General features: G+C 50.0%; 3 protein-coding genes across 4 annotated transcripts; 2 read left to right on the forward strand and 1 right to left on the reverse strand.

Moving 5' to 3' along the window:
• Positions 1 to 33,881: 33,881 nt before the first annotated feature.
• LOC136493337 (uncharacterized protein At4g22758-like) lies at positions 33,882 to 36,163 on the forward strand. Its single transcript, XM_066489411.1, has 2 exons — positions 33,882 to 34,596; positions 35,706 to 36,163. The coding sequence occupies exons 1-2, from the start codon at positions 34,128 to 34,130 to the stop codon at positions 35,885 to 35,887; spliced, it is 651 nt and encodes a 216-aa protein (XP_066345508.1). The 5' UTR covers positions 33,882 to 34,127; the 3' UTR covers positions 35,888 to 36,163.
• A 646-nt stretch (positions 36,164 to 36,809) lies between these two features.
• LOC136494876 (uncharacterized) lies at positions 36,810 to 58,411 on the reverse strand. The gene is made up of 7 exons (XM_066491047.1): positions 57,566 to 58,411; positions 57,349 to 57,493; positions 57,213 to 57,266; positions 57,028 to 57,119; positions 39,753 to 39,988; positions 39,419 to 39,592; positions 36,810 to 37,306 (listed from the first exon to the last, which is right to left on the reverse strand). The coding sequence occupies exons 1-7, from the start codon at positions 58,324 to 58,326 to the stop codon at positions 37,209 to 37,211; spliced, it is 1,560 nt and encodes a 519-aa protein (XP_066347144.1). The 5' UTR covers positions 58,327 to 58,411; the 3' UTR covers positions 36,810 to 37,208.
• Positions 46,743 to 50,450, forward strand: LOC136493281 (uncharacterized). 2 transcript variants are annotated; one of them, XM_066489346.1, is made up of 4 exons: positions 46,743 to 47,234; positions 47,552 to 49,415; positions 49,495 to 49,613; positions 49,704 to 50,450. In XM_066489346.1, exons 2-4 carry the CDS (start codon positions 47,555 to 47,557, stop codon positions 50,172 to 50,174), a joined length of 2,451 nt encoding a protein of 816 aa, XP_066345443.1. In that variant the 5' UTR covers positions 46,743 to 47,234; positions 47,552 to 47,554; the 3' UTR covers positions 50,175 to 50,450. The 2 variants fall into 2 exon arrangements, with proteins under 2 accessions (XP_066345443.1, XP_066345442.1); XM_066489345.1 differs by having other exon boundaries at positions 46,743 to 49,415.
• Positions 58,412 to 70,701: the final 12,290 nt, after the last annotated feature.

Below are 70,701 nucleotides of genomic sequence, written 5' to 3' on the forward strand. Positions count from 1 at the left end.
TACCAGTCATAGCGCAGAACAACCACCATCCTATGGCATTGTACGCTGGAGTTATACATCAACTGAATAACTTCTCTAAGGATACCATAAAATTTCACTGATTGGCATTCATTTGTGATGGCGGTCATGACATTATTGTTCTATGTACGCAGGGATTTCTCGTGGTCAACAGTGCTATACCTGACTCCATTAATACTGAAAGCTGCATAGACCCAGACTCGGGTATCAGGACCATATGACAGTGCATACAAACCTTCACTGACCTCTGTTGGTTTCTCTCTACGTAGCTCCTCGATCTGCACACAAACATGAAACCACTGTCACCACTAAGTTGTCGTATAATTCTGCCAATGATTGGCCTAACAGAACTAAAATATGCTAATCACATATATGAGACTTAAACCACGCTAGCAACTCTGCTGCTAGCCTACTATCAACATCATCACTTGCCCCTTGTTCCTCTAAAATTTGTCTGTATATTCTGTAGCACATATAAACATTATTATTGGTAATATTTTGTACGTAATATAGGAAACAGCAAATCAGCATATAAAAATCATACTTACTACACATATGGTCCCACCTTGTCACAGTTATTAAGCACATACCAAGCTAGCTTATTGATTTTGGCTTTATCCTTGATGTCCTTTACCCTAATCTGGCGAATGGGCTTGACACCATGCATGAAAACAGAGGTCTCACCAGGTACTGGCCCATCATGTGACATATTGTCGTCCTAGTTATATCTTGTTTTAACATCGTCCATGAACCTTTCCCAAAATACCAACATCTCACTTTCTAAGTAAGCCTCCGCAATTGATCCTTTAGGCCTGGCCCTGTTCCTTAATAAATTCTTCAACGTGCCCGGTCGCCGTTCTATTGGGTGCATCCATCCGTACTATACGGGCCCTCTAAGAAGTGCCTCGTCAGATAGATGAACAGCCAAGTGCACCATAACATCAAAAAAGGTCGGTGGAAAAATCTTCTCAAGCTTGCATATGATTTGTAAACAGTGTTTACTAACAATTGTTGGATGAAGAAGTCATGAACATAAAAGTTGTAGAACTCATCAAGATCTACAACTTCTGTTTTGGTCATCTTTTCATGTGACTATATTCAAGAAATGACAACTACAAACAAAATTTTGAGACACCAAATGATTTGAACTCAAAAAATCATGAAAATAAAAGTTGTAGTATACATTGTTCATAAATTGACATATCTCTCGTATAGTTTCATAAACTATGTGAGATATTTATGAGTTTGTGAACAATATTTACTAACAATTTGTCAGATAAATAAATGACCAATATAAAAGTTGTAAATCTTGATGCGTTCTACAACTTTTATATTCATGATTTTTTTCAGCTGAAATCATTTAGTATATCAAAATCTTGTTTGAAGTTGTCATTTCTTAAAATTCAAAATTTAAATTATTCAAACGAAGTCACATGAAAAGACTGCCAAAATAATAGTAGTAAGAACACAATAATTTGATAGAGCATAATTTTACAAAATTTTAGGAAAAAAATCACCACATTTGAAGTTAGTACGAGGGAGAAAGACTAGTTACAAGTTTTGACTACATATTAAAAAGAGAAAACCTAGTGTTCATGTTCTTGATTTTCTAGTATTTAAACAATTTATTTTTCTACTGAAAACTTGTATGAAAAAGTCATGTTAGAATGACATGTGGGGTCCGAGTATATATAGTGCATTGGTGTTTTATTTTACAAAAGAAAATGTCCTTTGTGATGTCATCGTAACTTTGTTTCTGCGTGGCTCAACGCTCGGCTCTTCATACTTGGAACATCTACGTGTATGTACTAACAAAAAAGTAAAAGAACCACCTCTATCATAAAGAGAGAAATGGCACAGTGGTATGACTCAATTTTGTCATCTAATAAGAGGTTTGGGGTTCGATCGCAATAAAAGATGAGCAAGGGCAATATATAAAATTTACTAGACACAAAAATTTACATAAATATTTATGAACTTCATGAGGGATTGTTTTGAAACAAAGTCGTCTTCTTCCTCTCGTGGCTGAGACCAGGCCGAGCCGCCGCTCTCGCGTGGTCGGCAGGCGGCGGCGCGACGTAGCAGCAGCAGGCGGTGGCGCGGCCCGCGTCCCGGCGTGGCAGCGGCGGCGCGACCGGCAGCACGCGCTCGCCTGCCCGGCGTGGCTCGAGGAGCAGCTGCGCCGGCGCGGGGTGCAGTCACTGAGGCGCCGATGGAACCACTACGGCGAGATGCTGTTCCGGTTCGAGTCGTTCTGCCATCCCGGATACCCGGCGCCGCTCGCTGGCGGGGGCACCTCCAGGGATAACGTCAGGGCGCTGCTCGGCCTCGCGCACCTTCAGGGATACGCCTGACGTACGTACACCTCTGCGTGCTCGTGCCGCACCTCAGCACCTGTCGTGCTTCAGCCTTCAGCCAGATGGTGGTGACCAAGTACCAGGCCATCAGCGGCCACAAGCTGCTGAACCACGGCGACCTTCTCCGCTTCATGCTCGAGCTGCGGACGCGCCTCCCGGCGACCTCGGTCACCGCCAGGGACTACCGCGGCATCATGTCGGAGGGCTCGTGCCGGTGGTCGGCCAAGCGCATGGACATGGCAGCCCGCGCAGGCTTCCCGGGAACGAGCAGCAGCGCAGCGTTGGGCACGGTGGCGAGGGCCACGCAGGCGCCGCCACTGCCACCGTCACGCGGAAGAACGCCTGCTAGCTGACCATAGCGGTGAGAGAGCTGAGAGACGAGAGATAGAGCTGACATGTGGGGTCAAACTTTTTTGGATGAATATGAGACCTCAATATAGTTTAAGGATCAAAATAACACAATTTATGAGTTAAGAAACTGGACGATACACCCGCAGGGACCGGCCCATGAACTTTAGGGTGTGTTCAGTTCGCGAAACGAAAATTTTTGGGTATCATATTGATGTATCGGAAGAATGTTGGGAGAGATTTTTGATACTAATAAAAAAACAAATTACAGAACCCACCAGGAAACTGCGAGACAAATCTAATGATACTAATTAATCGGTCATTAGCATATGTGGGTTACTGTAGCACTTAAGTCTTTTCATGGATTAATTAGGCTTAAAAGATTCGTCTCGTGATTTTATCGAGAACTGTGCAATTAGTTTTTTTTTGTTTATATTTAATACTCCATACATATACCACAAAATTTGATGAGGACATCGCCACGCTGGACACATCGACGCCATGGTCTTCCCCAAGTTGCAATTCGTTTCCAACTCAGCTGCCACGTCGTCCTCGGATTCAGCAGACACGTCGTCACTGTTTCGGTCATAACTTCCTCATACGACATCGAAACGGGCCGTTCTTGGATGCGTTGGAAAGGGGACGACGACGCCGTCGTTTTGGATCTGGTCCCAGCTCCAGAAGGTCCGTGGATCATTCTGTGTGACCACGGCAAGGTGCTGCGTCACCTATTTGGGCCAACTTGGCCATGTATCGTGTCGGGCCTTAAGCCCAAGTTGTGGGCGCCCAACCCCTGGCCGTCCCCAACCCTAGGTCGAGTCTTAGACTATAAACACAGCCGCCGCCGCTGCTACACAATTGGGTTTTGTTTAGAGTTTAGTTTTCCATCGAGAAACTGAATCGTTCATTGTAACTGTGGTGACAAATCCTTTTGCAGTGATCCAGGGCCCCCGTTCTTGATCTCCTCCACTGTGTCGATTAGTCCTTTGGAACCGAGTTCTTGAACCCTCTATTGATATTCGCGTCATTCATATTTGCAATTTCAGATTGCGTGTTTTACCTTCTTGCTTGTGCTCTTCGATACGCTTGCAGGAAAAGCCTTCTTGGCGAGGTCAATCAAGTTGTGCTTGGTTGATAACCAACGGAGCAGTGGTGTAACGGTTGCAGGGTTCGAATCGTGTCTGATTTGAAGCCGGATCGCCAACGTCGAGATCTCCACAAATCGAACTTACCGGCTACCTCTCGGAAGATCGGGCCTGTACTCATCAATTGGTATCAGATATTTCAGGTTTACCGCGAGGTATAATCTCGTTTGCCTTAGATTCATATTTGTTCATTACCTAGAGTCCACAAAAAGCCCAAAAATATTTCAATTTCCGCTGTCCTATCGCCCTTTGTGCCTTTGCAATTTCGTTTCAGATTCGTGTTGTTGAGTTTGTGTCCGTGGTCGAGTCTTGTTGCTGGTTTAGGATTGTGTTCGTGGTCGTAGTTCAATCGCCCGTTGCTGTGATTTTGTTTTCCGCCGCTATCCCATCCACCGTTCCCAAACAACAAGTCGAAGCCACCACATTACTCGACTTGCCCCGCTAGCCGCCTTGTGTAACTTCTCGCCGCCGCGCAAACCCTAGATAGGTTGCCAGCCGCTCTTATTTTGCCTGCATCGCAGCCCTCCTTACATCATCAGGCGAATACCTACTACTGTGATCGGTGTTAGAGTTTAGGGACGTTTTGCCCTAACTGCCGCCGCCGTGTTGTGCCTCACGGAAAACATACCTTGAGATACCTTCGGTAAAACAGGCATAACTTTTCGCTCGTTTATCAGAAAAATCTGAAATTTTTTGTGCAGCTTCTTGACACCATTTGGACCCGACCCAAACTGGGCTTCGCCCTGTTTGGTTTCGTCAAAATTGCCAAAAAAATTCGGGAAAATAAAGAAAAAAAATTGTCAAGGTTTTTGCACGCTTTTCAGAGAACGTGCTGAATTTCTGTAGACCACATCCCACCTCAGTTGTAGGTGCCAATTTTTGTGGTTGCATCTTTTGTGATCCTTGTTCAGAGAAAAGTATAAAAAAAATAGTAAAAAAAAAAATTTTTGATTCCTACTAGTGCCTTTTGGAAAAATCCGGGGAAAAATTCAGGAAAAAGGCGAAATCCGGGCTATTTGCTTGTTCCGTGAGTTCTTTCGATCGTCCTTTGTTTTCACCTTGTTGCGCTACGTCTCGACACGTCTTAGCCAGCACCTGTGATTTGTACTTTGGATCCAGATTGAACAATCGCTACTCTGCACTCGTTAATTGCTAATCCTTGTTGTCATATTGTGTGCCTACCCATAGCTCCACATATTCTTCTGTCAGCACAGGTTCATCTTGCAACTGTTACCCACGCTCAACAACAGATTGCTTGGCCACTTTGGTTTTGCTCCTGTTTGGCGTTGGTAAGAATACAGGCAAGACGGTGGTAAGCCGCTTGTGATTTTGCATTCCACTTTCACCACCATCACCACCACTTGTTTCCTTTTAGTTGATAGGGATAATACTTTGGTGTTGTCTTTTTCTATCTTCTAACCATGGCAGGAACTCCGACGGACTTCAATGAGTGCGTGTCCAAGGGCGAGCTTGCAACGTTCATGACTGAACAACGCAATCTTATGACCGAGCTGACGCGCAACGTGAATAATCTGGTCACCCGCATTGAACAGCTTGAGCAACGCCCTCCGCCTTATCGTGCTGATGATGAAGATGCGGATGCTTTTGGTGATGAAGATGCGTATGCTGACGGTGGTGCCCGTCGCCGCCTCAACTTCAATCGTCGCGGCATGGGAGGTAATAATCATGGTAATAATGATCCTTTTGCTAAAATTAAATTTAGTCTACCTCCTTTTGCTGGTAATGTTGATCCAGAGGCATATTTAGATTGGGAGCTTGCTGTTCAACAAAAATTTGATTCTCATAATGTTCCTCCTGAGCATAGAGTTAGACTTGCTACTAGTGAGTTTACTAATTTTGCTTTGTTCTGGTGGAGTGATCTTTGCAATGCTAATAATGCTGCTGCTGTGCCTCAAACTTGGAATGTTTTAAAGCAACGTATGAAATCTCGTTTTGTTCCTCCTTATTACCAACGTGATTTACGTTTGAAACTACAAACTTTAAAACAAGGTGATAAAGGAGTAGAAGCATACTATCAACAATTGCTTATTGGTTTAGCACGTTGTGGTATAAATGAAGATGATGATGATGCTAGTGCTAGATTTTTTGGTGGTTTAAACCATGATATACAGAACATACTTGATTACAAAGAATGGCGCAATTTTTCCCAATTGTATCATCTTGCTATTAAGGCCGAACGAGAAGTACAGGGACGCAAACAACACCAGCCTTTCAGGTCTAACAATGGGAGGAATTTTCAGCAGCGTTCCGAGCCGGAGACGCCCAAGCTTCCTGTTGCACCACAGCCATCTACACCTCCATTTTCTTCCGGGGTAAGTAAATTGTCTAATGTGCAGTTTCCACAGCTGAAGAAAGGTGGCACTCCGGGTGCTTCTACTAGCTCCTCCTCGTCCAGCTCTAAAATCATTTGCCACCGATGCAAAGGCATGGGACATGTCATGAAGGAATGCCCCAGTCGTCGCGCTTTCATTGCTACCGAGGATGGATATGTAAGTGCTAGTGATGTTGAAGATGATTTAGCCCTTGCTGCTAACATTGATGCAGATCCCATTGAGGGCGATCAAGACAAGGAGGCCATCACTATTGACTCCGTGGCTGCTGCCGCGGACTACCCTAGCCTTCTTGTGCAGCGTGTGTTGAGTACACATGTGGTACATGAAGAAGAGATGAAGATCCAACGCCACAATTTGTTCCACATGTATCTCATTGTGCAGGGTTGTCGTGTTCTCACTATCATTGATAGCGGGAGTTGCAACAACTTGGTGAGTTCAGATTTGGTTGACAAGCTTGGCTTGACCACACGACAACATTCGTATCCATATAAACTTCAATGGTTCAATAATAGTGCTAAGACTAAGGTATCTAAATCAGCACGCATTAGCTTTTTCACAGGCTCTTATCATGATACTGCTGATTTTGATGTTGTCCCTATGCAAGCTTGTTCTATTTTGTTAGGTCGCCCATGGGAATTTGATAATGATGCTTTACACCATGGTAGAACTAATACATACACTATCATACATAAGGACAAGAAAATTACATTGCTACCTTTGTCTCCTACGGATATTATTAAACATGCTAATGAGATAAAAAATAAACCTCCAACAGACATTGCTAAAAATAATGGGATTAAGTTAAAAGGAGGTGCTTTTCTTGCTACAACTCCTGCTACTGCTGAGTTATGTGATAATCCTGATGCACCATGTTATACTATGTTTTGTCAACCTTTTATGTCTGGTGCATTGCCTGCTGTCACTAACCTTTTGCAGGAGTTCGCTGATGATGGGATGGAGTCGAGGATGACTCCAATTCTACAAGGAGGGGATAATGAGGACATCGCCAAGATGGAGTCGAGGACGACTCCAATTCAAGAAGGGGAGGATGATGAGGACATCGCCACGCTGGACACATCGACGCCATGGTCTTCCCCAAGTTGCAATTCGTTTCCAACTCAGCTGCCACGTCGTCCTCGGATTCAGCAGACACGTCGTCACTGTTTCGGTCATAACTTCCTCATACGACATCGAAACGGGCCGTTCTTGGATGCGTTGGAAAGGGGACGACGACGCCGTCGTTTTGGATCTGGTCCCAGCTCCAGAAGGTCCGTGGATCATTCTGTGTGACCACGGCAAGGTGCTGCGTCACCTATTTGGGCCAACTTGGCCATGTATCGTGTCGGGCCTTAAGCCCAAGTTGTGGGCGCCCAACCCCTGGCCGTCCCCAACCCTAGGTCGAGTCTTAGACTATAAACACAGCCGCCGCCGCTGCTACACAATTGGGTTTTGTTTAGAGTTTAGTTTTCCATCGAGAAACTGAATCGTTCATTGTAACTGTGGTGACAAATCCTTTTGCAGTGATCCAGGGCCCCCGTTCTTGATCTCCTCCACTGTGTCGATTAGTCCTTTGGAACCGAGTTCTTGAACCCTCTATTGATATTCGCGTCATTCATATTTGCAATTTCAGATTGCGTGTTTTACCTTCTTGCTTGTGCTCTTCGATACGCTTGCAGGAAAAGCCTTCTTGGCGAGGTCAATCAAGTTGTGCTTGGTTGATAACCAACGGAGCAGTGGTGTAACGGTTGCAGGGTTCGAATCGTGTCTGATTTGAAGCCGGATCGCCAACGTCGAGATCTCCACAAATCGAACTTACCGGCTACCTCTCGGAAGATCGGGCCTGTACTCATCAAAATTCGATATAACACTTTAGGGTGAAAATTTTTAGAAACTAAACAGGACCTCACTCGTTTTAAAAGGTTTGGTCACAGTTCCCAATAAAACACCATCAATGCTTGTCCTGGTGGTTTGTGCACTTTGCCTTGTTCTAGAGGTCCTCCTAGATTCAATCTCTATATGTGCACAATATTTTTTACTTTTTTCAGTTTTTTTACCCTTCAGTGTTAATTTTTTCAGTTTTTTTTACCCTTTAGTGTTAGGAGACCTGACGTGTACTGGAGAGTAGCAACGTAGGATAACAATATTTTTTTTGAAAAATTATAATTGTTTTATATTGTATGACGATCAACTATTCGACTTTGTTTGAATAATTTAAAATTTGAATTTTAGTACATAAGAACTTCGAACAGATCATTACCATAGAGAACTACTTACTACATCAATTTGTGACGATTCTTCTCAGGCGTCTTAGACAACTTTTGAAGGTTGTGGGAACTCCAAGTTACATGTGTCCTGAACTTTTTACTGACACTCTATATGGTCTCTTGGTAAGACTCTATACATCAGTTTTCTATTCTTCTCAACATTGGGTGCCTGTCATCTTGGCTAAACTCCTGCAATATCCATTCTCCGGCTGTTGTATCTTTGAGATGACTTGTCGGTGTTTTGGACCGGTAGGACCTCAACCGACTAGTGAAAGTGTACTGCGTGCCCCTAAACCCGGATGGTGATACAAAGAGACACAAGGTTTATACTGGTTTAGGCAATAGGTGCCCTACGTCCAGTTTAAGGGAACGATCTTGTATTCCTTGCACCGAGGTGCTCGTAGTAGGGGCTTACAAGCTGGGCGAGAGAGGGAGCTTGTCCCAGGTCTCTGCATGGAGCGACGTGGGTTGCTTGAGATGTTGATCTCGTGCAGCAAGGAAGAGTGTGTGTTATAGAGCGTTGTGCGTTGCTTGCATGCGTGGTGTCTATCTGTCTTCGTGTGTCTCTATTCGTCCTAGAAGCGGCCCCGGTCACTTCCTTTTATAGTCGAAGGGAGGCACGGGGGCGGTACATGGGTTTGCTACGTGGCGTTCTGTGAGCGGAGGCGGCATGTCCGGACCCTGCAGCTTGTCACTATGGCGGCATGGTCGACGGAGTGGTCTTGTCCTCACTGCACTGGAACGACACGCCGGTCGCGCTCGATCCTGTGCGACGTGGGAGCTCCTGTGATGGCTTGACGTAGGGCATGGCGCATACTGTGGACAATGTGTCAGTCACTGTATGTTGACAACGTAGAGAGCCGAGGTCCAGTTGGTGCAGAGGCTGGACCATTGTGGGGGGCTCGGTGGGCACGAGTCTCGAGGCTACCGAGACCCCAAAGCGGATAGTCGAGGCTCGGAGCGAGCAGTTGGTCTTTGTACATCGATTCCGAGGCTACAGGGACCTGGACATGACTCTCCATGCCGTGCTGTCCTCGGAGCAGGGGTTAGGCAGGACAGTGCAGCACGGGTGTCAGTCATGGGCACAGTGCTGAGCATAGCGGCCGGTAACCCCTACCCTGTCCTGTCCCGAACGGCATGGCGTCGATGTGACTCATGTCTCGTCAGCCACTCTGCTATATCGAGCCATCGTTCGGCTGATGTCGTGGGAGTGGTTGAACGTGTTAGTTGGACGTGATGTCCTGTTAGAGAAGTCGGTCAAGGCGGAGGCGACGGGGTCATTGTTGAGCCGGCCTCGAGCGAGGTGGAGAATCAGTACCTCGTCCGAGGCCTTACGGGCGGGGCCTCGAATGAGTCAGAGAATCGGTACCTTGTCCGAGGCCTTACGGGCGGGGCCTCAGGCAAGACGGAGAATCGATACCTCGTCCGAGGCCTTACGTGCGGTGCCTCGGGCGAGGCGGAGAATCGGTACCCCATCCAAGGCCTTTCGTGCAGGGCCTCGGGCGAGGCGGAGAATCGGTACCTCGTCCGAGGCCTGACGGGCGGGGCCTCGAGCGAGTTGGAGAATCGGTACCTCGTCCGAGGCCTTACGGGCGGGTCCTTGGGCGAGGTGGAGAATCGATACCTCGTCTGAGGCCTTACGTGCGGTGCCTCGGGCGAGGCGGAGAATCGATACCCCATCCAAGGCCTTACGTGCGGGGCCTCGGGCGAGGTGGAGAATCGGTACCTCGTCCGAGGCCTTACGGGCGGGGCCCCGAGCGAGTCAGAGAATCGGTACCTCGTCCGAGGCCTTACGGGCGGGGCCTCAAGCGAAGCGGAGAATTGGTACCTCGTTCGAGGCCTTACGGGCGAGGCCTCGAGCGATTTGGAGAATCGGTACCTCGTCCGAGGCCTTACGGGCAAGGCCTCGAGTGAGTCGGAGAATCGGTACCTCGTCCGAGGCCTTATGGGCGAGGCCTCGAGCGAGTCGGAGAATCGGTACCTCGTCCGAGGCCTCGTGATTTCACTCTGGGCCGAGCCTGCTTCGAGTGAGCCTGGATATTGTTCGAGGTGGGCTGGGCGGTCCAGCCGAGCCTCGGATAAGGTGGGGGTTTGCCGGTGGTTGTCTCTTAGTCCCGATTTTTATAAGGTCTAAGCGATTTTTTCGGTTCTTGCTTAGGGGACCCCTTTTTTATGGTACTCATCAGTAGCCCCGAGCCTCGGGGAGAGTGAGCGCTCTTCCTAAGGTTTTAATGAGACTTGGCTCGCGGCAGCTCCTGGCGGGATGGTATTTTGTACCGTCGAGTGTAGCCCCCGAGGCCCTGGAGGAGTGGATTTATTCCTCCAGGGGCTTTTTTCATGTTTGAGCGAGGGGTTTTATCGCATTTGTTGAGCCCATGAGTGCAAGCTCGGGTCGCTGGGCCTCAGCTTAGTTGCAGGAAGAGCCCCCGAGCCTCTGCTCGGTGCAAGAGGGTGATCAGGAGTTTCCCTGTCTTTTTTGCGCGGCCCCCGTGTATCCCTTTCATTCGGAAGGAGTGGTGTTTATCGCGTTTGCCGAGCCCTCGAGCATGAGTTCGGGTTGCTGGGTCTCGGCTTTGGTTGTAGGAAGAGCCCCCGAACCTCTGCTCGGTGCAAGAGGGCGATCAGGAGTTTCTCTGTCTTTTTTTGTGCGGCCCTCGCGCATCCTTTTTGTTCGGAAGGAGGGGTGGAGTATGCCAGGCTACCCTCGGTGAGCGCGAGCAGTGACACCTCCGGTGAGCTGTTACCGGGTAAGTCTGAGTGGAGGCCCATGCCCCATTCAATAGGGGTCAGCTAGCAGTCTAGAGACGCACTCCAAAAGTACCAGAGGGCTTCTCTAGTGGGTCCTAGGGCCGTTCGATTGGCCCCGGGGGCTCGGTGCCTCCCTTCGGTGGGATCCCATTCAGAGACCTCCCTGCTGGTCTTGGACATGACTTAGGGCATCCTAAGCAATTGCTTGCTTGGGCCTTGGCCATGTATGGGCTCACCCATAGTCATCCCTGACTCTGTTTGTCCTGGGGTGGTTGTCGAGACCCTTGGGGGCCCAGCCTTCGAACCCCTGGACCGTAACGGGCTCGGTGCCCAGTTCCTTAGTCTAAAAGGAATCGGCTTGGTTGCAGGAAGAGCCCTCGAGCCTCTACTCGGAGCAAGAGGGCGATCAGGAGTTTCTCTGTCTTGTTTGTGGGACCCTCATGTATCCTTTTCATTCGGAAGGAGGGGTGGAGTATGCTAGGCTACCCTCGGTGGGCGCGAGCAGTGGCACCTCCGATGAGCTGTTACCGGGTAAGTCTGAGTGGAGGTCCATGCCCCATTCGATAGGGGTCGGCTAGCGGTCTAGAGGTGCACTCCAAAAGTACCAGAGGGCTTCTCTAGTGGGTCCTAGGGCCGTTCGATTGGCCCTTAGGGCTCGGTGCCTCCCATCGGTGGGATCCCATTCAGAGACCTCCCTGCCGGTCTTGGACATGACTTAGGGCATCCTAAGCAATTGCTTGCTTTGCCCTCGGCCATGTACGGGCTCGCCCATAGTCATCCCTAACTCTGTTTGTCCTAGGGCGGCTGTCGAGACCCTCGGGGGCCCAGCCTTCGAACCCCTAGACCGTAACAGGCTTGGTGCCCAGTTCCTTAGTCTAAAAGGAATCAGGTGGGGGATATTCCCTTCCCATCGGCTGACAACGATGGGTGCGCCTTTTGAGGCAGTTCCTCGAGGAGACGGAATAGCACCTGCCGTTGCTGTGGTTGGATATGATGCGACGTCTACGGATGGGATGTTACTATGTGCGTGCGATTAATAAGGAAAAGGTGGACGCATGGGCGGTTTAGTCGGATCTAGATTAATTGCGCTAGATTTGAGGGAAACTTCCCTGGTTTTGTCGCCCATCCGTTTTGCCCTCTTCCCCCATAAATACGTGACGAGCCTCGCCCCGCCCCTCCTTACCTTGCCTACCTGCGTTCGCCCCTTTCTGCCCTCGAGCGGTTGCTAAGAACAGAGGAAGAGAGCGCCGGGGAGAAGAAGGGAGAAGGGGGAGGAAAGGCGAGGGAGAGAGAGAGGGATAGTGAGAGCACGCCTTACCACTGTAGCTGCAGTCTCCACCACAACCATGGCCGGTGGCGCTGTTGTCATCCAGGTGGATCCTTGGGGTCTGTCTGACGTGTCTACGGTGATGCTGCAGTCGCTTGCCGACGACGGCCTCCTCTGCCCGGTTACCGACCCCAACAGACTGGAGTGGATTGCTCCAGGGGGCGAGCTAGAGCCGAGGCCACGCGATGGCTACATCGTAAGCTTCGTGGCCTTCCATGAGCGTGGTCTTGGCCTGCCAGTGGACCGGTTCATGCGGGCGCTCCCGCATTACTACGGCGTAGAGCTCCACAACTTTAGGTCTCGGGCCGAACAAGCAGAGGTCTCTGCCAAGGCCGTCGCTGGGCAGCTAGGGCGGAGTAGGGCACGCACCTGCTGATGAAAGGTGGCTTAGCGGAGGCCCTCAAGGTGGCTGAGGCCTCCTAGGTCGAGGCCTTAGCCTGGAAGGAAAAGGCCGAGGGTGAGTCCTGTTGAGCTGCGCCCCTTGTTTTATTTGTTTTTCTTGCGTTCGACTCCTAACTCCCCGAAGCGATGCAGAGCTGGAGAAGGAGGCTTCCAGGGCGGCCGAGGCCTCTCGGGTTGTGGTCCAAGACAGGAAGGAGAAAGCCGAGGGTGAGTCTCATAGGCTTGCGCCCCTGTTCGGCTTGTTTTTCTTTCGTGCTTAACCCCATCCCGCCTGTCTTGGCGTAGGGTTGGAGAAGGAGGTCTCTCGGGCAGCTGAGGCCTTCGCTGAAGTGCAGGTGGTGCTCGAGGCCGAGATCTAGGAGCACAACGCATTGCAGAGTGCCACCCGTACCACCTGTGAGGCCCTGGAGGTTGGGGGTGTCGAGTCGGGTAGCTCCCTCGGGAGCCGCTTGATCTCGTTGAGCGGCTGAGTCCGCGAGCGGCTCCGAGGGGCGCTGCACATAGGCGTCAAGCGCGCCCTAGCCATCGTCTCCTCACACTATGCCAGCATCGACCTCGAGGCCATCAACGACGGTTACGTCGTGGCCGAGGATGACGAGAAGGCTAAAGAGGAGGTCATGAAGCTGGTGGAGGCGGCTGAGGCCCCTGGCACGGCGTTGGCCAGTTTGTTCGAAGAGGACGTGGTTACGCCGTCCGCCGACGCTGGCGACCTAGAGTTTTGACCTGGGCCAAAGGGGCCATGTAAATAGATTAGGACTTTACATTATTGTACCATGATGCTTGTGGCCGTCGAGGCCCTTTAAAGTACTTGTACATATACACGTTTTAATTGTTTTTTATGGTATTTCTGAGCCTCTGCCCTCTGTCTCATCTTTGAACATATCTCTTGCAAAAAACTTCCTCGGAGCCTAAGTTGCCCTTCAGGCAAAAGGTGGTGAGGGAGTTGCCATAGCCCAGAGGCGTAGGCCATCTCGCGACTCGGCCGGCCTTTTGGCCCTGAGATAGACTTTCGGTCCTTAGGTTTTTTACAATCAATTTGCCAGAGAGCGCGAGAGAGTTTGGCGTAGAAACTTTTTCAGAAAACGATTTTGAAAAATGACTAAAAATGGTGTCTAGGACTTAGGGGGGGTCCCCCCCTTCTAGCCCCCGAGGGAGGCTCGATTCTGCAGAGGCAGAGCCGAGTCTTGTTCGAGCCCCGCGGTGGGCACCTCTGCAGAGGTAGAGCTGAGTCTCCCTTATAGTGTTATCATAACACCAATCCCCCATCGATGGGCTCGGGGGTTTCTCAAAAAATTAGAACAACTAAAGAATGCTTCTTTAATGTATTTCGAGAAACAACGTATACAATGCATGGAATTTTAAGGGTAGAAGCGACGTAGCTGTTCTATGTTCCAAGCATTGGTGAGGATTTCACCCTTCTCGTTGGCTAGCTTGTAGGTCTCGGGCTTTAGCACTTGGGCGATGATGTATGGCCCTTCCCATGGCGGGGTTAGCTTGTGGCGGCCCTTGTTGCTCTACCTCAGTCTCAGCACCAGGTCGCCCAACTTCAGGTCTTGGCTTCGAATGCGCCGGGCTTGATAGCATCGTAGGGCTTGCTGGTACTTGGCCGAGTGTAGTAGCACAACATCTTGGGCTTCCTCCAGTTGGTCGAGGGCGTCCTCATGGGCAGTGCGGTTTCTCTGCTCGTTGTAGGCCTATAGCCTCGAGGAACCGTACTCCAAGTCAATGGGGAGGATGGCCTCGACTCCATAGACTAGGAAGAACAGTGTGAACCCCGTGGCTCAGCTCGGAGTGTTTCTTAGGCTCCAGATGACTAACGGGAGTTCGGCAAGCCATTTCTTGCCAATTTTCTTCAACCGGTTGTATATTCTTGGTTTGAGGCCCTGTAGGATCATGCCGTTGGCACGTTCTACTTGGCCGTTTGTCCTAGGGTGTCCTACAGCCGACTAGGCCACACAGATGTGGTGGTCATCGCAGAATGTTAGGAACTTGTGGCCGGTGAATTGTGTCCCATTGTCTGTGATGATGGTGTTTAGAACCCCAAACCTGTGGACGATATCAGTGAAGAACAGCACCGCTTGCTCAGATTTGATTCGAGTGATTGGACGAGCCTCAATCCACTTGGAGAACTTATCGATTGCTACCAGCAAATGGGTATAGCCCCTGGGGGCCTTCTATAGAGGCCCAACCATGTCCAGCCCCCACACGGCAAATGGCCATGTAATGGGGATGGTTGGGAGGGCTTGGGCCGGGAGGTGCGTTTGTCGCGCATAGTACTGGCATCCCTCGTAGGAGCGTACCAGCTTGGTGGCGTCAGCAACTGCCATTGGCCAGTAGAACCCTTGGCGAAAGGCATTTTCGATGAGCGTCCGAGGCGCTGCATGGTGCCCGCAGGCCCCCGCATGCAAGTCCCAAAGTAGGGCTTGGCCTACCTCGGTGGTGATGCACTGATGGAGGACGCCATATGGGCTTCGCCTGTACAACTCGCCATTGCTGAGAATGTAAGTTTTGGCTCGTCATGCAAGCCGTCAGGCTTCGGTCCTTTCTGCAGGAAGCTCTCCCCAAACGAGGCAATCAAGGAACAGGACTCACCAGTCCGTGCCTTGGTTGGCCTCAGGAGGCTCCGCGTTGATTTCCATGGCCTCGAGCTTGGCCACAAGGGTCTCGGCAGTAGAGGGGGCCTCAGGCCCTGTGGTGGGCTCGACCAGTGGGCCCTCTTCCGTCACCGAGGCATAGTCGATGGAAGGCTTGTGGAGGTCTCTAGCAAAGATGTTCGGGGGGACCGGGGCCCATGCCGATGCCATCTTGGCCAGTTCGTCCGTGGCCTCGTTGAATTTTTGTGGAATGTGGTTGAGTTCAAGGCCGTCAAACTTGTCTTCTAGGTGACGTACCAACTTGCAGTACGCCTCCATTTTGGGGTCATGGCAGTTCGACTCCTTCATCACTTGATCGACGACGAGCTGTGAATCGCCCCATATGTCGAGACGTCGTACTCCAAGTTTGATGGCGATCTGCAAGCCATTGACGAGGGCTTCGTATTCGGCTGCATTGTTGGAGGTGGCAAAGTGGAGATGGATCATGTAGCACATGTGCACTCCGAGGGGTGAGATGAAGAGCAGACCCATGCCTGCCCCGGTCTTCATCCGAGACCCATCAAAGTACATGGTCCAGCATTCCGCCTAGATTTAAGCAGGTGGCAGTTGGGTGTCGGTCCACTCAGCCACAAAATCAGCCAAGACCTAGGATTTGATTGCTTTTCAAGGCGCAAAAGGCAGGGCTTCCCCCATGAGTTCCACGGCCCACTTGGCTATTCTACCCGAGGCCTCCTGGTTCTAGATTATCTCCCCTAGAGGGAAAGATGACACCACGGTCACCGAGTGGGACTCGAAGTAGTGACGCAGCTTGCGTCGAGCCAAGACTATGGCGTAGATTAGCTTCTGGATATGGGGGTAGCCCGTCTTAGTCTCGGAGAGCACCTCACTGATGAAGTAAATAGGTCGTTGGACGGGTAAAGCATGCCCCTCTTCTTGCCTCTCGACCACTACAGTCGCGCTGACCACTTGGGTCGTTGCGGCGATGTAGAGCAAGAGGGCCTCACCCTTGGTTGGCGGCACCAGGATAGGAGGATTGGAGAGCAGTGCCTTGAGCTTGGTGAGGGCTTCTTCGGCCTCGGGAGTCCAGGAAAAGCGTTCGGATTTTCTCAAGAGGCGGTATAGAGGCAACTAAAGAATGCTTGGAATTTTAAGGGTAGAAGCGACGTAGCTGTTCTATGTTCCAAGCGTTGGTGAGGATTTCGCCCTTCTCGTTGGCTAGCTTGTAGGTCCCAGGCTTTAGCACTTGGGCGACGATGTACGGCCCTTCCCATGGTGGGGTCAGCTTGTGGCGGCCCTTGTTGCTCTGCCTTAGTCTCAGCACCAGGTCGCCCACCTTCAGGTCTTGGCTTCAAATGCGCCGGGCTTGATAGCATCGTAGGGCTTGCTGGTACTTGGCCGAGTGTAGCAGCACAACATCTCGGGCTTCCTCTAGTTGGTCGAGGGCGTCCTCATGAGCAGTGCGGTTTCTCTGCTCGTTGTAGGCCTATAGCCTCAGGGAACCGTACTCCAAGTCAGTGGGGAGGATGGCCTTGACTCCATAGACCAGGAAGAACAGTGTGAACCCCGTGGCTTGGCTCGGAGTGTTCCTCGGGCTCCAGATGACAGACGGGAGTTCAGCAAGCCATTTCTTGCCAAATTTCTTCAACCAGTTGTATATTCTTGGTTTGAGGCCATGTAGGATCATGCCGTTGGCACGTTCTACTTGGCCGTTTGTCCTAGGGTGTCCTACGGCTGACCAGGCCACACGGATGTGGTGGTCATTGCAGAATGTTAGGAACTTGTGGTCGGTGAATTGTGTCCCATTGTCTGTGATGATGGTGTTTGGAACCCCGAACCTGTGGATGATATCAGTGAAGAACAGCACCGCTTGCTCGGATTTGATTCGAGTGATCGGACGAGCCTCAATCCACTTGGAGAACTTGTCGATTGCTACCAGCAAATGGGTATAGCCCCTGGGGGCCTTCTATAGAGGCCCAACCATGTCCAGCCCCACATGGCGAATGGCCATGTAATGGGGATGGTTTGGAGGGCTTGGGCCGGGAGGTGCGTCTATCACGCATAGTACTGGCATCCCTCGCAGGAGCGTACCAGCTTGGTGGCGTCAGCAACCGCCGTTGGCCAGTAGAACCCTTGGCGAAAGGCATTTTCGATGAGCGTCTGAGGCACTGCATGGTGCCCGTAGGCCCCCACATGCAAGTCCCAAAGTAGGGCTTGGCCTGCCTCGGTGGTGATGCACCGTTGGAGGACGCCAGATGGGCTTCGCCTGTACAACTCGCCGTTGCTGAGAACATAAGTTTTGGCTCGTCATGTAAGTCGTCGGGCTTCAGTCCTTTCTGTAGGAAGCTCTCCCCAAATGAGGCAATCAAGGAACGGGACTCGCCAGTCCGTGCCTTGGTCGGCCTTGGGAGGCTCCGCATTGATTTCCATGGCCTCGAGCTCAGCCGCAAGGGTCTCGGCGGCAGAGGGGGCCTCGGGCCCTGTGGTGGGCTCGACCAGTGGGCCCTCTTCCATCGCCGAGGCATAGTCGATGGAAGGCTTGTGGAGGTCTCTGGTGAAGATGTTCGGGGGGATCGGGGCCCATGCCGACGCCATCTTGGCTAGTTCGTCCGTGGCCTCGTTGAATTTTCGTGGAATGTGGTTGAGTTCAAGGCTGTCGAACTTGTCTTCTAGGTGACGTACCAACTTGTAGTACGCCTCCATTTTGGGGTCATGGCAGTTCGACTCCTTCATCACTTGATCGACGATGAGCTGTGAATCGCCCCGTATGTCGAGACGTCGTACTCCAAGTTCGATGGCGATCTGCAAGCCATTGACGAGGGCTTCGTATTCGGCTGCGTTGTTGGAGGTGGCAAAGTGGAGATGGATCATGTAGCGCATGTGCACTTCGAGGGGTGAGATGAAGAGCAGACCCATGCCTGCCCCGGTCTTCATCAGGGACCCATCAAAGTACATGGTCCAGCATTCCGCCTGGATTTAAGCAGGTGGCAGTTGGGTGTCGGTCCACTCAGCCACAAAATCAGCCAAGACCTGGGATTTGATTGCTTTTCGAGGCGCAAAAGATAGGGCTTCCCCCATGAGTTCCACAGCCCACTTGGCTATTCTACCCAAGGCCTCCCAGTTCTAGATTATCTCCCGTAGAGGGAAAGACGACACCACGGTCACCGAGTGGGACTCGAAGTAGTGACGCAGCTTGCGTCAAGCCAAGACTATGGCGTAGATCAGCTTCTGGATATGGGGGTAGCATGTCTTTGTCTTGGAGAGCACCTCACTAATGAAGTAAATAGGTCGTTGGACGGGTAAAGCATGCCCCTCTTCCTGCCTCTCAACCACTACGACTGCGCTGACCACTTGGGTCGTTGTGGTGATGTAGAGCAAGAGGGCCTCGCCCTTGGTCGGCGGCACCAGGATAGGAGGATTGGAGAGCAGTGCCTTGAGCTTGGTGAGGGCTTCTTCGGCCTCGGGAGTCTAGGAAAAGCATTCAGATTTTCTCAAGAGGTGGTACAGAGGCAAGCCTTTTTTGCCAAGGCGCGAGATGAAGCGGCTCAGGGCCGCAAGGCATCCCATAACCCTCTACACTCCCTTGAGGTCTCAGATTGGTCCCATGTTGGTCACGACCGAGACCTTCTCTGGGTTGGCCTCGATGCCATGCTCTAAGACTATGAATCCCAAGAGCATGCCTCGGGGGACCCCGAAGACACACTTCTCGGGGTTGAGCTTGATGCCCTTTTCTCTGAGGCATTTGAAGGCTATCTCCAAGTCATCGACGAGATCACTAGCCTTTCTGGACTTGACCATGATGTCGTCCACGTAGGCCTCGACGGTTCGCCCGTGCACCGCTGGTATGTGGCCCCTGCGTTTCTTAGGCCAAATGGCATAGTCACATAGCAGTACATGCCGAATAGAGTGATGAAAGAAGTCACGAGCTGGTTGGATTCTTTCATCTTGATTTGATGGTAACCGGAATACGCATCAAGGAAAGACAAGGTTTTGCATCCCGTAGTGGAATCAATGATTTGGTCGATTCGAGATAACGGGAATGGGACTTTTGGACATGCCTTATTCAAACCGGTGTAGTCTACACACATCCTCCATTTCCCATTTTTCTTCTTAACTAATATAGGATTAGCTAACCACTCTGGATGGGATACTTCCTTGATGAATCTAGCCACCAAAAGCTTCTGCACCTCCTCGCCGATGGCCCTGTGCTTTTCCTTATCGAATCGGCGTAGGCGCTGCTTCACTGGCCTAGAGCTAGCCTGGATGTCCAAGGCGTGCTTGGCGACCTCCCTTGGTATGCCTGACATGTCCAAGGGACTCCACGCAAATACATCAGCATTCACGTAGAGAAAGTCGATGAGCACGGCTTCCTATTTGCTATCGAGGGTGTCGCTGATCCTCAGCGCCTGGTTGTTGGAGCCGATGGGGTCGACAGGGACAAGCTTGATGGCCTCTGCGGGCTCGAAAGTCCTAGCATGATGCTTGGAGTTGGGCGCCTCACTACCAAGTTGGTCGAGGTTGATGATGAGGGTCTTGGCCTCCACAAGAGCCTCGGCATACTCGATGCATTCGATGTCGCAGTCGTATGCATGCTCGTACGTGGACTCAACAGTGATGACGCCATTGGGGCCCAGCATCTTGAGCTTGAGGTAGGCATAGTTGGGGATCGCCATGAACTTAGTGTAGCACGGGCGCCCTAGGATGGCGTGATAGGTCCCCTTGAACCCAACCACCTTGAAGGTGAGGACCTCCTTGCGGTAGTTGGAGGGAGTGCTGAAGCAGATGGGCAAGTCGATGTGCCCAAGGGGTCGCGTGCGTTTCCCCGCCATGATGCCGTGGAAGGGCACAGCATTGCCTCGGAGCTGTGACTAGCCGAGCCCTAGGAGTTCCAGGGTGTTGGCGTAGAGGATGTTGAGGCCGCTACCTCCATCCATCAACACCTTGGTGAGCTGGGTGTTGCCGATGATTGGGTCGACGACGAGTGGGTACTGCCCGGGGTTTGGGACATAATCGGGGTGGTCATCCCGATCAAAGGTGATCGCCTCCCGAGACCAGTCGAGGTACCGAGGAGTGGCCACCTTAACCGAGAAGACCTCCTGGCGCTCCTTCTTTCGCTAATGTGCCATGAGGCATGCTGAAGGCCCGCCTAAGATCATGTAGGCGTTGTACACCTCGGGGAACCCATCGTCCTTGTCGTTGTCCCTATCGCCGGCGTCCCTCTTCTTGGCCTTGTCGTTGGGGAGTCCGAGCTTGGCATAGTAATGCCGGAGCATGGTGCACTCTTCGAGGGTGTGCTTCACCGGGCCCTAGTGGTAAGGGTAGGGCTTCTTAAGCATGTCGTCGAAGAGCCCGGGGCCTCTGGCGGGGCCTCGAGGATTCTTGCATTATGTGGCTGTGACTAGACCGGCCTCGAGGACCTCCTGCTTCCCCTAGCGACCCTTTTTCTTTTTCTTAGGAAGGTGGGGGGCCGAGGCCCCGGGGGCCTCGTCCCTCCACTTCCCCTTGGTGTCGTTGTCGGGGAAGATGGCCCCGACAGCCTCTTTGCCCGAGGCGATGTTGAGGAGTGCGGCCACCGTGGTCGGTACGTTCTGGCCTAACTCTCAGACCAGGTCTCAGCAGGAGGTGCCGGAGAGGAATGCCTGGACAATTTCCGAGTCGCCAACGCGGGGCAACTCGGTGCATTGCTTGGAGAAGCGTCGGATGAAGTCTCAGAGAGACTCGTCTGGCATCTGGCGACAACTCTTGAGGTCCTAGGAGTTCTCGGGGCGCACGTATGTGCCTTGGAAATTCCCGATGAAGACCTTTACCAAGTTGCGCCAGTTGTGGATCTACAAGGGAGGGAGGTGTTCGAGCCAGGCTCGCACCGAGTCTGACATGAACAAGGGGAGGTTGCAGATGATGAGCAGGTCATCGTCCGCGCCACCTAGCTAACAAGCCAGGCGGTAATCAGCCAGCCACAGCTCAGGATTGGTCTCGCCGCTGTACTTCAAGAGGTTGGCCGGTTGCCGAAACTGGGCCGGGAAGTGGGCGCCGTGGATGGCCTTGCTGAAGACTTGAGGGCTAGGTGGCCCAGGAGAAGGACTACGGTCTTCCCCACTGTTGTAGCGACCGCCCCGTGTAACACCCTAAAATTTGCCTCTTTTGAAAATAGGACTAAAATGATTTAATTTGAATTTTTGTGCTCATGAAATATAGGAAAAATAATTTTTTTCAATAAATCAAAATTCATCATAAGGTTTAGCAACATATTTGCGCATACATGCTCTTGCATCTGATGTATTTGATTGAGTGGGTTTGCTTGAAAATTTAAAATAGTTAAAATTTCTTTTGTAAATGAAAATGGCTTTGAAGTAAAAGAAAAGAAATTTTGAAAATAAAAGGATTTTAAAAGGTGTAAAACTTATCTTTGAAAACTTACCAAAAATTTTCATCTATGTCTGAATTGGAAAGTGAATTTGAAATCCTATTCAAATTTGATGTGGTTTGTGTTTGAATTGGTTTTGAAAATAAAATAGAAAAGGAAAATTCTGTCTTTCTCTATTTAGGCCCGAAGGCCTGTTTCCCCTGCTCCCCGCGCAGCTCAACGGCCGGCCCACCCCGGTCTCTCTCTCCCTCAGTCCGCTCTCCCTCTTTCCTCCCTGTGGGCCCAGCTTCATTTGGTGCTGAGGCCCAACACCCACTTGCGCGCCAGCACCGGCCCAGCAAGGCCCGCGCAGTCGCCACTCTCCCTTCCTCTCTAACAGATAGGCGAACCCTGCGCCTTGAGCCACTGATGCCTTGGGCCCGCATGTCGGCGTTGTCCTCCACCTTCAGCCCATGCCCGGACGGGACTCTGCCCGAGTAGGGACTTTGCCTTCGCCCCGATTCCTCGTGGCTTGATGTGACCCCCACACGAAGCGCCCTATAAAATGAAGCCCAGGTGCCGTGCGCTGCCCTATCCCCTTTTCCCATCTACGCATTGCTGCCTTGCCCTAGCTAGCTCTGCTACTCATTTTGGATCTCAACAAGTATAGCATGTTTGCATGCCGCAGCTGTGACCATCGTCGGAAGCCTCTCCATTGACCCGAGCAAGTTCCCGAGCATCTCTTGGTGGTAGTGGATCTCCCCGCTCCATTTTATTATTTCCCCTTGTTTTCTGGCCTGCTCACCCCGTCGTCGAACTTAGCAGGAAGTTGTCATCTGCCTCGCCAAGCCGCACGATGCCTCCGTCCTCTCCACACCGCCGAGGATCACTGAGGTAAGTTCTCTGTGCCTCACTCTCTCGGCTCATGCCCTTCCCATTGTAAACCGCGCTCGGAATCGCTATTCCAGCGAAGCTCGTTGCCGTCAATGGCGCCCCACCACGCCGCCCTTCCTGTTCCAGCTAGGGGAAGGTTACCCGCCGTTCTCAGCCATCCATCTCGAGATCTAGGGCTCAGCTTAAAAGATACCGGCTCGGTCCACCACAGACCATGGACTCGGTCCATGGTGCCACACCAGCTGATCCACCGTGAACCCGCCAGTGCACTGATGCCATGTGGCATCCACATGGAGAAAGACCAGGTCAAACACGCCGGCCATGGCACTTTTGCGAACCCCCCCCCCCCCGGTTTTCTTCAAAACAACCCGCAGTTCGGTGCCCGTGTAAAATAATTATAACTTGGCCTCTCTTTATTTTGTTCTAGCCCCTGTGTTTTTCCAAAATAGTACCCACAGTCCCTGGCCTGGTTTAAACTCAGATTTTGTTTATTTTAAATTCAAAAATCAAGTTTCATTGATTTACAAAAATGCCACCAACACTTTTTAGCCATAAAATCTCCGTTTTAACTCCGATTTGACCCGTTCAAATTGCGTTAGGTTCGTAATTTCATAATCTACATGTTCATACTACTGTTAAGTAGGTTTTCAACTTCTAAAATTCAAGGTTAGATTTAATCTATTATTTTAATAAAGGAAATATTGTTTATTTCATATCTTTTGTGTTTTAGATCCATTTTGACCCATTCAAGTTGTGTTAGATTTATATCGATGAGATCTACGTGTTAGTAACAGTGGTTACCATATTACTATTTCTGAAATTTCATGTTTAAATCATATCTTGATTAATAATTATGCAACTGGATTTTATAAATAGAATATGATTTGTTTCACTTTAGTTTTATAAATCAAATCTAAATTTGACTTAAATTATAATCTCTATACAATATCATATATATGTTTTTATATAATTAAAACACATGAAGCTAATAGTTTTATGAGTAGATCTTTCGATAGTTGTATCTTTTCAACCGTAGCTCCGATTAGCGTGCTTCTCGCGTCTTTGTGTTCGTAGCGAGACGTAGATTTGTTTTACAAACTTTTCATCTTGATTTTATGTTTGGTGTATTATTCTAATTTAGATCTATTGTTTGCATCATGTATGATTGTATGGATGCTTGTGTGGTGCTTTATGATTACGTCCAGTCAGTGAGGTATACGTGGTGATCAAGAAGAAGAAGAAAAACATTGAAGATTAAAGCTTACCGAAGGATCGGTGTTTTAAGGCAAGTATAGCATGAGATCTTCCTTGTTGTCCTATACACCTTTAATCATTTAATTTATACTGCATGTGTCTATCTTGACTGCCTCTAAGGATTTCCTAGTGCTTTGTTACCCTGTACCTTGATACCTTTGGGTTATTGCATTGGATAGTATGATGCTAGTGCTCAACTACAACCATGATCTTGTAACTTGACTAATGGTATATGTAATAAACACTAAAAGATGCTTTTTAGCAACATGGAATCAGGGGGCTAGAGCATTGGGCGGTTTTTATGGTGCTCTAGATTCCTCTCCCTAAGGACTTATCTGTAAGTGATTATCCGGGACTTACAGTACAGCTGTGAGGGCTACATGGCTCTGGCTTTAGCTCAGTATGAGGACCTTTTCTAGCTTGTTAGTGGTTACCTTTATGGTGCAAGAGGGGTGTGTTCCGGGTTGAATATAGTGCGGCCTCTGTCCATCAGTGTATAGGCTGTGTGTCACTGTGCCTGCCGGAAGGGGAGCTCTACATTCATAGGCCACAGAAACCTAGCGGCCCTAACTTGTTAGACGAACCTTTGAAAGGTTTCATAGTGAACCCTGCTGGCCTTCCTTGGTAGTGGGTCAAGAGGCTGATCTCCTCGGGCGAAAGGGTAAATCATGACTCACAGTGAAAGTGTACAACCTTTGTAGAGTGTAAAACTGGTATATCAGCCGTGCTCATGGTCACGGGCGACCTTGGAACATTTACAGAATAGATGATAAACACAGATGATACTGATGATGAAGATGCTCACTAATGGTTAATTGTTTATGCTATTCATTATTCATATTTACCTGATCATGTGTTTATGGGCTTGAGGTGAACTTGTTGCTACTCAATTGCTAAAATCATGACTCATTAAAAGCTAATCATAGTTAAACCAGTGTCAGCCTTTTGAGCCTCATGAACCCCATGTTATATTTGTTGAGTACGACATGTACTTACGCTTGCTTTATTTTCAATTATTTGGATAAAAATCCCGAATGGGTACCAGATTGCTAGAGTTTGGAGGAATTAGGCTTGTGATCAACCAGTCAGTTGTCCCTGTGGATTTGGAGTCTTCGCCTAAAGATCGGAGTTGTCTTTACGCTGTCTATACTCTGAGGTTATATTATTTATACTAATACGATGTGTATTTAAGCATTGTCTATTGATATTACCCTTATTTGTAGCTATATGTGAGATTTGACTTCCTGGGCTCACATATGGTGTGTATCTGGTTTTGTTCTTAAAACCGGGTGTTACACCCCGGTGCGGGTGGTAGCCTCGAGCGGGCCCATCGTCGTCGTGGCGCCGTCGCCTGCTGACCACATCGTGGTCGCCTTGCGCCTCACGTCGGTCGCCGAGGCGGTCATGCACCGAGGGGGCCTTGTTGGCTTTTAGTGCCCGACCAGGCTCTGGACAAACTAAGGCCTCTCTATCCTACCGAGGCGGTACCGTGGGTAGTTCCGAGGCACCCCTGTGCCATCGAGAGGCGAAACTTTCGGCCTGCTGTACCACAGCAGTCTCGAAGCTCGCCGTGGACCCATCGCCCCTTCGAGGTAGAGGGCTCGGGCATTGTCTGGAGTAGCATCGCCGCTGCTGTGACGTTCTGGCTAGCGCGATTGAAGATAGGGGGTTGCTCGCCCCCTTCATCATTGTTGATGCGGTGGTTGACGTCGTGAGCCCTCCGTTGGGCTGCTCCGCCATCACCGTGACCCCGCTGCTCTTGCTCGAGAGTGTCTCGGAGCTGCTGCAGAAGGAGTCAGTCTTGTTCGACCTTGGCCTGAAGCTCATGGAGCTGCTCTAGGTCTAGGCACCGAAGTTCCTCGGGGGTAGGATTCTCGTTCCGCGCCACCGAGGGCTCAACGTGTAGAGGTGTGGCGTCGCCTGCCCCCTCGTGGGACAGGAAGCGACTACCTACCCCTTCATCCTCATCGCTCGCGCTTGGCATCCTGAGCTTGACGTTGAAGCACTCACGAGTGGGATCGTAAGTGCCTTTGTCATCGGAGTCGGAGTAGCCGAAGCAGTAGTCGTTCGCGGCCATGAAGCGACGCATGGCTTCAGGGTCACGAAGCCCAGAGAAGTCCGCTCTGGCCCATGCCTTGTCCTCCTTCGAGGAGTCAGTGTGGATGTGGGTCAAGGTTGTGGCGATGAGGTTGAGGGCGAAACGTTGGTGGCGTCCTAGGGGCTCCGCGTGAGCAGAAGCATAGGCGGTAGTGGCATTGCTCAACTCGAAGGGGTACGGGGATGGTGCCATCGCCAGGCTCCGCTCCGCCAGAGTTGATTCCTCAGGAGGTGGTGGGGCAGAGCTTGATGATGGGGCATCGCTGTGCGCCACCAGCGTCTTTCCCTTGCCTAGGCTTAAGCTGGACAGGTCCCCAACCAGGGACTCTATACCAACAGCCGAGTGTGGGATACTGGCGGAGTGCGGTGCGTCGCCCTAAGCTTGCACGGTGTCAGGGTGGTCCGGCCCGCGTCGTGCCTGGCGAGCGTGATGAGAGCGACGGCCCGGGCGCCGCCTGCGCCTAGGCTGCCGGTGCGTGATGTCGTCGTCGGTTGGTGGGGCTCTGGGTGTGAGGAGTACCATATCGTACTCACATCCTAGAGACATGAACTCTAGGCTCCCGAACCAGATCACCGTGCTGAGACACAGTGGTCGCACGGGGTCTGCCATCTGGAACTTGTTGGCATGATTAAGCTAACACGCAGTATCTCCCCTACCTAGCGTGCCAACTGTCGGTGTTTTGGACTGGCAGGCCCTCAATTGACTAGTGAAAGTGTACTGCGTGCCCCTAATCTCGGATAGTGATGCAAAGAGACACAAGGTTTATACTGGTTCAGGCAATAGGTGCCCTACGTCCAATCTGAGGGAGCGATCTTGTATTCCTTGCACCAAGGTGCTTGTACTAGGGGATTACAAGCTGGGCGAGAGAGGGAGCTTGTCCTAGGTCTCTATGTGGAGCGGCGTGGGTTGCTTAAGATGTTGATCTCGTGCAGCGAGGAAGAGTGTGTGTTACAGAGCGTTGCGCGTTGCTTGCATGCGTGGTGTCTGTCTATCTTCGTGTGTCTCTCTTCATCCTAGAAGCGGCCCCGGTCACTCCCTTTTATAGTCGAAGGGAGGCACGGGGGCGGTACATGGGTTTGCTATGTGGCATTCTGTGAGCGGAGGCGGCATGTTCGGACCCTGCAGCTTGTCACTGTGGCGGCACGGTCGATGGAGTGGTCTTGTCCTCGGTGCACTGGAGCGATGCGCCGGTCGCGCCCGATCCTGTGCAATGTGGGAGCTCCTATGATGGCTTGACGCAGGGCATGGCGCATACTGTGGACGACGTGTCGGTCGCTGTATGTTGACAACGTAGAGAGCCGAGGCCCAGTTGGTGCAGAGGCTAGACCATTGTGGGGGGCTCGGCGGGCGTGAGTCTTGAGGCTACCGAGACCTCGAAGCGGATAGCCGAGGCTCGGAGCGAGCAGTTGGTCTTTGTACGTCGATTCTGAGGCTACAGGGACCCGAACATGACTCTCCATGCCGCACTGTCCTTGGAGTAGGGGTTAGGCAGCACAGTGCAGCATGGGTGTCAGTCATGGGCACAGTGCCGAGCACAGCGGCCGATAACCCCTGCCCCGTTCTGTCCTAGACGGCATGGCATTGATGTGACTCACGTCTCGTCAGCCACTCTGTTGTATCAAGCCGACATTCGGCTGATGTCCCGGGAGTGGTTGAACACGTTAGTTGGACGTGACGTCCTGTCAGAGAAGTCGGTCAAGGCGGAGGCGACGGGGTCGTTGTCGAGCCAGCCTTGAGCGAGGCAAAGAATCGGTACCTCATCCGAGGCCTTATGGGCGGGGCCTCAAACGAGTCGGAGAATCGGTACCTCGTCCGAGGCCTTACGAGCGGGGCCTCGAGCGAGGCAGAGAATCGATACCCCGTCCAAGGCCTTACGTGCGGTGCCTCGGGCGAGGCGGAGAATCGGTACCCCGTCCAAGGCCTTACGTGCGGGGCCTGGGGCAAGGCGGAGAATCGGTACCTCATCCGAGGCCTTACGGGTGGGGCCCCAAGCGAGTCGGAGAATCGGTACCTCGTCCGAGGCCTTACGGGTGGGGCCTCGGGCGAGGCGGAGAATCGATACCTCGTCTGAGGCCTTACGTGTGGTGCCTCGGGTGAGGCGGAGAATCGGTACCCCATCCGAGGCCTTACGTGCGGGGCCTCGGGCGAGGCGGAGAATCGGTACCTCATCCGAGGCCTTACGGGTAGGGCCCCGAGCGAGTCGGAGAATCGGTACCTCGTCCGAGGCCTTACGGGCGGGGCCTCGAGCGAGGCAGAGAATCGGTACCTCGTCCGAGGCCTTATGGGTGGGGCCTCGAGCGAGTCGGTGAATCGGTACCTCATCTGAGGCCTTACGGGCGGGGCCTCGAGCAAGTTGGAGAATCGGTACCTCGTCCGAGGCCTTACGGGCGGGGCCTCTAGCGAGTCGAAGAATCGGTACCTCGTCCGAGGCCTCGTGATTTTGCTCTGGGCCGAGCCTGCTTCGGGTGAGCCCGGATATTATTCGAGGTGGGCTGGGTAGTCTAGCCGAGCCACGGATAAGGTGGGGGTTTACCGGTGGTTGTCTCTTAGTCCCGATTTTTATAAGGTCTAAGCGATTTTTTCGGTTCTTGCTTAGGGGACCCCTTTTTATGGTACCCGACATGACTACTTTTAGGCTTGCATTCGAAGCATTTGTGAGTGCATATACTCTGGTTCATTGTAAGTCATTGGCCAATATATAGTTCTGTAAATTGATTCATGCATTTTGAGTAAGTCATTGGCCAATACAAATTATTGCAAGTCATTGGCCAATGTACAGTTATTGTGCTCTGTCCATGTTAATATCCCCTGCTTATGAAAACAAAACAAAAAATATTAAGTTAAATAATTGTAATTAGCAATAATATAAATTGCAAGTATTGAGCACTACAATTGTAGTTCTGAGCATATGCAATGTTTGAAAATTTAATTACCTCATGAGTATAATTGGCACTTATAATGTTTGAAGCAATTTTGTAACAACTTTCAATGTTAATTTTCAAATTCCTTGAACAACCAAGGCATTTCAAAAGACAATTAATTATCTTACAACTTAGTAGTTCATATATAATTTAATGCCACCAGGTCTGACCAAATATACATGTAGCAGTTGTACAATTCTATCTATTGAGCACGACACCTATACATGTAGCAGTTGTACAATTCTATTTGTTGACTCAAACTTGAACCCTTTTCTGCATTTTTTCCTGTTCAAGTTACTGGATTATGCCTTTCATGTATTCTGTAGCTCTGCTTCTTTGGTCTATGATTTTTATTCATGTGGCCCATACGCCATTGACTAATTCCATTGCCAAGTGTTACCATATAGTTGCAGCAAATATGTATCTACAAAAAGAAAAAATATAGAGCCGATTATTATACTCCAATAGAAAAAAGAGATGTTTCATAAAATTGGGACACACATGGGCAGTTGTATATTATAAAAAATATTGGCAGGCTTTTGGGTTGTGTAACCTATTATAAAAAGTATCTTTGTTGTAGTAGTATATAAATTCTTTGTTGTCTAGCAACTCATTTGTGATTTATGATTTGTGCCAACACACACCTTTTTTGTCCTTGTCTTTTCATAGGAAAAATTTTGTCTCTTGTGATCTATGCTAAAACATGTTGAAATCTGTTTTTGTGATTTGTTAGGATACTATTATATGCTGACCTAGGAACTTGGTTCCACTTGTTGTTGTCCTGTAGTATGCTTAGGAATTCCCTCCAAAAGACAAATCGATTGGTTTATAGGACAGTTTTATTCCCCAGTTCTAAATTGGTTAAGTATCATGAATATAGGTTTATCTGACATGGAAGTTGGTTTCACATGATTGTTGACTGGGCTTGTTTTGCTTATCTGTGCCAACAGACCAATGAATTCGTAACTTAGGACTCTAAGAGCTACCATTGTAAAGCTACTGATATCTTTGTTTATGTGTCCTGATATTTCTATGCTTTAACAGATTTATACTTTGTTCATTCTGTAGTCCCTCGAATTTTGCGGTGGACCCAAATACTACTAGCATTGAATATGTTCATGTTTGTCTCATCGAATTATTGTCACGACTTTGATAATTATCTTCATGCTTTTGCAAGTTTGTAGGAAATGTTCTATTGCTGCTCCTGTCCAGTATCATGATTCATGAGGGACCAAGGCTACAATGTGGGCTGTTATTCCAGGTGTAATATTAACTCTCCTCCATCAGCTTCGTCAATCGTTTGCAACGAGGGACCAAAGCTACAATTGTGTGTAATCTTAATATAACTACAGTAGAGGCTCAAACCCCTCATGTTCCTTAAAGAAAAGAAAATAACAAATCTGCACGAACAAATTAAAGTAGCAATTTCATACATGAATCGACACAGGTGACGCGAGAGTCATGCCTGCCATACCAAATGTCGGAGTCGCGTGATGTCCAGTAACTGAACTGCACTTGCTCACCACCTAGCTAGACACTTCTAATAAGATGTAACCAGCTAACTGAACTGGACAAACAACTAACAAGCACATGCATGCCTAGAGTTTATTCAGCACAAAATACTAGTAAGCTTGAAATATTAGTAAGCTTGAAATTTTCTATTTGTTTTAGCATATTTGTCCAGCTACTTTATCAAATAAATAAGACTATTTGTTCTTATTCATCAGTGTGATACATGTGCCTAGGTCATCATGTACTTATAATCTTTGAATTTGTGAACCTGGACACATAGAAATGTAAGTCCCTAGTTATATATTTGTGAATCCCTTCATACTTCTAATAAAGTGGAATCCCATTTTTATCTGAACATCATATGTAAATTGTTCCTTTGTGAAAAAAAAATCAACTGAGTACTTTAGTTTAATTTGCATGTGCTGATGTGGATATTCTGAACCCTGTTGACTTTGCATTGCCCAACTCTTATATTGGTTATTTTATACACTTTGTGCAGCTACCGTAGCAAGAGAACTTCTCTCTTTGATGGCACTGAGGAGGGTGGAATCAGAGCAACATCCTATTCTTCCCATGAGATAGATGAGCAAGAAAACGATCGAACTATTAATGGACTGCAGGATCATGTCAGCATTCTCAGGTTACATTTTAGTTTAGTGTTGTCAAGTTTAATAAAGTTAGAATGCTCTAGTGTAATAAATTTTGGTGCACATATATGTTCCCTAGTAACTGTCGATATGCCATGTTCTATGAAGAATCACAACATGCGACAACTGTTCCTTGGAGCTGAACATTGTTGGACAAATCACTCGCTCCTTTCTTAGACAAACACCCTTGTTTCTTGTTTTTTTTCATAGGCCTAGTTATCCATCTAGGTGTCTCTCTCATTTACATAATTGCAATTACCAATAATGTAAATTGCAGCTGTTGGGGACTGCAATTTATAGTTCTGAGCATATGCAATATGCTGCCTGTAAGGACTATTATGTTGTTAATGGCATTCTGTTTAACCTATTTTAGTGTCTCTATCATGAAAATTTGCTAATATAGTATTATGGAAATTAATATCACGCTACACTGTTGTGTACAAGGAAACTGAAATGTGTCTCTTCTTCTTAATTGAAACCACAACTAACTCACAAGCTGACAAAAAAACAGTGAACATATACAGTATAATTGCATTAGCAGCAAGTACAAGTTGCACTATATCAAATGTGCAATTTTCATATTTGTGTTTCGTAATTTATTTACAATAGAAATATAGCAAATGCAAAACAGATATAGGCTCCGTTCGCTTCGCTGAAAAACAAGCCGAAACATTGTTCCGGCTGATTTGTTGCGAAAGGAAAACACTGTTTCGGCTAAAAAAATAAGCTAAAAAGTACGGATTATAAGACAAACGAACAGGGCCATATTTGTAATTTTAGTTGAGGATTAGTTGAAGATTCTGAGTGGTGTGGCTCCACAGTTACTTTTAGAAACTGGCCCAGAAAATTCGATGTGTTTGTGATTTCTGCTAGCTACATGTGTGTGTGATCTCATGCTCTCTATTTTGCACTATGCTCTCTATGTTTCTAGCCTTTTAGACCACGTCACAACCCTCAAGTACTGGATCTGCTCCTTATGCACAGTAAGCAACCAGGGCCACGCCCTGCTGGTGGAGCAAGCACAAACAGCAGTCCATCTTTACCATCCTAACTTTGTTTTATAGCTCCCATGATTACAGATTCCATAGATCTACGTTCTCCTAGTCTTTCATCTCAGCTGCTAATTTGTTCATTGTTGCTTCTTCAGAGTAATTGTTTACCAGAGAAATTGATTCAAAAGATTGGTGTACTAACCTTGGCTGATGAGGTATGAATCAGACTTGCAGTGCTTGTTCTTCAAATTTTCTTTGCAATCTAATTTCTGCCCCATGAGCAGAGCAGAGCTTTTCCCCACGTAGAGGAGATCTATTTTGTTTGCTTTACTTCTTTCACAAGCCTTATCTGTTTTATTCCTATGGATTTTCTGTTGTTGGGTTGTTTTTATAGGCTGCTGCATATTTCATGGGCCACTTTCTCATTTTAGTTATTGGGCTCTACTATTTTAGCTTTCAGCCGCACAGAAATTATAACAGATCTGCTTTGTGTGGGTCTTCTTTTAAAAAGTGTTTTACATGCAGCTACCAACCGTGTGCTAGCTTGTGCTAAAACATACGGTTTTTGCTCTGTTGGAAATCATGTGTTCTGCAGGCAGCCAACAACCATGTGTTAGCTTGTATTAAAACACACGGTTTTTCTCTGCTACAAATTATGTGTTTTACAGCCAGAAAACAACCATATGTTAGCTTTTGCTAAAACACACAGTTGTATAGCAGACAGACTCTTCTTTTTCGTGCCTCCGCCCATGATATTCTTTATCGAAGCTTTTGCTAAAACACTGTATACAGACAGACTCTTTTTTTCGTGTCCCCGCCCCTGATATTCCTAATCGAATTAGGTGCAGGCATGCAGCGCAATCTCTAGCTTCTGGAGAAAACATAGGTGCAGAGTGGCGTACGTGACGAGCAATTGGATGATATGCATTGGGCGGCGAAGCAATAGGGCAAGAAAGAGATGGCCAATCGAGGCCATGGGGGGAGAGAGAGCGGTTGAGGATGAGACGCCTCACCTTGCTTTCGTAGCCTAGCCTAGGTACGCACCGGTGACCGATCGAGCACCGCAGGCGTAGGATGGCAGCAAGTGATCGGTGGCTAGCCCAGCCGTGAATTAACTTGCCTACGGCGGTGGCCATGGACGTAAGGTAAGACTGCTGGCAGCTGGCGTACGTGTTCCACGAGCGTCGAGCACGCGCGTCGTTCTGGGTGTGGTCCGTCCGATAGCGCTGCGCAGCGATTTCATTTCCTCGAAACCCATCCATCCGAAGCTCATGCTCATCCAGCGGCCGGATGCAGCACGAGCGCGGGTAGCTCGCTGCACATCGACGAGAGTGGTGCGGACGTGCAGAGTGCATTATTTGGGCAGGGAAGCGTGTCGTCTCGTCGCCATCAATCAGGCAGGCGCCGCCCGCCCTCCCCCAGTAGCGAGCTCCACCGCGCCTGTCCCTTCGCTGTCTGTCCCGGCGAGCATCTTCCTTCCCAACCCGTTCTTTTCCGCCGCGACACCGCCAATTAGGGCAATCATGCTGTACCGGAAACAAAGATTTCACCGAGAGATGGATGGAGCTTTGCGCACAAGTCACTAAACAATTAGTAGAATTAGTACTAGCAAATAATTGGCCAAGAGGCTAGTGACGTCTTTAAATACTCGCGTCTTTCCTGAGTACTTGTAGCCTCTCTGGTCCTGGTGCATTCTCACGGAACTCGGAAGGCTCCTCCTCAACGGTGACCGCAGCAGCAGCCTCTTCCTCTCCCGGCACCATGCTCTGCTTCGCATTGACCGCCTCGTCGTCCGGGCGCCGCGAGCCTTGCCGACACCACCGAACGTGACTCGTCCGCCGGCCGTCACCAGCGGATCAATCGTTTCGACGCCTAGAGCCCCGCTCTGCAGCCGACGCTCGCGGCACGCGCGATGCCTCCTCTGGCGCAGCCGCACGGCGACAAGAGCAGCAGCTCCAGCGGCAGGCATCAGCGGCAGGGGACGTGGGCCCCGGCGGCTCAGCAGCGGTCGGCGTCGTTCCACGGGCGCGGGACGGAGCAGCAGCGGCACCTGCAGCGGCAGCAGAAGCAGAGGCCCAAGACGCTGCCTGACCTGCTCGCCGGCGTCAGGGGAGCGAGCTTCCGTTCCTCCGGGTACCCGTCCCCGCCCCCGGACGACGGTGACGTTGGTGACACGGGGAGGACGCCGAGCAAGGTTCTGGTGAGCGTGGCGGTGCAGCAGAGCATGTGGCCGCTGCACGTCATGGCGTCCGCCGAGTGGACCGTGGCGGACCTGGTGGCGGCCGCCGTGGCGCTCTACGTCAAGGAAGGCCGCCGACCGCTGCTGCCGTCGGCCGACCCGGCCGCCTTCGGCCTCCACTACTCCCAGTTCAGCTTGGAGAGTACGTTCCTTGAATCTCCAATTCTCCTCGGGATCACGCTACGTTTTGATGCATGCGATTCTATGGCTAAACTAAACGGGCAACTAAAATGCACTGTCGCTCGCTCTCTGTTCTCATTTCACATCAAATCGATGCATTCAGTACATCATGCGCTGGCCCTGAAGTCAACACTTATCCTCATTTTCTTTGAGTTGTGGCCCGCACCGTTGAGTGACAAGTGGTTGCCACGGTCTAATCAAGATAGCAAGGGTGCGTTTGGTTGGATACTTGGATGAGATATGATCATCTATGGTCAAATACTGTTTGATTCACAGAATCACGGACGAGCTAGATATAGATATCCTTGACAGGGGAATCCCATCCTCAGATGCCAGATATCCTTGCCACCAAAAAAATTATCGGCCGAGCTCATCCATGTTTTCTAATCTATCATTAGTAACTAAATTAAGAATCATTAGTATGTTACATTATTATTAGTTATTATGATGATAAGATAAACTTCGATAAGTGCTAATATAGTGATTAGGGTATGTTTTAAGCACCGATTAGGATAATAGTAGTGCTAATTGAGATATTCATGTTCAATTAGTGATTATCATGACAAAATTAGTGGTAGTGCATATTTATTACTATATAATTAGTTGTCATTATTTTTAAAATAATAGATGTAATTAGTAACTATTGCCATCCCATCCACCTTATCCATCCAACCAACAGGAAAAAAACAGCTTATCACATCCATTCAACCAAATAGTAAGTACAGCTAAACTCATTCCTAAATTCATAGATAGCCATGTCTCATCCAACTTCGCATTCGCACTAAAGCCAGATGCACCCTGAAGCCCCGTATGCCGTATGCCGTATGCTTAGTTCTATCAGCTGGAAGCCCCGTATGGCCATATGGGTCCCGACTCCGGACTAAGTAGTAGCACGGTTTTCAAGGACCAAATTCAAACCCAGTCAACTTTTCTTTTAGAAATTTTCAACTAGCTCAGATAGTACTGCAATAAAAAAAAAGTCAGCTAGATATTTGGATGGGCTTTCTAGTGTAATTTGCACATGTTTTAGTCTTCCGTTGACCATTTCGTTTTGTTTTTAATTATGCTTAGGTCTGAACCCAAAGGAGAAGATTATAGAACTGGGTTCCAGGAGCTTCTTCCTGTGCCCAAGATCTTCTGCTGCCGGTCAGGATGCTTCATCGTCCTCCGGCACAGCAAACGGGGTCATCAGGGCGGGGTCAGGGAAAACACCGGCCTGGCTGAGCTACATGCCGTTCTGGCCGACGATGTAATTGATCGGCTAGCACCCAAAACTTTTCCACCCAAGTGACCAAGCATTGGTTTCCAGGAGACAGGTCCAAAAGACTCTCCAAGTATTGCATTTGTGAGACAAATGGCTACAAGGAGATTTGTAAATGTGTATGTTTTAGAGGAGATGAGACAGCAGTGTGTATGTGTGTAAGCATCTTGAATGGTGCAGGTGCGATCGTGCAAATCATCTGTGGCTCATGTTACACCCGAGATTCAGGAAAAATATCAAATGTTAATATAATTAAAAGTTTAAAACAGTTTTAATGGCGAAAAATTGCTGTCGCACCTTGTTTAAATTAACTATTCCACACCTCCAACAGATTAGAATTCTTTTTTTTTCTACTTTTGCTTTTGTCCAGCTAGTTTAAGCTAGCAACTGATCATCTCCGTAAAAAGAGCTGGTGGCATCTAGCAACTGATTATGGCAAAGGCCGTGTTGGGCCAGGCTTAAACGAACACGTCTTGGGGTTGGGATGTTCTATGGGATTCTATCCAGGCCGGGATGTTCTATGGGGTTGGGCCCCGACCCTGGTCATTCTCGGGCCAACCCAATTAGGCATCTTGTTGTGGCTTCATAAAAGCAAGTGCGGCATGCGTGGCCCCTAGCGTCCAATGAAATTTGAAATTTTGCCGCAAGTTATTTAGGAATCGATACATGGCCCTAGCACCAATGAAACTTTGCCGCAAGTTATTTGCTGCAGGATACAGTCAAGTCACATTGGTTACTCTAAATTTCATGCTGAACAGAAAAGCAGATTGGCAGTCCAACAATGGCGTCAATAAAGAGCTCTTCTGCATTGAGATCAAAGCTATTTGCACTCTCAGCATTACATAGCATCGGGTGTAAAGAGTGAAACAAGCATCAACATCCCTATGTTTACCCACGATATTCTTGTATCATCATTGAACAAACAAAAAGATTGATTGCTGGAAGGCCACAGGCAAATTAATGGTGCAAAAGGTGATACCTCAAACACTACCGACTCAAATAATAGCCTTACAACTTACAACACTACATTCTGATCTGGGTACCCATGAACCACTTTACATAAGCTCTTCCACTAATCTATAGACAAAATTACAAATAGATATTACAAGCTAAATATTTTTTTTCCAATGTGGGGCAATTGCGACCACAACGCATAATACACAACAGGCATCCCAGGCAAATCAAGGTGAAGGCTTCCCATCCGATGAACATGCTTCTCTTCTATCCGGAAAAGATCCAAGAGCAAAGATTCCATGATGTCCCCCAGCGTATCGGTATGTCCTGGAGCTCTGCTACCATTGATCCTCCTAATTTTATGTGATCCTTCCTGACTGATCAACTAAGGTGCCTATTTGATCTCCACAAATTGCTCTAGAGATGTTACCCGGCTCTAACATGTTAAAGATGACAACTGCAAGAAATGTACAAATGTCATCTTATGTATAAACTGCTAATACTGTAATGCGTTGCCAAAACATCGCTGTGATGACCCCCACCAATTCCAAACATGGGTTTTCGACTCGATGCACAAAGATTAATAAAATAGATCAAATGACCTTTAGAACCCTTCATTTATTATGCATCTCATCAAAGACGGGTCATTCATTTGTGAGAGCAAGGATTGAAAAAAAGGGTAAAACATGCATAGGGATGTTTGGATCCGGCTACTAAAATTTAAGAGGTGTGTCGGGAGGATGTTGCATGGGGTGTTCGGATATTAATAAAAAAACAAATTATATAATCCGTTAGTACTCCATGAGACGATTTTTTTAAGCCTAATTAATCCGTCATTAACACAGGTTTACTGTAGCAAACCGTTGTCAAATCATGGCCTAAGGCCCTGTTTGGTTGAGCTGTGGCTGTGGGAAAAAGCTGCTGTGAGCTGTGAGCTGTGGAAAAGCTGCTGTGGGCTGTGAGCTGTAGAAAAGCTGAAAGCTGTTTGGTTAAACAAGTATAAAATATACCTTTTATCTTTATCTCTCTTGAAACAACTATGGAAGAGCTTTTTATTCCACCAATTTCGAAAAGCAGAAAGCCAAAAGCCAAAAGCAGGGTCAACCCAGCTTTCAAAAATGAACTACGGAAAAGCAGCTGCTTCTGAAAAAGCGCCCTCCAAAAGCAGCCCCTTTGGTTGGGCTTTTGGCTTTTGGGGCCAAAAGCCAAAGCCAAAAGCCCAACCAAACATGGCCTAATTAGGCTTAGAAGATTCGTTTCGCAAATTAGCCGCAAACTATGCAATTAGTTTCGTAATTAGTCTATATTTAATACTCCATGCATGTGTCCAAATATTCGATGGGACAGCGACTAAAATTTAGGAGGGGCAACCAAAATCGACCTAAGGGCAACCAACCTGAAACTATAGATGGTTTCCATACATTAAATGCTATGCCAGGTGAGAAAAATTCTGACGTGGCACTAGATTTATTGAAGAGAGAGGGGAAAAGAGGAGGAAAATTGAAACAATTTCAGCGTGTGCTCCAACAATGCGAGAAACAAGATTCTACTTGTTGGGGTTTCTAGGTGATTTCTTTGGCGTGTGTTGTCAGACCGTATCGCCATGACGCCATCAGCCGAGTCTGAGCACGCGCCGCCGGCTGCGTCTCAACGAGAGCCGCCGCGTGTCCAGCCTGCCTCGCCGATAACGGCATCCCCAACAACACTGCCCTGTCTCCCCTGCTTACTACCACGTCCCTGCAAGCGGAGACGCAGCCAGCCTCGCCATCCGCACATCCCCGTGAACGCCGCCGGCAACTAGGCTGACGATGATGCCACTGAGTTGCTTGCTTCTTCGTTGTTTAGCTGGTGTGTAGGTTTCTAGTTTCTTCGTCTCTTTCTTGGCCGCAACACATCCTAGCATGTAACCTAAGGACGACCGGGAGCAGAACTGCTCCTCCACACCTGCCGTGCAAGCATCGTCGGCTGTGGCACCCACCTCACAACACGCGCCTGGCTTGCTTGGTCGCTTGTGGTATGCATCACTGCCGTCCGCTGCTTTGGATGCCCTCCTGCTAGGAGCTACCGGCCATGCCTGCTGATTGCCGAGGGACAAGACGAGAGGAGAGAAAAGGGGATGAAGAGAGATGATACGGCAAGGGTGAGGAAAGAAAACTATTGCCAAAGATTCAATTGGGACCCACATGAGGAAATGATGGGATGGAGGTGTAGTTTCTATACATGGTGTCTTGCTTATGTGGCAGGGATAGAAACTACATGGTAGTTTCATGGTTGGGACTGCCCTAATACCTTTGTCCCGCAAAATAGTGAGTTTTAGGTCAAACTATCTCAAGTTTGACCAAGTTTATATAAAAAAACTACCGAAACTTATGATACTGAATGAGTACCATTAGATTCAGCATGAAATATATTTTCACAGCATACATATTTTGGTGTCATACATCAAACTTGAGATTACTTGATTAGACACAGCTAAACTGTCACTCTTAGCGGGACGGAGTTGAGGAGGCTAAAATGACCTACAACCTACATTCGGAATCTGACGGAGTAGTTGATAAGAGGTACTAACCAGGAATGTTGTTCTCCTCACAACATGTTACTGCTGTCATGTCCATTTTGGTGATTCCTCTTGCTGCTAACTCCCTAAAGGAGATGTGCTCAAATGAAGCATTACTGTTGCTCCTAGGAGGACAGCCAGATTCATCATCACCAACAATACCTTTAAGGACAACATCTGCATTGACTGGTTAGCAAGTACATCTAGTCAGTTTCCTCTCTGCATCATCTGAAGCTTTCATAGAAACTAAATTAAATCATTCGGGAATGGGAAGCTGTATGTGCAAGTCCGGACAAATCAGAAGAATGAAAAAGAAAGGTGCTAGGGACGGGATGCAATGGCATACTCTCTGAAGCTCTTAAGGCAGCAGCTGTATCTGTTGTGAACAATGGATTCCCAGTGCCCGCACCAATCCCACCAAAGATGACCACCCTCCCTTTTTCAAGATGGCGTATGGCTCGACGCCTAATGTAAGGTTCTGCAACTTCTTGCATCATCAATGCACTTTGGACTCGTGTCTCCACACCTATCTTTTCTAGTGATGCTTGAAGAAGTACTGAATTCATCACTGATGCCATCATTCTGACAGTTAAAACAGAAAGGTGTAAGTATATACACATGCCACTTAAGTACCAGTCTACCAGAAGTCCAGAACTCCCTGAATAGTACAGAAGGAAATCTAAAATCCAAAGTAATGCAATTTGAACAGACATGGGATTTCTGTTCACAAAGGTGCACAACAACAACAACAAAGCCTGTCAGTCCCAAACAAGTTGGGGTAGGCTAGAGTTGAAACCCACCAAGAGCCTCTAGTCACGGTTCACAAAGGTGCACAAAATAAGACTAAATCATATGAGCTCCATTGGCCACTATTAAGTTACACAAGTTAACCAATTCATAAGTTCAAATGGTCATGCTCAGTTGCACTTCAGTTTTCAGTACTCTTCACTAGTGAATATTGAATACATTTCCTAGCATGCTGGCCTGGCTATTACACAGCTAGTCATCCAAGTCAACAAGTTGGTGCCCTGATGTCAAGGGCACTATGATCTAGGGTAGGCGGCCCTCGACTACGCAACTCGTAGTCTCCTGCCGTGTCTTCCAGTAGCGGAGGTTATGCCCCTCACGGCTGCCGGGCTTGAGAACTCGTGAGGGAGAGAGAGAGGTTTGGGTAATTGATCTTGCTTAACTTCTCAAGTGCTGATTACACAGGATATATAATCCTTGATGAAGAGTAAATATAGCAACTAATCTCTCCCTAATCCTTCCTTATTTCTAGGCATGCCAACAACCTATTCCTAAATTAGCCACTCGGTGAAACCTCCTGGCCGGTTGGCGCGCTCTGGGCGCGTTCCGCCGCGCGCCGGATGTCCCTGGCACGGCGCCGTCTGGTGTATGTGCGCCCGTACATGACATCTCTCCCCTCCTCGAGATTCAGCTCGTCCTCGAGCTGGAACGCTGGAAAGCGCTCGCGAAAGGAGTCCCAGTCTTCCCATGAGGCAGCTGCAGCAGGCTGGTCCTTCCAGCGCACCAAGACTTGACGCACCCTGCGTGCCAGACGTCCTTTGATGATGCGTTCCGGTTCAGGAAGCGCGGCGCCGTTGTGGACGACGGGCAGGGGCGGTGGAGCAGCAGGAGGGTCGCCCACCCAGCGCCTGAGAAGGCCGACGTGGAAAACGTCGTGGAGGCGAGCGCGGGGAGGAAGCTCAAGCCGGACGGCGACGTCGTTGATGATCTCCGAGACCCGATACGGCCCGAAGTAGCGAGGCTTCAGCTTGCCGGAGGCGGCGGTGTCCAGCGAGGCAATCGGCCGGTGGCGAAGACGAAGGAGCACCCAATCGCCCAGCTTGTAGGAGACGGCGCGGTGGAGCTTGTCGTAGTGGCGTTTCTGAACCTTCTGCGCTTGCTCTAAGCGGTAGCGCACATCCTGCAGAAACTCCTCGCGTTCTGCCATGGACTTGGCGACCGCGGGGACGCGGGTCTCTCCCGCCTCATAGGACCTGATGGAGGGAGGGTCGCGGCCGTAGACGATGCGGAAGGGAGTGTCGCGCAGGGACGACTGGTAGGCCGTGTTGTAGACGAACTCCGCCCAGGGCAGCCACCGGAGCCATTGGCGCGGTCGGTCACCGGTGAAGCAGCGCAAGTACATGGTGATCACCCGGTTGGCCGACTCGGTCTGCCCATCAGACTGGGGGTGGAACGCCGTCGTCATGTGGAGTTGGACCCCCATGAGGCGCATCAGCTCTCTCCAGAACGTCGAAGTGAACACGGGGTCGCGGTCCGACACCATGGACTGCGGTAGACCATGGAGGCGCACGATCTCTGCGAAGAAAGCCTGGGCCACCGATTCTGCAGAATACGGGTGAGCAAGCGGGATGAAATGGCAATACTTGCTGAAGCGGTCGACCACCGTGAGAATGACCGATTTGCCGCGAACTTTGGGCAGTGCCTCGACGAAATCCAGGCCTATGTCGGACCACACCGCCGTTGGCACCGGCAACGGACAGAGGAGGCCAGCCGGGTGCAGATGCTCCGCCTTGTAGCGCTGGCAGGTGGCGCAGGCGCGGACGAAGTCCTGGACAACGGTCCTCATGCCGGGGAAGTGGAAGTCGCGGCGAAGGCGGTGAAGGGTACGCTGAACGCCCTCGTGGCCGTCATTGTGAACGGCGGCCAACAGTTCCTGCAACAGTGGCGAGGACGAGTTGATGTAGATGCGGCCGCCGTACGTGAGAAGGCCATCCCGAACGGCCCACGGCGCCCCTCGTGTGCCTGCAGCGACCTCGTCGCGCAGAGCTACCAGAGCCGGTTCGGCCCCCTGCGACTCCCGCAGCCTGTCGAGGAAGTCGAAGCGGGGTGCAGACATCGCAAGCACCGCGCCATCCTTGACGTCGCGGTCAGTGTCCCGGCGCGAGAGGGCGTCCGCGACGGTGTTCTGGGCGCCCGGTTTGTACTCCACGACGAAGTCGAAGCCCAGGAGCTTCCCAACCCAGTGATGTTGAGGGATCGTGGCAAGCCGCTGGTCGAGCAGGTATTTAAGACTGAAGTGGTCGGTCTTCACCGTGAACCGTCGGCCCCAGAGGTATGGTCGCCAGTGTCGGACGGCGTGAACCAGCCCTATGAGCTCCCGCTCGTATGCTGCCAGAGAGCGATGGCGAGGCGCGACCGGTCGACTGAAGTAGGCGATGGGGTGCTTGTCTTGAATCAACACCGCGCCGAAGCCGTGGGTCGACGCGTCGCACTCCACTACGAAGGGTCTGCTGAAGTCCGGAAGCGCCAGGACCGGCGCCGAGGTTACCGCGACCTTGAGCGCAGAAAACGCCGCGGCGGCCTCTGGAGACCACGCGAATCCCTCCTTGAGCAGCGCCGTGAGGGGGGCGGCGATCTCCCCGTACCCGTGGACGAACTTGCGGTAGTAGCCCGCGAGGCCCAGGAACCCACGGACCGCGCGCGCCGAGCGAGGCTGCGGCCAGTCGTGGATTGCCTGGATCTTGGCTGGGTCCATGGCCACCCCGGCGGCGGAGATGATGTGCCCTAAGTACGCGATCGAGGTGACGCCGAACGCGCACTTGGAGCGCTTGACGACGAGGCGATGCTGGCGCAGGACGGAGAGAACGGCCCGGAGGTGACGCAGGTGGTCTGCCCATGACTCACTGTAGATCAAGATGTCATCAAAAAACACGAGGACAAACCGGCGGAGGAAGTCGCGGAGGACGTCGTTCATCAATGCTTGGAACGTGGCCGGAGCGTTGCACAGGCCGAACGGCATGACGAGAAATTCGTACAAGCCGTCGTGAGTGCGAAAGGCCGTCTTGGCGATGTCCTCGGGCGCCATGTGCACCTGGTGGTACCCCGATCGGAGATCGAGCTTGGAGAAGAATTTGGCGCCGTGAAGTTCATCGAGTAGCTCGTCGACGACCGGAATGGGGAAAGCGTCCTTGACCGTGATGGCGTTGAGGGCGCGGTAGTCAACGCAGAAGCGCCAGGATCCGTCGAGCTTCTTGACGAGGAGGACCGGCGAGGAGAAGGCCGAGGAGCTCCTGCGGATGAGGCCCTGTGCCAACATGGCGGCGCACTGCCGCTCTAGTTCGTCCTTGTGTGCAGCCGGGTACCGGTACGGCCGCACGGCGACGGGCGGCGAGCTAGGGTGGAGCATGATGTGGTGGTCGCGGCTGCACGGCGGTGGAAGACCCTGGGGCTCGGTGAAGAGGTCAGCGAACGAGTCCAGTAAGCCGTCCAGGAGCGAGTCGCCCGCCGACACGGCATGTGTAGTGGGCGCCTCGGCGGCGGGCGCGCCGGACCAGCAGATATCCTGCCCGTCGCGTTGGAACGCCAAGGTACGAGTAGCGACATCCCAGGCGATGCGTCCCAGGCCGGCCATCCACTGGGTACCGAGCACCACGTCGTAGCCGGCGAGCGGCATGACGTAGAGGTCGACGTCGAACGCCATGCCCTCAATGACGACGGGCGCCTGCCGAAGGACGCCGGGGCAGGCCACCTTCTCCCCATTGGCCACGGTGGCGGTGAGGCGCGGGCGTGGTTGGATGGCAACCCCCGTGCGCCGAGCGGCCTCCTCCCCGATGAAGTTATGAGTGGAGCCCGTGTCGACCAAGGCGACGAGGGTGACGGCGCCCACAGTGGCCCGGAGCAAGATCGGGTTGCCGACATCGGGTTGCCGACTGGAACGCCCGCCACCGCGTGGAGGGAGAAGACGGGGGCGGCCGTGTCCCCTGGATCAGCTGCTGCCGCGGCGCCATCGTTCGGGCTATCGTCGATTTCCACGCCGTCAAGGAAGAACAGCCTCCTGCAAAAACGGTTATGGCCTCGTGTATACCGTTCGTTGCAGTTGAAGCAGAGGCCTTGGCGACGTCGTTCCGCCATCTCGTCGGGTGTGAGACGTTTCTGTTGACCCTCGCCACGACCCTGCTGGGCGGCTGCCGGGGGAGCGGGTAGGGCCAGCAGCTGTTGGGGCGCCGGAAGCGCCGGCCGTGGCGCGGGAGCGGGCAGTAGGCCTCGCGGCGTCGCCCGTGGGACCGGTGGCGCTGGGCGGTCGGCCTCCATCAACTCCACCTGGCGCGCCAGGCTCATCGCGGCGACGAGGGAGTCCGGGTTGTGGATGCGCACCGCGTGACTGAGAGGCGGCAGGAGTCCGCCCGTGAAGAGTTGGACGCGTTGAGCTTCGTCCAGACGACCCGCTCGAGGCAGGAGAGTCTGGAAACGATTGGCGTACTCCTCCACGGTTCCGGTGAGGCGGCACTCAGCGAGCTCGAACAATGGGGCGGAACGCAGGGGCGGCCCGAACCTCAGATTCAGGCGATCCTTGAAATTGGCCCATGTCGGCGCGCCCTCGTCTTCCAGAAGTTGGTCGTACCAGAGTTGTGCGATGTCGTCCAAATGGTACGCGGCCATCCGGACGCGCTCCTCCGCCATGGTACGGTGCTGTCGAAAGTACGAGTCGCACTTGTTGAGGAAGAGCAGCGGATCGGTCGTGCCGTCAAAGCGGGGAAAGTCCCACTTCTTGGGCTTGGGCGGGCGATCCAGATCGCGTGTGTCCTCCGTACGGCCGCCGACGCTGCCGTCCGACGACGACGCCGACTTTTCCTTCATGGCCGCCATCTCGGCCTTCATTGAGGACATGTCCGTGGTCATGGCCTGCAACATCTTCATCACGTCGGCCAGAGTTGGCTCGGCCATGGTTGGAGGTGGTGGCAAGGTGTACTGGGGGAACGGCGGCTGGTGGTGGGTGGCGGCGGCGTCGGAGACAGAAGGGGAGGAGGTGGACGAGGATCGTCTGGTCTGTGATACCAGGTTGTCAAGGGCACTATGATCTAGGGTAGGCGGCCCTCGACTACGCAACTCGTAGTCTCCTGCCGTGTCTTCCAGTAGCGGAGGTTATGCCCCTCACGGCTGCCGGGCTTGAGAACTCGTGAGGGAGAGAGAGAGGTTTGGGTAATTGATCTTGCTTAACTTCTCAAGTGCTGATTACACAGGATATATAATCCTTGATGAAGAGTAAATATAGCAACTAATCTCTCCCTAATCCTTCCTTATTTCTAGGCATGCCAACAACCTATTCCTAAATTAGCCACTCGGTGAAACCTCCTGGCCGGTTGGCGCGCTCTGGGCGCGTTCCGCCGCGCGCCGGATGTCCCTGGCACGGCGCCGTCTGGTGTATGTGCGCCCGTACATGACACCTGAGTTGACAACTCTACATAGCTTCTTGTACACATTCAAAACTCTACCACAAATCCAACAACATATAACACAGTTGACCCTAGTGCTTAGTTTTTGAAGCTTGACCAAGGCAAAAGAAAATAGAATAAAATAAAAAAAATCCACCCCTCTCCCCGCCACCACCACACACACACAGGGCAAAGATGACAATGTTGTAGAATCACACAAATACACAATGAACTTCACCGATTATAGTTTGATCTTGAATCAAGCTCTTGTGGGATATTTAAAATTTTTGCCACTTTTACATTTGGCAAGGGCTCCAATTGCTAGCTTTGGGCGCGTCCCTACATTTTTGCCACTGCACTGACAAAAAGTCAACCGTTTTAGACATTTTGCACGCGTGTCTGGCCAAGTCACCCTTCCACCATGGCAGGGGCACACCAAAAGACCTCCCTGCCCCTGCCTTATCCCTTTAGGCACGCCCCCATTCTTGACCATTCTAGGTAGACAACATGTCTTCTGACCTCTTTCATCCTTGTCTTGTCTGACTTCTCAGTGTGTAGCTCAAATTCCCCAACAATTGCATCTGCCTAACTGCCAGTCTGAACTCAGGCATTAAGGGATAAATAGCCCCAACATCCATATCTGGATTGTCCCTATCCCAGTCAATAATAGGCTCTGCAGTTGCTTTGTCATCAACAGGGAGAGCTGTGTCTTCCACTCCTGCTGGATCTCTGTTGGGATACTTGGGATGGGAACTTCTCAGGTCCAGCTGCTGTTGCTGCCTCTTCTGCAGCTTTGAACCCATATGCCTCAAAAACTGCATCTTCATCTGCCAACATAATAACCTCACCATCTTGATCATCATTGGGTATAATGGTTACTCCAATCAACAGCAGGTTCTGGATCACTGAAAGGTTGTTCTTCTGGAGACATAGCTGTTTAACCAGCTGCTTATGACTGCTGCAGATTGGCCAGTAACCCTAGATGTTGCATGAGCACTACCATCATTGCCTGCTGCTCCTGACTGACCCCTTTCCATTACCTCACAGGAAACATACATCAACCATCATCAAAGCCTAGCACCCACCATCTCAACAAATTGTTTGTCTGTGGTTACCTTCCACTCGGTCCCACTATCTCTATCAACTCCCCACCATAGTTTTTAAGGCGTCGCTATACCGACGCCATATCGTCGCCATATCGCCGTGGCGTTTTTCTGGCTCTCGCCACGGCGACGCCACGGCTCCGGCGTGTATGGCGTCCGCCATAGCGCCGTGGCGTCCCTGTGGCGCCGATTTGGCGTCCTGTGGCGCCTTTGTGCACTGTGGCGGGCGCAATAAACGGTGAGGGTGAGGGTGAGGCCGTGACCGTGACCGTGAGGGTACCTGTATAGGCCGAGTGCGATTGGAGCTCTCCGGACCGAGCCCGAGACGCAACCGCAAGCAGACCTCCGAGCCGCCGCCGCCGTTGGCCGCCGGGACGGTCGCCCTCCGCCCGCCCCCGCCTGGAAATCCGTCCGCTTCGCCCTCCGTCGTCCTCCCCCGCCCTCCGTTGGCCTCCCCCGCCCTCCGTCGGCCTCGCCCGAGCCCAAGCCGGCCGCCCCCGCCTGGATCTCCCGAGCCGCCGGCCCTCAAGCTTCAGCGCCCGCCAGGTACTCTCTCTCTCTCGTCTCTACTCTGTTCTGCCAGGTATTGAGGGGGAAGGGGCACCGGGGCTCCACTGAGGGGGAGGGGATGCCTGGGGACCGCTACGCCGGGGGGCGGGGAGGCGAGCCGAGCGAGCGCGCAGGGGGGCAGGGGAGCAGAAGAGCAGAGGAGCGCGAGCGGACCGGGCGGGCGTGGGCGGTGATGAGACGCCGCTGCGGGCTTAGCAGAGGAGCGCGAGCAGAGGAGCGCGCAGTGAAGTAGTGAAGGTCTTGATTTGATTGGTCAACTCAAGAACGCATGCTTCCTTCTTCTTTTTTTGCAGAACATGGCTACTCAAGGGACCGGAAGCGCGGAGGCCTCGGATGCCGCATCAAATATTGATCCAAAGACTGATCCAAAGCGGAAGCCGGCAAAGTCAAATGATCCTGGGTGGAAATATGGATTTTGGCCAACCATTGGCAATAGAGATGTTGTGCAGTGTTGCTTATGTGATAGAAGAATAACCGGAGGAATTACAAGGCTCAAGGAGCATCTTGTGGGTGGTTATGGAGATGTTCAGAAATGTGTCAAAACCACAGCAACTATTGCACGAGAGATGCAAGATGCTATGAAGAAGAAGAGACCACTCATCCTTGATGATGAAGAAGGAGAGCAACAAGGGGAAGATCATGATGTGATTGTTTTGACAGAGGAGTCCCAAGATGTTGCTACAAGCATTGTGCATCCTAGTTCAGGGACAGCTGCCAAAAGGAAACAATCCACATTAAAGTTCAGTGCTCCAAAACAGCCCAGCACCAAGTCAGTTGGTTCAATGCTTCGGAGAACTCCAACAGAGGTTGTGGAAGAAAGACACTCGAAGGGTCCTTCTCAAATCAGTATTCAAGCTAGCATGAGGACAAAGGAAGAAAGAGAAGCTGCCAACTTAGAGTGGGCCAGGTTCTTTTATGAGTGTGGCATACCATTCAATGCCGTAAATTCTAGACAGTTTGAGATTGCTATAGAGGCCACTGCACAGTACGGTTCTGGGTATAAGCCTCCTACCTACCATGAGCTTAGGGAGCCATTGCTCCAAAAGGTTGTTAAGGAGACAGATGATTTGAGGAAGAAACATGAGGATGCATGGAAACAATATGGCTGCACATTGATGTCAGATGGATGGACGGATAGGAGGGGGCATCATTTGATCAACTTTCTAGTCAATAGTCCAGAGGGGACTTTCTTCTTGGAGTCAGTTGATGCATCAAGTGAAGTTCATGATCAGGTGATGTTAGCTGATTTGTTAGAGAAGAAAATCATGGACATTGGAGTAGATAAAGTTGTGCAAGTTGTCACTGATAATGGAGCTAACTATAAAGCAGCGGGCAAGCTTCTCATGGAGAGGTTTCCTACACTTTATTGGACTCCTTGTGCTGCACACTGCTTAGACCTTATGTTGGAAGACGTAGGGAAGTTGAAGGAATTTAAGAAGCCTATCTCACGTGCCCGACATGTCACTACTTTCATCTATAGACATGGAAGACTTCTTAGTGCAATGAGGGAGAAGACAAATGGGAGGGATCTTGTGAGACCCGCAGCCACTCGGTTTGCTACCACATTCCTCACCTTGCAGAGTTTGTACAAGCACAAAGATGCATTAAGATTTCTGTTTACCACCGAGGATTGGACTGGTTGCAAACTAGCAAAGACAGAGGCCGGAAAAAAAGTGTATGATATTGTGCTTTCTAGGGAGTTTTGGAACTCCGTTGAGGATTGCCTTAGAGCTTCTCTACCACTTATCATTGTGTTGAGGGTGGTTGATGGTGATGAGAGGCCTGCCATGGCAGAGGTTGCTGCTCTCATGAATCATGCAAAAGAGAAGATCAAGGCTAGCTTCTCTACTGAAAACAAGAGAAGCTTGCTCAACAAGATCATACAAATTATTGAGAGCCGTTGGGATAGGCAAATGGATACACCACTCTATGGCGCTGCCCTCTTTTTGAACCCAGGAAAATTCTATACCATCCAAAAGGAGAATGATGAATATGTTGGTCATCTAAGGGGTTGTTTCAATGATGTGCTTGCACGAATGGTGGAAGATGAGAGCATTCGAAACAAAATTGATCAACAATCCATGCTCTATGAAGATCAACGTGGAGATATCTTCAAGAATTGTATGGCCCTCCAAACCATGAAGTCAAAGAACCCTCGTAAGTGATTTAAAATTTTAATTGCTGCATGTTATTTAAGGCTTAAATCCTAATATATGAATGTGTATTGTTAATTTAGTTGATTGGTGGCGTACGTATGGTGGCCGATCCATTGACCTACAAAGATTTGCAAAGCGTATTGTTAGTCTTTGTGCTTCATCATCCGGTTGTGAGCGTAATTGGAGCACTTTTGAATTTGTAAGTAAAGTACTAAGTTCCATAATTCAATTGAATGAAACCGGTTAAAGCATATTTTATTAACTTTGCTTGCTTTATGATCAATTGTAGATTCATACTAAGAAGAGAAACCGGCTGGAGCATAAAAGATTGAATGATTTGGTTTATGTTTCCTATAATCGGAAAATGACTAGTAGGTTCCGAAAGCGCCGCGAGGAAGCGGGTAAAAGCTACGACCCTTTGGTTATAGAAGATTTTGATTGGAACAATGAATGGGTAGACCCAATGGCCCAACCTGAAGGTGCTCGTGGTTCGGACCTCACATGGGATCAAGTTGATGAAGCCATTGGTGCATCACGTGAGCTTCGAGGTCGTAATCTTCCTAGGACCTACGCTCGTCGTGCAAGGCATATATCAAGAGTGGTTGAAGAAGATGAGGAAGAGGGAGAGGAAGAAGAGATCATCTTGGATGATGATGATATAGATGATTTTGGTGAACAACCAATGGATGCTACTGAAGATGGTGGAGAGAACGTGGATGCTTCTAACGATCTCGATGAGTTTGCATTGGACGACTTTTGAGAGATGAGAGATTTGGAAGTTTGAGAGATGAGAGAGTTCTATGTCTTTTGTGCTACATTTACATTGCTATTTTGATTTGCTAATATTGTAGACTATACCTTTTAAGCTACATTTGCATTACCATTTGTCAATATAATTTCCTAATATCCTAGACTATAATGTATGTATTCGCCACGCCGATGTGTGTATGGCGTCGCCACGCCGCGCGCCATAGACGCTGTAAAGGTGTGAAGGTGGTGGGTCGCCGCGCCTCGCCACGCCGCCGTAAAAACTATGCTCCCCACACAATAAGCTGCTGACTAGGGCCCCAGATAATGTTGCTAGCCATGTCCTCAACAAAGTTAGAAAGATTGAACAGACCTACTGTCAAACCAGACCTCATGCCTTGACCTTGAATCTTCCATTTCAAGTGGACCATACTCTCGATTTGCAGTAAACTTAACACAATCAACAACAATTCTAAACGCATTGCCAGAGATCAATCCTGACACAGGTCGAAAATCAAAACACTTCGGAGTTAGAACAGATCCAACTCCACAGCATCACTGCAAATACAATCTATACAGTATCCTACTTACCAAGGAGGGCAACCAGACGACTGTTGGAGGTACAGAGTGTTTTCACTGCCAGGGATGAACACACCCAGGCGACTGCTCTTTCATATATAGGATATAAGTAGCACATTGATTACATTGATGGCTCATTAGAGCATTAACTAAACAGCTAACTGCCTGGGTACTTGCACAATCACTTGTGCTGCCCAAGGCCTTAATAGCAGAGACATAAATAAGCACAGATAACTAAGTAATAACTGGGAGCAGGACTTAACTTCTACAGTTCTCCCCCTAAGACCTGCTTCCCCCATCCTTGATCTTCATGATCCCAATCTTGCTTCTCATGTCTTCAAACTTGGCCTTGCCTAAGGCCTTAGTCAGGATGTCTGCCAGTTGATCATTTGTGGCGACGAACTCAGTCTTGATGCTGCCCTCTTCAACACAATCTCTGATGAAGTGTTGTTTGATTCTGATATGCTTGCTTCTGTCATGAAAGACAGGGTTCTTTGCAAGTGCTATTGCTGATTTGTTATCCACTCGCAGCTCTACTACTTCCACTTTCTTTCCCAACAATTCAGCAAGTAACCTGGACAGCCACAGAGCTTGTGTTGCAGCAGTAGTCATGGCAACATACTCTGCTTCACAACTAGATAAGGCAACCACTCTTTGTTTAATGGACTGCCAACTGACCAGATTGTTGCCTAGGAAGAATAGACAACCTGTAGTGCTCTTGCTTGAGTCAATATCTCCAGCCAAGTCTGAGTCACAGTAGCCAATGAATCTGGCTTCACTGGATGCCTTGGTGAAGTGCAGGCCATACTCCAGACTGCCTGCCACACACCGAAGGATACGCTTTACTGCCTGCTGATGCTCTATGGTGGGCCTCTCCAGAAATCTACTCACAAACCCGACTGCAAATGCCAAGTCAGGTCGAGTATGAACCAAATATCGCAGGCTTCCAACCAGCTGCCTGTACTGTGTTGGATCAACTTCCTTGGCTGTACTCTTCTTGCTCAATCTTAGCCTTTCCTCCATAGGAGTGACTGCTGGGTTGCAGTCCACCATACCACCTAATTCCAGTATCCTTTTGGCATAGTGAGTCTGTCTAAGAGTGATGCCATCGGTGCTCTGCTGTACTTCAATGCCCAGATAGAAGCTTAAGAGCCCGAGGTCACTCATCTCAAATGTTGCTTTCATTTCAGCCTTGAAGCTTTCAACATCCTGCTCTTTGGCCCCTGTGATGATCAAATCATCCACATACACACCGACAAGCAACAGAGAGTTTCCAGAACCTCGCCTATAGATTGCAGCTTCATGGTTGCTTTGTCTGAAACCTTTCTTCTTCAATGTTGAATCAAGCTTTGCATTCCATGCTCTTGGTGCTTGCCGTAGGCCATACAGAGCTTTGCGCAAGCGATACACCTTGTCTTCTTGTCCAGCAACAACAAAGCCAGGCGGCTGATGCACATATACCTCCTCGTTGAGGTCTCCATTCAGAAATGCGGACTTGACGTCCATCTGATGAACAGACCAACCCTCCTGTGCCGCCAGAGCCAACAAGACTCGAACGGATTCCATGCGTGCGACAGGGGCGAAAGCATCATCATAATCCACGCCTTCTTGCTGGACAAAGCCACGAGCGACAAGTCTGGCTTTGTGTTTGATAACACTACCGTGTTCGTCCTTCTTCAATTTGAACACCCACTTCAGGGTGATTGGACGGTGACCAGCAGGAGGCTTCACAAGCTCCCAGGTCTTGTTTCTCTCTACTGATCGCAGCTCTTCTTTCATTGCTGCACACCACGCTGGATCTCTCTTGGCTTCAGTATGCGAAGTTGGTTCGCCAGAGTGCGTTAGATGCAGCTCTGCGAACAGGCGAGTTGCAGGTGGCGGTGTGGGCTGCTGGCCAATGATGTTGCTGACAGTTCTGTAGCGAAGTGGTTCATCCTCGTGATAAGCATCCAGTCGATCATCATCTTCCTCCAGAGGCGTGGTATGCTCAATCTGAGGACTTTGTGGCGGTGGTGACACTTCCAGTGCCGCTGGAGCAGAATTAGCTTGAGGATGAGTTGATGCGGAGCCCTCTGCTCCTTCAACTCCAATTGGGCTGTTTGGTGCGGGTGTTCTTGGTGAATCCGGGAGCAGAGGCGACGACGGCGGCGCTGGTTCGCTCACCTCCTCTGACCAGACATACTCAACTGTGAATTCACTGCTGTTCACAGCTGATGGCCCAGATTCCGGCGAGGACCAATCCCAGCCATGTTCTTCATCAAATACAACATCACGGCTGATCCTGACACGCCCGCTCACAGGCTCAAACACCCTATATGCCTTAGCTCCTTCTGCATAACCAATAAACACGCCGGCCTCGCCGCGGTCATCAAGTTTGCGCAGCTGACTGAGCTTCCTAGTGTATGCCACACACCCAAACACTTTCATGTGTCCCAGAGTTGGTGAACGTCCATGCCAGGCCTCATATGGGGTGATCCCCTTCAACGCACGTGTCGGCGATCGGTTCAGTATGTGGACTGCTGTCATCACAGCCTCCCCCCAAAACCGAGCTGGCAGGCCCCTCTGCTTAAGCAGTGCCCTTGCCATGGCCACTACTGACTGATTGCGCCGTTCAACTACCCCATTCTGCTGAGGTGAGTGGGGAGCGCTGAAGTGCCTCTTAATTCCTTGTTCTGCGCAGTAGGTAGCGAAATCAGCAACTGTGAATTCTCCTCCATTATCGGTGCGAAGCACCCTGATTTTCTGACCACTCTCCGCCTCTGCGCTCAATTTGATGCGCTTGATGGCTTCTGCTGCTGCATCCTTGCTTGGTATGAGCGCTGCCCACATGAAACGGCTAGCGTCATCAACGAGCAGCAGGAAATATCGATTCCCTCCAGGTGTTGCAGGTGTCACTGGTCCGCAAAGATCGCCGTGCACCAGCTCAAGGGGCTGTTTAGCACGGTACTGTGTTGCAGCTGGGAACGGGCGCCTTCTCATTTTGGTGGTGACACAGGTGTCACACACCTGCTCCACATGGTCAATAACCGGGACACCGCGCGCCATTTCCTCCTTCCCAAGTCTGCGGAGTGCATCAAAATTCAAATGCCCCATCCTCTCATGCCACTGCCACGCTACATCTCCTCTGCATGCTGCAAGACAAAGTGGCTGGGCTGCATGAAGTTGGAGTGTGTACAATCTGTTAGCCCCTCTCTTCACCTTGGCAATCAAACGGCCAGTGTGTTCCCAGATACGTAACACGTCGTGATATATCTCCACCTTGGAGCCAGTCTCGTCAAGCTGACCCAAACTGATAATGGAATTCTTCAGGGCTGGTATATAGTACACACCCTGCAGCACCCTATGCTCACCAGTTCTTCCTTCGAAAGCAATCGAACCGATGCCTTTGATGTCAACCTTGGACGCATCTCCAAATCGGACCGTGCCTCGCACGTCCGTGTTCAAGTCAGAAAAGAGCTCACGCCGTCCAGTCATATGGTGTGTAGCTCCTGAATCAAGGTACCACACATCTGCCTTTTCTTCATCGCCATTGGCACCAAGGAAGGCGCGGGCTTTTGGTTCTTCCAGATTCACCTCTTGAGCAGCATAGGTGTATGCCGGCGCGCACTCATCAAGATCAACGAGCCCATGCGCCAGAAACAGAGCCCCATCATCCTCGCATTCTGCATACTGCACACGGCCATTGTGGCCGCCGTCACCGCCGCCTGCGCCCCCTCGGCCACCAGCGTGCTGGCCTTGATTGCCACCGCGGCCGCCGCCATGACGGCCTCTGCCCCGTCCGCCGCCGCGGTCACCGCCACCATCACGGTCACCATCTCTGTCTCGGCGTGGATGAGGGCAGTCTCTTGCCCAGTGGCCCTCCTGGCCACAATTGTGGCAGGTATCGCCACAGCGTCCACCATCGCGGCCGCCGCCACGACCCTTTCCTCGCCAGCCGCCGCGACCGCGGCCACCACCGCCGCCTTGGCTGCCGCCGCGCTGATTCTTTGAACTAGAGCCAGCAGAATCATCCCCGCCGCCCTTCTTCTCCTTCTTCCAGCGTGCGCGCCATTGCTCCTCAGTATACATGAGCTTGCCGCCGACGGTGATTGGCTCGGTAGGCGCTTGCTCTTCACGGTCATCAACAGCCTTGAGCCTCCCAGTGGCTTCCTCAAGCGTGAGCATGTCAAAGTCCAGAAACTGCTCAATAGCAACCACAATCTGCGCATACTTCGACGGTACTGTACGCAGATACTTCTCCACCACACGCCTCTCATCGATGTCCTGATCACCATGAAGGACAAGCTGTCGATGCAGAGTTGAGAGGCGGAAGGCAAAATCTTCGACGCTCTCTCCTGGCTTGACACTGATGTTCTCCCAGTCGCGGCGGATGCGTTGCAGCGTCGCGCGGCGGACCCTGTCCACGCCGATGCGCGCAGCAGCTATGGCGTCCCACGCCTCCTTCGCCGTCCGCTTGTCGATGAGCGGAATCCCCATCTCCTTGGGAACCGCTGCGACAATCGCCTCCATAGCCCGCCGGTCGTCGCGGAACGAAACCCGCTCTCCTTCAACTGCGTCCCACATATCGCGGGCCTGCATTCGCAGTTTCATCTCTTGGCTCCATTCGTGGTAGTTCGTTTTGGACAGCATCGGCCAGTTCGTGCCGCTGCCCGAGTCCCTGTATACGACCCTGTCGTACACAGGCGACTCCCGACGTCCGCCACCGCGGCCACGCCTGCGGAATTGCGGAGATGGAGACCTCCGGCGCGGGCTCTTGACCTCCTCCTCTCCTTCTTCATACTCCAGCTCCTCTTCTTCCTTCTCTGCTGCAATCTCCTCCCTCAGCACCCGCGCGGTCCTTGCCGCCTCCTCTGCAGCCGCCGCCGCCTGCCGCGCCGCCTGGACCGCCTGCGCAGCTGCCTCCTCTGCAGCTTTCAAACGCGCGGCCCGGCCAGAGGATTCCTCCGCATCGCTGACGCCTTTGGCAGCCTTCCTTCGGCGCTCAGAAGATGTCGAGGCCATGGATGAGAAAGCAGGGAAGGGGCTCGAGTAGAAGATGAGAGAGAGGTGTCTAACCTAGGCTCTGGTACCAATTGTTGGAGGTACAGAGTGTTTTCACTGCCAGGGATGAACACACCCAGGCGACTGCTCTTTCATATATAGGATATAAGTAGCACATTGATTACATTGATGGCTCATTAGAGCATTAACTAAACAGCTAACTGCCTGGGTACTTGCACAATCACTTGTGCTGCCCAAGGCCTTAATAGCAGAGACATAAATAAGCACAGATAACTAAGTAATAACTGGGAGCAGGACTTAACTTCTACAACGACTTCATTCTGCAAGATGAACAAATTCCCTACCTACGGAGCACAGTAACGCACAAGCAATGAAATTCAACAACCTAGACAAAAAAAAAAACTAGCACAGCAAACCCTAGCTACAACAGAGGGGAGGAGAGGAGAGGAAGGTCTGCAGGCTCACCTACATCCACAAGCACGTATGGGTCAGAAGCGCCGGACTTGTTTTTGCCAGCCACCGCTACTGCAGATTGTTGCGCCGCGCCGCCACCAACAAAGGGACGGGGCTGATGAAGAATGGGGGCAACGCCTGCTGGAGAGGGAGTGGTATCGGGGGAACGGGTGTTGAGCCCATGCGTGCCTAAAGGGATAAGGCAGGGGCAGGGAGGTCTTTTGGCGTGCCCCTGCCATGCTGGAAGGGTTACTTGGCCAGCCACGCGTGCAAAATGTCTAAAACGGTGAAGTTTTGGTCGGTGCGGTGGCAAAAACGAAAGCGTAGGGACGCGCCCAATGCTGGCAATTGAGCCCTTGCCAAATGTAAAAGTGGCAAAAAATTAAATATCCCAGCTCTTGTGTTTCCTAAATTCAATGACATGCTACACAAGCATAAACTTCTGCCTCGCATATGACTTATGTGAGATTATAAACTTGAAGTGGCACTTGACAATATAAATGCCAGATCAGGAATGCATTATACACAAAACATAATCACAAGGAAACTTCTAATCCATTCTAACCAATAAGCAGGTCCAACCAGGTGACTGGAATACAACCATGGCCGAGTCCTATACTATCAACATTCACCAGCACAATCATGGATGTCTGCATTAGAAGAACTGACAATTTGCTAGTAGTCTTTCTATAGGAGTCCAGGACCCATCCAAATATTTTTGTTGCATGCTCATCATTATTCCCGATTCTTGCTATATATGATAAAAAGTGTAGAGCGGAACAGAAGGCAGACATAGATCAAAAGTAAGGGAAATAACGATGGCAGAAAATTACCCAATTGGGTACGTTGAGGCTCGATCCGTGCCTGTTGCAGCTACCCAATTGTCACCGCAGAATATATTCCGCCCACCTACCACGATTGCCACCTGATAGGATTGAATGTAATATTAACTTGAGTGCTTGACAAGTGTCCCTGATATCAGAAAAATGCATCTCTGAAATGGATGTACTCTATTTACCTCCACACCTTGATGGCACGCCACTTGAACTTCTCTAGCGATCAGCATAATCACCTGACAAAGTGACAAAATTGTAGTACAAAACAATTAGGGAAGCATCAAAATACATCTATCACCATCAGCTAATATAAACTACCTTGGGATCAACATTTTGAGGAGTCGCTCCACGTAAGGCAGTGCCCCCAATCTTCAGAAGCACCCTCTTCCATCTTGGATTTGAAAGAGGGTTCGTTCTAGAGCTACCAACCCCAGTAGGAGGGCCAGTGCTGGAAAGAGGATACCTACAATGACAAACATTAGCTAAGACCAGTAGATCTCCAAATTGATCAAGCAATGATGTAAAAATGAACCACCTTTTGCTGCCGTGCTGCTGCTGCTGCTGCCTTGGTTTCACATCCTCGGCAGCAGCAAGAGGCTTGGAGGAGGCAGGAGACACGGAGTCTCCGACGATCTGCTCCAGCTTTTTGAACCAGGGCCAGTGGCTGGTGGCGCCTCCACCGGAACTGGTGAGCCGCTGGCACTCCACCTTGTAGCGTTTCTTAAGGTTGTCGATCTTGTTCTTACATTGCTCCACGCTCTTGCCCCCGGTAGTCTTGCCCTGCCCGTCGGTCACGACGGCGGCCACGTCCTCCCAGTCCCGACCCCGCAGGTGTCCCCGGTTGAGTTGCTCAAATCGGTCCGTGTAGGCGTCGAGGAGGCTGCTGATCGCGCCGTCCGTCCACTCCTCCCGATCCTTACGGTAGAGGTCGTGCACGCTCGAGATCCCTCCACCGCCACGGCCCTTCTTCCCCCCACCGCCGCTGCCGCTGCTGTTGATGTAGGAACAGTACTCGCCCCCATCGCTGCTGAACTCCTCGGCGCGCTCCCTGCCCCGCTTGGCGTGTTGCGCCGGCTTGCCGCGCTCGGCGTGGTGGTTGCTGTCCTCCTGGACCTGTGCGAAGGAGCCGGCGCCGGCGGCAGCCCCCGCAGGCGCGACAGTGAAGCTGAAGGGATGGGCGGCCTGCTGCGACGGCGGCGGCGCGGGTTGCTGGGCGGTGGGGGGTGCGGGCGGGGGAGTTGCCGGCTGGTGGGCGTCGTCACCGAGGAGGCCGAAGTCGTCGTCGCAGGAGGCCATGGATGGCCGCGCGTGGCGGCGTTAGGGTTACGCCGCGGGCTCCGCTCCCAGCCACGGCGGCGGCGTTAGGGTGACGACGTTACCCCCAGGTGTGGCGCGGGTTAATGGGGCGGGCGGGCGCGACCCACGGAGCCGTTACGGCTCAATCACGGCTCCGTCACCGCGGGGATGTTACACGTTGCGGCGGTGCGGGGAGGGGTGGGACCCGCATCGGCGAGGCTGCCCCGGGGCAAATGAGTGAAATGGGTCCCACTGGTCGGCTGGTCAAACGGGAAGAAACCAAGTGACGAAAACTGACGATCCGCCACCAGTGGTACTGCTTGCGTACAAGCGGATTTCTGGAACTTTTTACGAGTCCAGGATTAAGGATTGGCAGAATTATGTACGTGGCACTTAAACAAATTAGTCTTTCCTATTTAACACTAAAAAATTTAAACTTTTTTATTTAGTATCAAGTTGAAATTTTCTTTCCTAGACAGCACTATCGTCTATTTAGGCTAGTAACGACGTCAAGTGGCTGATAAAATGACATAAATGTCTTTCTTTGTAACAAAAATACATAATGTCAAATATGGAAATAATAGATGGATAAATTGTTAAATAAGAAAATTATAAATATCACAAATATATTGTGAGCTAAAACATGGAATTTTGATAATCGAAGTCTACAAATAAATAAATAATAAATTTTAAATTCTAAGTATGGCTTATAAGCAAGGCAAACAGGGCGTAAAGCAGGAATGGTGTCTTGCCTCCGGTGGCGGCGACGGCCTGAGAGCGCTTGTGTTGTGGGTCGCCATCGGCGATGCTGCTGTACCAGAGCTGCATAAGAAACAGAGAATGAATGAAGAACAGAAAGCTAAAGAAGTAGCAGCGCCCTCGATCTGGACTTGACTGAAGTCACGAACATGCACATCAGGCCGGCCGAGCAACCTTGAGAAACCACGAACAAGCACATCAAGCCGGTCGAGCAGCCTTGAGCACCGAGTCGCACCGAGAGGACGCACTACCACCACCGCTACTAGATTTACGTGCCGAGGAGGGCCCTGTCACCACTGAGAGGACACCGCCACCACCACTGCAATGGTGAGGCTGCCACGGGAGGGCCACCGCCACCACCACGGAAGGCTAGATCTGCTAGGGGAAGGGGCTGCCGCCGCCATCAGTTTGGAGAGGGGCGCTGCGAGGGGGTTGCCGATGGATCCATCGTCGAAGCCACCATGGGGAGGGGTGCTCGCACGTATGGCTGCGCCGCCGCCTGGGGCCGTCGTGACCGCGGGTCGGATCACGCTACCGCGGGGAGCTGCCATGCCCGTGGGTTGGGCCGCGCGCCACCTAGGGTCGCCGTCGGTGGTGGGAGGGGGCCCGCCGCCATCGTTGGAGAAGGAGGTGGGGGGAGGGGCGCCACCACTTGTGTCGCCGCCGCCACGGAGGAGGAGGCGCCGCTTCCGCGTCGGAGAGGAGACGAGCTGCGTGATAAGCAGAAGGGCATTTTGGTCCTTCTCAAAGAAAAGTGCCACGGTCAATACAGTCAACTAACGAAATTTTACCCCAAATGGATGGCAGTACCATTTAGAGAAGAAAATTTCAACTCCATGCTAGATAAGGAAGTTCAAAATTTTTAATGCTACATACAGAAGACTAATTTATTTTAGTGCCAAATAGATAATTCTCTCTAAGGATTTGTTGTACAATGGTCTCCTCAGTGCACTCTCAACTTAGAAGCGAGATGCTTTCTAGGTTCATTTATTAGGATGCTAACTAAAAAAAGATAATGTAAAATTATAATTAAAAAGAGAGATGCGAAAATGGTTTTTAGGCAACAAACTATGACCCTGTTTGGTATAGTTTGTTGCCTAAATTCTCTTAGAAACATTTGAGATCCAAATTCTCTTTAGAAATGTTTCTTTGTTGAAATAGGAATCACTTGGTAAAAATCGGTGAAACATTTGGCTATTGATCCAGATTATTCTTGAAATTAATTAGAATCACTTCGAAACACATATTTGGGTGATTCTCATTCCTAGATCAAAACGGAGAAATATTTCTAGGTATTTCACGCAGAATCGTTTCACTGGAAAAGGTGTTTGACAGATTCACCTGAGAATCCAAAACATTTCTGTCATCCAAACGGGCCATATGTCTACCGATTATATATATATATATATATATATATATATATATATATATATATATATATATATATATATATATATATATATATATATATATATATATATAATCTGTTGAAGATTGAAAAGTTATATTATTTAAATTTGGAAGTAAATATAGGAAAGACAGTCAATACTAAAGAGAATATAAATATAAGGTGCCGACTAAATAGCTATGAAGAACATACTTGGCATACCTCTCACGGACAGATAAATTTAATAGTCGATTTGATACATAACTTTTACATATCTTGGGGAAAGAGGCAAGACGATTTAGAATTAAAATTTGATAGACTGCAAAAAGAACATAAGCACCTTGAAGAGCAATATTTAGCTACCAATAATAAATTAGAATTAGCTTTACAAATTTTAGAAGAGAGTAAAGTTTCTCTAGGAAGAATTAGCTAGAATAGTAATTATATTAAAAAAGATATAACTTATCTATATAAGAAGACTGATAATATTAATATTGTTGAGCATAACAAAGAAATTGTGTTGTCATCAACAGAAATAGTTGAGTCCACTAGATCTTTAAATTTAGAAAGATGAAAGTATCTGAGAGCCTCTCTAGAAGAGACAAGTCACTCCAATTAATTAATAAAGACATAAGACCTCTAGGTTTTAAAGATAAACTAAAAGGAGGATGTGATGATATTGAAACCTTAGAAGAAATGATAGACGTAGAAAGATATCAGAAAGATACTTTAAGAAAAATAAGGCCTCAACAAATATATCAAATAGGTTGGCTTGAAAATAAAAATGGATTATATAGAATATCTAGATAAGTAGAATTAAGTGTATTGACAGAACCAGTTCTGCTAAGAATTGTAAATAATTTGAGAATGCTTTAAAATATTCAGGGTATAAATATATACATAAGGGAATGTATATCATTGGAATTAAAGGTATGATAAGGAAGAAATTAGGAACAAAGGTTTTAATAACTCTATTGGACAAAAGATGGGATTCTATAAATAAAGCAGCATTATGATTTTTAGAATGTGATATGAATGAAAATATGTTAATAACATATATAGCTCTAGATTTAATAATGCCAGTTAAAGAATTTATAGATAAGATGGCATTTGGATTTCAGACTAAAGGATATGAAGAATTTAAAGAAAAGAATCTATTAGTAAGCATAGAATTTATAGGTGAAAGCTCTAGTTTTGTTTTGGTGAATTGATGAAACCCTAAGTGCTAACCTAGTTTATCAAGTGATCATGAGATAGGTAGCACACTCCAAGTCGTGAAGCAAATAAAGATCATAGCATGATGAAGATGATGCCATGGTAATGATCAAGTACTTGGACTTGGAAAAAAGAAAGAGAAAAACAAAAAGCTCAAGACAAATGTATAATTTGTAGGAGCTATTTTGTTTTGGTGATCAAGACACTTAGAGAGTGTGATCACATTTAGGTTTGATAGCCGTACTATTAAGAGGGGTGAAACTCGTATCGAAATACGGTTATCAAAGAGCCACTAGATGCTCTAACTCATTGCATATGTATTTAGGATCTAGTGGAGTGCTAACACCCTTGAAAATGTTTATAAAAATATGCTAACACATGTGCACAAGGTGATACACTTGGTGGTTGGCACATTTGAGCAATGGGTTAGGAACTTCACCAGGCAGAGTGTCCGCCCGTAGAGTACGGACAGTCCGATGATGCCACCGGCGCCCTAGACATAAAAGACAGAGGTCACTATAATTGACCGGACGCTGGTCTCGGTTGGACCGGTGCGTCTGGTCAGTGACAGCAGAGGGCGTATGTTTCGGTCTCATGACCGAACGCTGGGTCGCTCAGCGACTAGACGCTGGAGGCAGGGTCTGGTCCTATTGTCGGGCAGCGCGCAGAGGCTAGGGTCTCTAACCAGACGCTGGTAGAGTCTGGTCGTACATGACCAGATGCATCCGGTGGGCAAAATGCATTTCTAGAACCTTACTGGAAATGACCGGACGCTGGTGGCTCAGCGTTTGGTCAGTTATAGCACAGCGTCCGGTCAACTCAAGTGACCGTTGAGATCGGGACACGTGGCTGTTGTCGGGCGATCGGATGCTGAGGTCCAGCATTCGGTCAACATGACCGGAGCGTCTAGTCAGCCCGTGTTGTGCCCAGTGAAGGGGTACAACGGCTCTATTTCGTAGAGGCTTCTATTTAAGCCCCATGGCCGGTTCAAGCTCACTCTCTTGGCCATTTACATTGATATAATAATCTTGTGAGCTTAGCCAAAGCCCTTCCCACTCATCTCCATCATTGATTCATCATCATTGTGAGATTGGAAGAGAATCCAAGTGCATTGCTTGAGTTTTTGCATCTAGAGGCACTTAGTGTTCAGTGTTTCGCTACAGGTTTTACTTGTTACTCTTGGTGGCTGCCGCCACCTAGATGGCTTGGAACAGCGAGGATCGTCGAGTGAAGGTTGGTGATTGTCTCTGGCTCCGATCGTGGTGATTGTGAGGGGTTCTTGACCTTTCCCCGGTGGAGAGCAAAAAGATACTCTAGTGGATTGCTCGTGGCTTGTATGATCCTCATCTTATGTTGGTTGTGCGGCACCCTATTGAGGGTTTGGCACGTGATGTCAATTAGCGCGTGAACCTCAAAGTGAGTGAATCGCCACAACGAGGAGTAGCTTGCCAGCAAGCAAGTGAACCTTGGTAAAAATCATTGTGTTCATCGTTTGATTTCGAGGTGATTGGTCTTCATTGTTATTCATCCTTATGATTGATTGGTTCCTTCATCTACACTGGTGGTATAACATTCTTGATCACTCTCTTTACATTACCGCAAACTAGTTGTTAAGCTCTTTAGTATAGCTAGTTGTGAGAGCTTTGCTTGCTTAGTTGGTGTGGCTCTTTAGTTAGCCTTTGAGAGCACACTAACATATGGTAGTGTCATAGCTATTGTATGAATAGATACTATCTAAACTAGAATTATGGTAGGTGGCTTGCATTTTGAGTAGGCTAGCGCAACACTTGCTTCGCCTCATAATTGTCTAACCATTTTGTTAAGTGTTGTTATAGAAATTTTTATTAGGCTATTCACCCCCCCTCTAGCCATTAGGACCTTTCAAGTGGTATCAGAGCCGATGTCACCGTGATTTGAGGCTTAACAACCTTTGGTGTAAAATGGCTCAAATCAACAACACCAAGAAGCCACCCCAATTTGATGGATCAAATTATTCATATTGGAAGTCAAAGATGACCACACATATCAAGTCAATCAATAGAAGAGTGTGGAAGGTGGTAGAAACCAAAATTGAGATTGAAGATCCAGAGAATCCCACCATGGCCGAAGAAGTGCTTCTCCAAAACAATGGCATTGCTCTAAGTGCTATTCATGATGCAATTGATGAAAGAATATTTGAGCAAATCAAGAATATTGAGATGGCTCATGAAGCATGGAAGAAGTTGGAAGAATCATTTGAGGGCACTCAAGCCGTGAAGGGTGCAAAGGCATACATCCTCAAAGAGAAGTTTGCAAGCTTCAAGATGAAGGGGGATAAGAGTGTGCCAGAGATGTTCCATAGGCTTCAAGTGCTTGTCAATGATCTTAAAGCACTTGGTGAAGAGGTGAAGGACAAGGACTTCTCACATAAGTTCTTGAGATGTTTGCCTTCAAGATTTGGTACATTGGTCACCATTCTAGTGAGAAGCAGTTTGGACACCATGACACCAAACCAAGTATTTGGGGATATAATGACCGATAATACATATAGAGATGATGATGAGAAGGAAGAAAAGAATGAGAAGAAAGATGAGAAGAAGGATGACAAGAAAAAGAGCATGGCATTCAAAGCCACATCATCCAAGGGCAAAGCTAAGCAAGAAACATCAAGTGAAGATGATGATTTATGGGATGATGATGATGATGATGATGAGAAGATGGCTCTCTTTGTCAAGAGATTTGGCAAGTTCATGGTGAAGAAGGGCTATCGTGCTAGGAGAAAGAAATCTTCATCCAAGAACAAAGAAGAGTCAAGAAGGTGCTTCAAGTGTGGAAGCAAAGATCATCTTGTTGCTCAATGTTCATACAATAGCGACAATGATGATGACAACAAGAAGAACAAGAAGAAGGACAAGAAGGAAAAGAAAGAGAAGAAGGACAAGATGACCTTTGTGGGGGTATTAACCCCTATACCCTTACGACTAAGCTTGGGCCGGCCCAGATCGATGGGTTCGGTCCAGCCAAAAGACGACGTGCGGCCCAGCCAACCTGGTTGGAGTCCCGTGTAAGGAGTCAAGGCAGATTTGGCGATCAAGCAGGATCCTGGTTGGTTAGAGTAGGAATCCTTATCCGGCCACATATGACAATTGTAACTGACTAGGATTAGTTTCCAGATCTGTAACTTTGCCCCCCGGACTATATAAGGCGGGCAGGGGATCCCTCTAAAAAACATCTCTCATTGACATACAGCAATACCAATCAGACGCAGGACGTAGGTATTACGTCTTCTTGGCGGCCGAACCTGGATAAAACCTCGTGTCTGTCTTGCATCACCGTCTTGTTTGTGACTTGCACATCTGTCTGCCGATAATCTACTACCTTGGGCATACCCCTAGGTAGACTGCCGACCATATTTCGTCAACAGTGGCGTGCCAGGTAGGGGGTGTGCGTATTGCTCTCCAAGCAAATAAGACGGTCATCACCTCCGGCTCCATGGCTACTCTCAATGGCCTCACGTTCACCATCGCCCAGATGAAAGCTCTAGTTTGGTTTTGGTTAATTAATGAAACCCTAAGTGCTAACCTAGTTTATCAAGATGATTATGAGATAGGTAGCACTACTCCAAGTGATGATGCAATGGCGAAGATCATGACAATGGTGATTGCATGGTGATGGTCAAATGCAACTTGGAAAAGAAGAAAGAGAAAAACAAAAGGCTCAAGGCAGAGGTATAAAATGTAGGAGCCATTTTGTTTTAGTGATCAAGACACTTAGTGAGTGTGATCACATTTAGGATAGATAGCCGTACTATTAAGAGGAGTGAAACTCGTATCGGAATGCGGTTATCAAAGTGCCACTAGATGCTCTAACTCATTGCATATGCATTTAGGATCTAGTGGAGTGCTAACACCCTTGAAAATATTTGTGAAAATATGCTAACACATGTGCACAAGGTGTTTGCAGGGTTGAGATGGGTTTGGGTCCCTCTCTCCCTCCCGCCGAGCTTGCGAGGCGGGATTCGGCGCTTTCGAGAAAATGAAATGTCTATTTTCTATTGCGCCGGATGCAAAATTCTTGGTGGTTGGCACACTTGAGCAAGGGTGAAGAAGTTAGAGTTGAAATGGAGTTGGTCGAAATGATGCTGGCGTCGGTCTACTGACCGGACGCTGGGTCACTCAGCGACCGGACGCTGAAGGGCTGCGTCCGGTCGAGCTGTCAGACGGCACAGTCGCTAAGGTTGAGCACCGGACGCTGGTCTGCGTCCGGTCAAGGTGGACCGGACGCGTCCGGTCGAAAAAACATGCCTCGGGGAGCTTACTGGAAACGACCGGACGCTGGGGCTTCAGCGTCCGGTCAGTTTTGACCGGAGCGTCCGGTCAGCTTCGTAGCTGTTGAAATCTGACGAACAACGTTTGAAGCTGGTGACGCGTGGCGTCCATCGGGCGACCGGACGCTGAGGGCCAGCGTCCGGTCAGTATGACCGGAGCGTCCGGTCAGAGCGCGTTCTGCCCAGTGAAGGGGTATAACGGCTCTATTTGATGGGGGCTCTATTTATAGCCCCATGGCCGGCTCAAGGGACATCTCTTGCACATTTTCATTGACATAGCATCCTTGTGAGCTTAGCCAAAGTCCTCCCACTCATCTCCATCATTGATCCATCATCATTGTGAGATTGGGAGAGAATCCAAGTGCATTGCTTGAGTGATTGCATCTAGAGGCACTTGGTATTCGTGTTGCGCTGCGGATTTCGCTTGTTTCTCTTGGTGGTTGCCACCACCTAGACGGTTGGAGCAGCGGTGAAGGATCGGCACGAGTTGGTGATTGTTCGTGGCCGCCTTCGGTGATTGTGAGGGGAGTTGTACCTTCCCGGCGGAGTGCCGAAAGGTAACTCTAGTAAATTGCTCGTGTCATTGAGTTACCTCACTTGTGGGTCGGTTCTTGCGGTGTCCTATCGTGTGGACGAGGTTTGTGAAACACCTCTTAGCCGCCGAACCACCAAGTGTTGGTCGACACAACGGGGACTAGCGTGTTGGCAAGCACGTGAACCTCGGGAGAAAAATCGGTTGTCTCTTGTCATTTGCATTCTCCCGGTGATTGGCTTGATCTTCATCTTGTGATTGGTTCATCCCCTACACGGCGGTATAATCACCCTATTTACTTGATTACTTTCTTGTAAACTAGTTGATACAAGCTCTTTAGAGTAATTAGAATTGAGAGCTTGCTTTGTTGTTTACATTCATCTAGTTGAGCTCTTGAGAGTAGCAAGTTTGTGTGCCTAAGTAATCATTGCAACTAAAATTGTTGGATAGGTGGCTTGCAACCCTTGTAGAGCTAGAGCAAGTTTGTATTACGCTATTTGTCATACTAATCAAATTGCTCTAGTTGATTTATAGATTTTTAAATAGGCTATTCACCCCCCCTCTAGCCATACTAGGACCTTTCACCAGATCACCTAGACCACCGGCTCCAACGACGCCATCGCCATGACTACGGGGGAGGCGTGGATTCATTCTGCGCCGACCACTACTTCACTTACGTCGGCTATGGCTCCGACCACTACGGATACGGCTCTGACCACTACGGCTACAGCTCCAACCATGATGGATCTGGCTCTGACCACGGTACATCTGGCTCCGACCACGGTACATCTGGCTCTGACCACGCCTATGTCACCTTTAGCCACGCCGATGACCCGTCATCCGCTTCCCCGCTACAAAGGGAAGCAGATCGACAACACCGACCTGCTCGATTCCATCGATCGGGTTGGCACCAAACTCGTTGAAACCCTAGCTCTAGTAAGTATGATTCAAAGTCAACCTAATGAGCAGGTAACCACTCCCCACAACAGATCTATCCGACCAGCTCGGACCAGTCATCCTACGCGACTTAGAACAGATCTCGTGGTCATATCTACTCCTGAGGGGCGCTCCGCTCGTCGCCAGCCGACCTTCGCAACAGGTCTCCGACTCTCCGAGTACGAAGCCTCGATGGAGAACCACCAAGTCCAACCCTACAGCCTGCAAAACACTGCTTCCAGCTACGTGTACAACCTACAACGCCGCCCGGACCTGTGTTCTATGCGCCGACCTCGGCAGAAGCCATGCAACTTCGTTAACATGGTTCGGATTGAAGATCATCATGAAGGATCCATCCACACAATCCAAGAGGGTGACTCTAGCTTCTTGTCTAGCACCGCATCTGATGCCTCCGTCCACACCAAGCTCCAACATCACGAGGATGAAGGCGTTGAGTACGATCTAAATATCCCAAATCACGCCCCGAGATTCCTGCAATTCCCGTCTTTTCCACCAAGGCGAGGGGGTTTGATCAACGTGGTCAGCAATGACGAACCACCGACAGTTGGTGAAACAGAACAAGAAAGGACTGCACGTGAAGCACACAACATTGACCGGTTTAATCGCCGGCAAATTGAAGCTGAAGCAAACCAGGAGGCACGGCGCATAAGGGTCCAGCCACGTGACCTCAATGACGCTTTCGACAGGGTGGGAGACAAACAAGTCTTTAGGACTCCAAGTGCTAATGTAGCCGTCACCATGGTGACAATGCAACGGCTACCGAACACCCCGGAAACCCAAGCAGTTCGCGACAAAATACAAGCCTATCTAATGGCTGCTATGGCCCAGACCACGAAGATTGCAAACAAAGCTCGGGCTCCATCTGTGTCAGTCAAGTCAAGCCATAGCCGCCAGCACCCAAGTCGTTCATAGCCACTCAACCAACGTGGCTCGTGCAACAACGATGGCCATGATGGTGGCCAGAATGACAACCGTCGTCGGGACAATGACCGCTAGGACAACCGCGACAATCGCCGCGATAACCATGGTCGCAGAGCTAATCTAGATGGCAATCTGGATCGCCGCGATGGCAATAACGATCTCCGTCATTACCTCGGTGGATGGGATCTGCGTGCTCGCATCAACCAGAGAGCCAACGATCGAGCATCCTACGAAAGCCACCACCGTATGGAGTATGACACCACCCACGGTCCGCCGGGTCTGAAGCAGTTTACTCCACAACTTCGCCAAGTCATATGGCCCAAGAATTTCAAGCTCGAGAAACTTCAGAAATACGACGGCAAGGAAAACCCCGAATTATGGGTCATGCTCTATGAAACTGCGTGCCGATCAGCCATGGCTGATGAGCACGTCATGTCTAACTACTTCCCAGTCGCTGTTGGTCATGTAGGTCACCAATGGCTGGTTAGCTTGCTGACGAACTATTTTGATTCTTGGTAGGAGCTCAAGCAGGCCTTCATCGACAATTTCATCGCCACTTATGAACAACCCGGCAACAAGTACGATCTACAACGGATCTGAGATCGGAAAGATGAACCACTGCGCGAGTACGTTCGACGTTTCTCGAAGATGTGCATCAAAGTCCCATCAATCTCCGACAACGAGGCAATCGAGGCTTTCGTCACTGGTCTTCGCTTCCACGACGCCCTAAGAGACAAGCTCCTCTGGAAGAGACCTGAATCAGTCACAACGCTCTTGGCCACCACTAAGAAATTTGTGGACGCCGACGATGCTAAAAAGATAATCGTTGAAGAAGCAGCAAGTGTTCCATGCTCCGACCACCCTCCACACCACGATGATTACCATGATAGACGTGGTCGGAACAACAATTTTGACCGCCGCAATCGGCACAATGACTCCCGCGACCACCGCAACCAATGTAATTAGCGGCGCAATCGCCGTGACGATTACAAGAGCAAGCGTGCTCGAGAAGACGATGGTGAGGTCAATACCGTTAAAAAGGGGGGCGGACGTCGTAACTACGAAGACGACTATGCTAAAGCATTGAAGGGGCCCTACCAGCTCCATCCTAAGTCGAACCATACCATGGAGAATTGCCGCGTCCTCAAGACTATCTACACACGTCAACAGGCTCCGGATACGTCTGACAAGCCTAACGACGTAGGGGAACAGCGCAACGAGGATAATGACGATGACGATGCAGACCCTCGTCATAAATACATCAAGCCAACCGATCGTGTGCACACCATCATCGGTGGCAAGGTGTCCATTGAGACCAAACGAGAACGCAAGCTGCTCGCCTGTGCTTGCTTGAATGTGGCAAACATCGACAACCTTCTCACCAATCCACGGCTCCCACCGTGGTCTCACCGTGAAATCTACTTCAGTAGGAAGGACCAATGGGCCGCCATACCTGAGCCAGGGCGTTTTCCCCTGGTCCTCGACCCTTGTATCAACAAGGTTCAGTTCGACAGGGTACTGATCGACGGCGGCAGCTCTATTGATATACTGTTCAAGAACAGTCTGCCCGCCCTGAAAATAGCCCAGGCGGACTTGAAGCCAGTACGAAGCACAGTTCTGGGGCATTCTCCCCAGACAGAGCTCTACACCTCTTGGGCAGATCACGCTACCTGTGCAATTTGGGACTCCGGACCACTTCTGCACCGACTACGTCAACTTCGTGGTCGCTGACTTCGACGGCACCTACCATGCTATTCTTGGTCGAACCGTCGCTCACCAAGTTCATGGCCATACCTCATTACAGGTATCTGGTGCTCAAGATGCCTACTGAGAAGGGGGTTCTAACCCTCTAGGGGCAATGTATACGTAGCTTATACCTGCGAGGACGACAGCTTCAAAATAGCAGAGGCCCACGACCTCTCTATTCGCATGGCCGAGACCGTGCTCGACGCTAAGGAGACCTCAGCCGACCACCTGAAGATCCTAGACCTTGAGACCCCACGCAAGAACATCAAGTCAAAGGAGCACAAGGTGATCCAGCTGATCGATGGCGACTCCAGCAAAACGGCCCTTATCGGGGCCAACCTGGATCCCAAATAGGAAGACGCGCTCATCGAGTTCTTGAGAAGCAACGTGGATGTGTTCGCATGGAAACCTGCCGACATGTCCGGTGTACCTCAGAACTTGATCGAGCACTCCTTAAATGTCAACAGCAAGGCCAAACCAATCAAGCAGAAGCTATGACGGTTCGCTCGCGACAAAAAGGAGGCGATTAGGGTAGAGGTCACACGGCTTTTG

Source organism: Miscanthus floridulus, chromosome 11, assembly GCF_019320115.1.
Source record: "Miscanthus floridulus cultivar M001 chromosome 11, ASM1932011v1, whole genome shotgun sequence".
NCBI classification, from domain to species: Eukaryota; Viridiplantae; Streptophyta; class Magnoliopsida; order Poales; family Poaceae; genus Miscanthus; species Miscanthus floridulus.

What these genes read in the sequence shown, in the direction of transcription:
- LOC136494876 (XM_066491047.1), bottom strand. Translation starts at nt 58,326, where the DNA reads ATGGCCTCCTGCGACGACGACTTCGGCCTCCTCGGTGACGACGCCCAC. An exon ending in CTCAAAATGTTGATCCCAAG is followed by an intron (nt 57,267 to 57,348) that starts GTAGTTTATATT and finishes TCACTTTGTCAG; the next exon opens with GTGATTATGCTGATCGCTAG. An exon ending in TGAGGAGAACAACATTCCTG is followed by an intron (nt 37,307 to 39,418) that starts GTTAGTACCTCT and finishes CATTTCTTGCAG; the next exon opens with TTGTCATCTTTAACATGTTA.
- LOC136493337 (XM_066489411.1), top strand. Translation starts at nt 34,128, where the DNA reads ATGCCTCCTCTGGCGCAGCCGCACGGCGACAAGAGCAGCAGCTCCAGC. An exon ending in CTCCCAGTTCAGCTTGGAGA is followed by an intron (nt 34,597 to 35,705) that starts GTACGTTCCTTG and finishes AATTATGCTTAG; the next exon opens with GTCTGAACCCAAAGGAGAAG.
- LOC136493281 (XM_066489345.1), top strand. Translation starts at nt 47,555, where the DNA reads ATGGCTACTCAAGGGACCGGAAGCGCGGAGGCCTCGGATGCCGCATCA. An exon ending in CATGAAGTCAAAGAACCCTC is followed by an intron (nt 49,416 to 49,494) that starts GTAAGTGATTTA and finishes TTGTTAATTTAG; the next exon opens with TTGATTGGTGGCGTACGTAT. An exon ending in ATTGGAGCACTTTTGAATTT is followed by an intron (nt 49,614 to 49,703) that starts GTAAGTAAAGTA and finishes GATCAATTGTAG; the next exon opens with ATTCATACTAAGAAGAGAAA.